The 51,687-nt window shown below is 49.1% G+C and overlaps 5 protein-coding genes across 6 annotated transcripts in view; 2 read left to right on the top strand and 3 right to left on the bottom strand.

Moving 5' to 3' along the window:
- Positions 1 to 10,547: 10,547 nt before the first annotated feature.
- LOC128271770 (lysophospholipid acyltransferase 7) lies at positions 10,548 to 12,422 on the top strand. Its single transcript, XM_053009405.1, has 3 exons — positions 10,548 to 10,805; positions 10,886 to 11,333; positions 11,399 to 12,422. The coding sequence occupies exons 1-3, from the start codon at positions 10,597 to 10,599 to the stop codon at positions 12,149 to 12,151; spliced, it is 1,410 nt and encodes a 469-aa protein (XP_052865365.1). The 5' UTR covers positions 10,548 to 10,596; the 3' UTR covers positions 12,152 to 12,422.
- On the bottom strand, positions 12,278 to 13,514 carry LOC128271771 (histidine protein methyltransferase 1 homolog). Its single transcript, XM_053009406.1, has 4 exons — positions 13,419 to 13,514; positions 12,926 to 13,368; positions 12,622 to 12,869; positions 12,278 to 12,556 (listed from the first exon to the last, which is right to left on the bottom strand). Exons 1-4 carry the CDS (start codon positions 13,471 to 13,473, stop codon positions 12,421 to 12,423), a joined length of 882 nt encoding a protein of 293 aa, XP_052865366.1. The 5' UTR covers positions 13,474 to 13,514; the 3' UTR covers positions 12,278 to 12,420.
- A 418-nt stretch (positions 13,515 to 13,932) lies between these two features.
- Positions 13,933 to 20,380, top strand: LOC128275672 (mucin-5AC). The gene is made up of 8 exons (XM_053014254.1): positions 13,933 to 14,086; positions 14,762 to 15,313; positions 15,900 to 16,061; positions 16,523 to 16,681; positions 16,750 to 16,872; positions 16,947 to 17,102; positions 17,175 to 17,403; positions 17,471 to 20,380. The coding sequence occupies exons 2-8, from the start codon at positions 15,167 to 15,169 to the stop codon at positions 17,992 to 17,994; spliced, it is 1,500 nt and encodes a 499-aa protein (XP_052870214.1). The 5' UTR covers positions 13,933 to 14,086; positions 14,762 to 15,166; the 3' UTR covers positions 17,995 to 20,380.
- An 870-nt stretch (positions 20,381 to 21,250) lies between these two features.
- LOC128270897 (arrestin domain-containing protein 3-like) lies at positions 21,251 to 32,326 on the bottom strand. Its single transcript, XM_053008322.1, has 8 exons — positions 32,215 to 32,326; positions 30,364 to 30,434; positions 27,761 to 27,952; positions 25,392 to 25,487; positions 25,102 to 25,172; positions 24,077 to 24,377; positions 22,650 to 22,764; positions 21,251 to 21,567 (listed from the first exon to the last, which is right to left on the bottom strand). Exons 1-8 carry the CDS (start codon positions 32,324 to 32,326, stop codon positions 21,251 to 21,253), a joined length of 1,275 nt encoding a protein of 424 aa, XP_052864282.1.
- Positions 32,327 to 48,562: 16,236 nt separating this feature from the next.
- Positions 48,563 to 51,687, bottom strand: part of LOC128271348 (sorting nexin-2) — a 4,547-nt gene continuing 1,422 nt past the window's right edge. For both annotated transcript variants that reach the window (XM_053008831.1, XM_053008832.1), the window contains exons 3-5: positions 51,309 to 51,687; positions 51,083 to 51,235; positions 48,563 to 51,018 (exon numbers count right to left, since the gene is read on the bottom strand). The exon at positions 51,309 to 51,687 is cut by the window's right edge and continues 516 nt beyond it. In XM_053008831.1, coding sequence (XP_052864791.1) covers positions 50,968 to 51,018; positions 51,083 to 51,235; positions 51,309 to 51,687 — 583 coding nt within the window. In that variant the 3' untranslated portion in view covers positions 48,563 to 50,967. The remainder of the gene's footprint in view (positions 51,019 to 51,082; positions 51,236 to 51,308) is intronic.

Below are 51,687 nucleotides of genomic sequence, written 5' to 3'. Positions count from 1 at the left end.
CGCGAGAGAGTTTCCTGCACCGCTTCACGTGCGATACGCCAAGCGCGTGTGTGGGGGACATTAGGTGATAATTTTACAGTGTCCGTGCTCTGCCGAGCGAGAGAGAGGTGTTAGACAAATAGTTAAACAGCAGACGGGTGAAGGTACAAAAAAACGTAATTGCTTCGTCCTTTTCATAGGCTGATTTAAGATTTGAAGCGTGGGAATGCTGATACACCTTATAACGCCTCCTCTTGGGCGCTCCCTTCGTGACCTTCAACTTGTTGCGGTTCGTGGAAAAATAACAGAAAACCGTCCGCCCACGTGAGCTGTGCGCAAAAGTTTCTGGGGAAAGGCGCTACAGAAGGTTGCGGCGCTGCGAATATCTCGGAATATGTCTTGAGCAGAATATCTTCGTCGGCAGGCAGCCGCGAAAGAAGAGAATGGAAACGTTCCTATTGTTCGTGACCTTGCGAAGGTTGAATAATGTGCCGGCCGGCGCCCAGCTATGCTTTTGAGTGAGCTGCAGCATACCACATCTCACAATAACCAGGGCTCCTGCACCTGAAGACACACAGCAGCAAAACATTGTGGCGATAACAAAAGCGTATGTCTGCATAGTTTTCTTTCATCGGTGCGGAATGGGGCGTCCTTTGAAGAGGACACACTGATGATTCTGAAGGCGTCCCTATTATCATAGGAACATTGAACGGGCATACTTTGTGGCCCCATCAGACTTGTTACGATGGCGGCACTTGAGCAGTAGATTAGCTCTATCGTGGTGTGGTGCGCGCGATGGCCACCGCGGAGAGCCATCGCCACACACGACGCGACATGTGCCATTGAAATGTAAATCAACCAAATCCGTGCCTAGAAACGAAAGACCCCACATCGCCGCCACCGTCGCCGTCGAGCGTCTGGTCGGGTGGGGTCCAATCGAGAAAATGGACCGACGGGAACTTGTTTCTTAAAAGCGTGCAATAAATCATACTCTCTATTCAACGGCGTCTCGGGCTGCCATCCATCAACTGGAGACACGCAGCGGACGATCTGCGTGCATCTGTGTTGGAGAGTAGGGCTTCGGGCAGGGCAATCGGAGCCCTGGGCTCTGGGGTGCGTAACAAATTGGGCCACCTGGATGGCCGTCGTCTTCAGAGCACAGCGCGCTGACTCAAACGGGTGGACAATCCATCCGATTGTGGACCGCGGCCGCTACTGAAACGCAAAAATGAATGCTACTTTACTTCAGATGCCACCAGGATAGCCTTTCGAGCGATGTAGCACGTGGAATTTGTGGAAAATATGCACTATGGGGACGTTTCAATATACTAGCCGTCAAAAATGACGGTTAAAAAAACGCGTTTTAATCGCTTTCAATGCATTTGCATCGATTACATCGTGATCGCCGCTACTAATAAGGTGTTTGTCAATAACACCGTTGATCACTCCTCTGCGTGTGGTAAATTTGTTGCAAAATGAGCCCAGAAAAAAGGAAATAAAGTCACACTTTCTTCGATGCCATTTGTTGCGCATCATTTCTTCGGTAGGATGAAGGAACTCATTAATGAACGGTAATGTTGACACGTTCATTAAACCCCAGCTTCATTCGACCGATCGGACGTCATGGCCCCGAAACAATTTCGCTGCTCGACAATGGCCTATAGTGAGCGAAGCATCCAGAAATAGTGAGAGGCGAGTTGTTGGTTCCGGGCTCATCGTGCGGCGGGCCGATTACGATCCGTTTCGGGATGTTGGTCGCCGTCACCGTATCCGCGCTCGCCGTGCCACTTGTTGCGCATTTGCGGTTGCGCTAGAAGACACGGTAGATGTAGTGGAACATCGAGAAACAAATTGATCCATCCACCGAGTAACTCCCATCATCATCGCGCGCGGTTGCAGCCAGATGCGGTTCCAATGACGCCAGGCGGCAAGGGCAGAATACGACACAACAGTTGCTGCTGCTGTTGTTGTTGTCATCCTTGACGACAGAGCCTTGCCAGGGAACGGGTCTTCTCGTTAGCGTTCTCTTAATTCACAACCAACTTTACTTGGCACAAAACTACGCCTTTCGTTGCGGTTTTCCCCCTCGGTTACAGCAGCTGGCCTCTGGAACAAGTGCACGGTGTAACAAGACATTATGCACTTTTTCCCTGCCGTCGCTGCCTTCCTGCGCCCGACAAAGTGACACTCCGCTCCATTTCCGAGGCGTCTGTGTTTGACGACGAACCGCACCCGTCCGGCCAAGTGTGACGCGAGAGAGATGGCTTTCCGAAAGGGGCTTTATATTTCCAGCGAGAGAAAGTCCATAAAACCGAAAGAAAATCCGCGTGGGGCGGGCGCGGCGCTTGAGTGGTTTATCGTGGATTGAAACATTACGGGCTTCGTGAAAATCGATTTCCGTTTCACACCACGGCGGTGCCAGGCGCGTTTTGCTTTCTACCGCGATCCGGTGAAGGAACACCGACGTCACACTCCGGATGAACGATTAAGTAATTTGAGCCCCGTCGGTGACGATGACCGACGATGGAATATTGATATTGGGTTTTCGTCGGCTTCGGGACACTCTGGGAGTGTCTTCCGTGTGAGCCCTTTTCGTGTTGCATCCATTTTCTGATTTCCTCGTCATGAGGCCGTAAGACACAGCGTGTGCCAAAATTTAATTTCAGAGCACTTTACAAGAACCAAACATCAATTAACTGTGAAAGCCTCTCGGTGGCATAATGTTCCGGCCCACCTGTAGGACCCTATTTTTCGTCCTTTGCCATCGTGCGTAAAGGCTGAAAGTGGACCGGTGCATTCGCTACTTACCGAGTTGGTGTGCTTCAGACGATGCACCGTTGATGGGTGCTTGTTGCTGGTGCCGGTGCCGGCCGTACCCGTGGCATGATTGCCGCAACCGGAGGCCACCGTCCCGGTAGTTACAATCCCGCCACCGGCGCCACCACCACCACCGCCACCGCCGCCGCCAGCGACAATGTTGCTATTGACACTCGCCAGCGCTATGATGCGTTGGGCGGACTCCAGTGATGATGACGGTGATGCTGCTGCTGCCGGGGCGGGTGGTAGGTTCACGGGAGGCACCAAGGCACAAGGGCCACCCGCAACAGCAACAACCGTTTCCGTTGCGCTGACCAAGCCCGTGATGCTGCCGCCGCAGCTACTCCGTCTGGCTTGCACCGGCACGTGATGCCCTCCGACGGCCGACAGATGATGCTGGTGGTGATGCTGGGGCGAAAGGTGTGACTGACCGACGATGCACTGTTTCAGGGATGCACCGAGGCCGACGCTGCTGCTGCTGCTGCTGCTGCTAATTGGCAATTTTCGATCGCTCATTTATTAGCTATATTATTTTTAGAAAACTCCTTTATGTGTGCTTTTCAGCTTTCCTACTACTACTACTCCGGTGGCACTTCCGTGGCCACGATCTCACATCACTTTCCAATCACTCTTCCACCGGCCGGAGATTGTTTAGCACGCACTAACAGCTTTCACACACACACACACACACAGAAACAAGCACACAGACGCACGCACACATGCCGAGCTGGGCGCAGGGTTGGGCGCAACGTGCGCAAATGGTCAACGGTGTAGCAGCAATAACACAGAGGTGCCACAACGAGGACGCTCGGCGTTGGTAGGCCCCATCAGCGCAACAGTTGTCGCCGTAAAGCACGCGCCATCGTCACCGAGGCCATCGTGCTGCATCGCGTTTGTAGCACTTGCACCAGCAGATCGTGGAACTTTCTTCCTGTCGTGGAACGTCTTCTTCGGGGCACGGTTTTTGCGGGAACTGGAAACACTTGCACCGTTCACTCTCCGAAGATCTTGCTCCTCTCTCTCTCTATCTCTGAACCGGGGGCTGCAAAATGAGAGAAATGGAGAATCTTGGTTACAAATTCGTTCAAGTGCGTTCTGCGGTCGGCCAGCCACAGTGCGTAAAGTTTTCCCTCCTTTTCATGTATTGATCGCGTGTGTCACGAGCCGGAAGAGTGGCTTTTTTGGGCGCGAAATTCGACACACGCCGTCAGCTGGTCAGGTGGTACGGTAATGTTGGAAGAGGGGAAGCACCTGAACACCTGAAATTAAATAGTAAAACGTTCTTCCGTCCACAAACGGCGGCTGCCGAAACCAGAAAAGGGCTCCCTCTTTCTGCGTAGCCTTCTTTTCTTCTTTCGTCTTTAGAGAATGCAGTTTATTTGCGTTCTCTTTCTGCCGCGCACGCACACATCGAAATCGATCGTAGTACACGTTGCACCACCAATTGTAAATGATATGCACACATCAAGGGTGTAGAAGAGAACAGGTTTTTCTTCCCGGGCCGCAAGCTCACGTTGTTCGGCGGACACCCGACGCCAGGTTGGGTTGTGGGGGGGTTCGTGCAAAGGTCGTGCCTGGGACGACGGCCCATCGATTCTTGTCGTACTCCGCTGTAGCGCTTTCGTTGCCACTGCCAACACCGCCGGTTAGGTAACCGCACGACGCACTCCGGCGACGGTGCACTTGCAGCCCCCGAAGGTTAGCATCGAATCGAATTCCGAATACCCGTGCTCGGGCACAGCAGCGCTCGCTCGCTGGCTGTCTCCAGCGTTCTGAGCACGGTGTGTTACAGTCTAACGGATTCTTGGCCTCGACGAAGGTGGTGTACTTCGCGCCCGCCTTCACTACAACCGCGCGCCACCGGAGAGAAGTAATTTCCAACAGTCACGCTCCGTTCGAACTGCTGGCCACGCAGGCGGCCCTACTACTGCGACGGTGACCGAGAGCCGTTCCTGAGCCGGTCTGGAAGTGAAAACAGAAAAACGAGAAGAGGCATAAGAAGACGGATCAGTGGCAGGTAATCACACGATATGAAATAATTGCTGAGGCATGCGCTGCCCATTTCTACACTAATCAAGTTTTCCAACAACTTTCAATGGCAAAACCGGCAGATCACACAGACCTACTAGGCACAACACCCGGTTCTACTACGAATCGAGAATGAGATCAAACTCAAGCACCGCATTTGGGGGTTTCATTTTCCCCCCTTAACCCCCGTCGGGAAATTTACCTTCCAAGCGAACCACATTTGCCCCGAAGGAGCCAAATTCCTGACTCGTTTCGCTCTCCGTTCAAACGGCCCGCTGCTTTCTGTGTGTGCCACGGAAACACGTGTACGGGGGTGTGGCGCGCAATGGGACACAACAATCGAACAAGAACAATCCAGCTCAATTGAAGCAAATGAAGCTAAATTGTACTGTGACGCTGCACCCTCGGTGAAGGGCAAAATGGCGTACATATGCACTCCCCTTCGTCGCATAATATGCTGCGTACACTGGGTCACACACAGAGGCTACTTTGATGAAGCGCACACAGCGCATCATGTGCAGACTCTCTCGCTTGGCTCGCTGGCTGTGGTAGGCTGTGAGAACAGCTTCTCCGCGTACATGTTACGGGCAGGAATCTTTCTATGCCCTTTTCACCGGAATGCTGTACCTTTTTCCCGCCGCTTGATTGTGGACCGGGGGCCAAGACGTTGATCGATCGTTTACTTCTTGCGAACATTCTCCTGCTGTTTTTTCTTCAATCATAGTGGGTACGTAACGCTGAAGAGGGACACATTTTTCATTAGCTTTCCTACAGGCTCACGTGCCCCGGGAGCATGCGGTCGCCAGGCTAGGTCGCCAGCTCCAACTCCCAGCGGTCTCGCGGCCGACACTGGAATCCCCAAGCGAAGGAAACCTTTCAGTTTGTATCAACCAAGGCGCGCAAAGTTAGCTGGTTCTTTGCGAGGACCAACCCGGCCGGAGTGGGGTGTGGCCGGCCGGGAACCGAATGAATCACGTTTCGCCGGTGAAGTGTTTACTGATCCCACCACCGTTCTTACACCGCATCGGTGGCGCCTCTTCCTACTTTCTTCCACTGCAATAAAGCTACCAATTCGAACGCATGGCGCGTGTCGTTAGTTCCGTGCACCTCCGCCTTATGCGTGGGGGCTGCTCGGGGAGATGAGGATTGATGGGCCCCCCGGTGTTTAGTAGGTGGTGGCCACCTACTGGCGTGGCGGTCAGGCCAGCATCATATCATCACGCAGAACAAAAAGGAAACTCCAAGCGCCCAACTGCGGCGTGTGTTACCAAAACGAAACGCAAGTTATGAATCGTGAAGTGGGTCCCCACAAGAGACAGCCATTCGCTTGAATCGCTCTTTTTCTTTCGCTCCTTCTTTTTACGTCGCCCTCTTTCGCTTCGCAAACCCACGCACGCAGGAGAAAGTACCGAAAGGCGTTTTATAACGCGGCACACCGCGCACCGGGGCCTCGACTTCGCTTTCTTCGCCTTGAGTATTCAGCGCTCTCCTCGAACGGCACACACCGTGGTCGTCGTCATCATCATCATTATGTGATCGTGATGAAAATCATAACTTTTTTGGGCGTGAAATTGCGCCACAATCACGATCAACGTTTCGGTGTTCGCATATGTTGGCCGCGCTCCGGCTCTATTACACCCCTTTTCATTACACTTTTATTATCTTCTTTCATTGTAGCAACAACATATGTTCTGCGGTGCAATAAACGGCCCCACAGAATCTAAATTTGTTCCAATCAAACCGGCTTTTGCCTGTGGTGCAAGGTTACGGGATGTTTCTAGTTTATCCCGTCGTGACACGGTACACGTGACCACCCGTGAACCTTAAACCATTGTGGAGCCCTCCATCAAACATAATCAGGAAGTTGGCCATTTGAACGTTGTGGTCACAGCTCTTAATGTGTTGCTTGGTGGTGTCGCACGGTGGGCAACGTATCGACCGAAGTGTTCAACCTTCAAGTCAGACATTTGCCCGATACCGTTTTAAGTATCGGCCAGAATGCTGCCGGAGGAAAATTCGGCGAACCCCCCCCTGAAAACAAGCTGTTGCATCGTAACCTACACAGAAAACCCTCACTGGTGGCCGGCCGGCCAGCAGGCATATGTTGGGCGCTGATGATGATGATGATAATGATGCCGACTACCACCCGTCGTACTAAACCAGGGGTTCGGGTTTAGGAATTCTCTTCGATTCCGTTTCGCTCCCTCCTAGTGGCAATTTGCGGCCACCTTTTGCCGTGGTGCTGATTGATCGTAAGCTTCTCGTCTCTGGGCCGCAAACATATTCCCTCTAATGGCCGATCGCTGCTGTAGGCCAACAACAATGTATCGTGTTGTATCACCCCGTGTTGGAAGCATATCTAGCGCCAGGGGCAGATGGTGCTGCTGGTGATGATGATGATGATGCCGATGTGGTGGGCTGCGATGACTGGCCGAAAAGTGACCAAAACGGGACTTCGGCTCCGTAATTGTTTCGCGAGAAACGGGATAAACATCAAACAAAAAACAAACGATCGAAGCAAGCCCCTGGCAGGGGGGGGACAGAAGATTGATCGTGGTTTCCTGCTGCACATACACACGTATGTGATCACGCAGCATAGACAGACACACTCGCATTGTGCAGTGTGCAAACTAAGTAAGCCTTTCTTTTTCGTTCAGCGTCTCTTAGCCAACGCGCATTCGCGTTTTCACGCAGGTTACCCACACACGCACACGCACGCCGGGCAATCGCAGCCATCAGCCAGATGGATGCGCTTTCGTTATCTACCGAATTCGCTTCTTCCTCTTCTGGCTGGTTGTTATCCCTTCTTTATGGGTTGCAAACGAGCGTTTTGTTTTCTGCATGTGGGGTCCGTGTGACACACCCCTTCCTCGACCAGGCAACATTAATTTTGTTGACCAACCATAAGTCTCTCGCACCGCAGTCTCTCCTTCAAGCCGTTGCCGGTGGCCGTTCGCATGGCGCCCGTGTGAATGGATCGCGCGGTCCGAAAGCTGCCATCCGCGATTCTTGTCCCGGGGTTGTGTGTTTGTGTGTGGTACGCACGGAACCTCTACCAACCGTGGTCTCGGCTGCAACGTGCGCGCCCGGCGCTGCTGATATGCTCGGCCCACCGCGAGGAGGACGCACCGCGTGAGAGATGAATATGCTTGTTTCCCGTTGTTTTGCGGCGCGGTTCGCTTGGTTTGTAGAAATTTTCTCCGTCCATTCCTCGTTCTCTCTTTTCTTCCTTTTCGCTAATGCTTCGTTCTGTTTTCTTTTACATTTCATTTTCGTGCCTGCTGCTGCTGCGGGTTGCTGCTGCTGCCGGCTGCCGTCATCATCAACATTTTTCCAGTCAATCATTTCACCATCTCTCTCCCTCTCACCCGCTCTAGCTATCTCGCTCTTCTTCTTCTCACCTCAGCGGCGAGGTGGGAGATTCCGCAAAACATCTACCGCTTTCTTTTGACGCCAATCCGTGGAAGGGACGCCGCCATCGGGTGGGCCGGACAGACCTCTTTCATGGCCTTTCCCCGTGACCAGCCGCTTCATCCATTTTGGTCCGATTCTGCCCACGTTGCGATGTTGCTGACGCTGTAAGCAAAACGAGTGGCTAGTCACTGAGATTTTCGGCGACCTGCGACCTTACAGTTTCGTGGGATTTTCGGGGCCATCTACTGTCCACTTCCAGCGCCACGGTGTGCATCATCATAGCGTGCTTTGGATCAAACTATTGTCAACTCTGTCACACTCCTTCAACGTAGGATGCTGTGGATGACATAAAAAAGCCAACATACGGAGCATAGCACTGTCCTCTCCGCTCCACACCAGTCGCGGGGCCGGTTTTGAGATTTCATTCATCCACGGTAATCCTTGCGCCACGACGACGGACAGTGGCATTTCATAATCTCTCCATTTGCCGTACCCCACTCTCAACGGGGGGCGATAACGACGCTGGATGGTTGCTATGAAACACAAATTCCAATCCGATGATTGGGCTCTGCGACACACTCTGGAAACACTTAAAAAAACACCTTCAACGTCCGGAACCGGAACCAGTGCGTAGCCCAGGCAGACAAAACAAAGCCACATACAAACACCCAGATGTACGCACTCGCGCCGAGCGCGTGAAGGGTGCACAAAGAAAATACAAACCTCGATTGTGTGTCTCCGGAGTGGCCTCAACAACAACGGCAGCGGCGGCGGCAGCAGTCTGAGGGGGTTTCGCGTTGAACGATGTACGAGGAAAAAAAGCACACAGAAAACACAATGTGCGCACGTTGCACTTTTTACCCCGCTACGGCACACTTCGATTCGATGCACTGCCACACGAAAAACAGTGGTACAGTTGGAAGTTTACAAACTCTTCGCCAGAAACACTCCGTTCGAGCCTTTTTACACGGAAAACATCGGTTTGCCAACAATATTATGATGATGATCATCGGTTATTCATGATGATGCAGATGGCTGCTGTCGGAGGTGGCGGTGTGTTGGTGACGGCCGTCCTCAGTGGACGCGTGGTGCATTCCGCGAACGCTGGAAAACCGTCCCCGTTTGGCGTGGCGCCCAACCCTTGACACACAGGAGACAGCCCCGCGGGAAGAGAAAACCAAAATTTCGAATCAGGGCTCGGCGCGTGATTGGGAATTTTGGTTTTCTGCCCACCACCCTCTCCAGCCGACCGACCGACCAACACGCACGCAGCACGCACACCCGCGACGCGCGAACGCACACCAACACACATACACACACACCCAGTACTGCTGCGTTGGGCTTTTTGCATCCTCTTTTTCTACTTTGGTTTCGCCCACGATTCACACAGCTCCGCGGAGAGCCTTTTCCATGGATGGTCGATGAAAAAAGCTTCTCGCACAGACACGGCACACACATACACTGCCTTGGGGGACACGCACTTCGCGAGGAACGCGGTGCTGACGCGGATCTCGGACGCGCTTCTGTGTTTCGATGTACCCGTTCGTCTCGCTTGCAGAAAAAGGTGCCAAAGGTTCCCAAAGGCCAGGAAAAGATCACATTCACAGCAACTCCACCAACGCCATTCTTCGGTGGGCCGAACGAAGACGAGACGTACCGTGTATGTGTGCTGCTGTTTTGGCTGCTCCGTCACTGGATTCTCACGCGAAACAAACACCGAGCTTCTGCGAAAGCCCCGTAAAGCAGCAAGTAAAATGATTTTGGCAAAATTGTGAGCCCACCAATTGTGCCTCGTAACAAATGGAATAGGCCGCCTTGAAAACAGAGTTTCACTTTGCTTCTTTGCTTGCGGCCCAGTTGAAAACAACGCACTGAAAACGCGAAACGCGAAACGCGAAACGCGATCCGCCGACTGAGAAGAGAGAGAAGTGAATGAACATCGAGACGCGAGTGAATTCAACGGAGCAAACACACGTCAAACAAAGTGTCGAAGCTGTCAGTCAACGAATTCAGTGTCCTTAAAAGTTTAATTTGGAGGTTTTAATTTGTAAGCTTTGTGTTGTTAGACTGTTAAAATAGAACAGCGTTCTCGTCGTTACCAGAGTAGTTCGAGGAAACCTAGCGTAATGAAACTGTAATTAGATGTTTAAGTAAAAATGGATTGATTCATATAAACTTTTGATACACACTGTAACTGACATTTGTAACTCCGCACCAAACGTCAAACGGATGTTTATTTTTTTTTGCTGAGCCCCTACTTCGCGAGAATCAGCATATTTCGTTGGCGGGTCAGTACCCTGTAACGCGAACCAAGAGAGCGGAACTCGGGCAGTGAAACTTCTTGTGGAGTGAAGGACAATGAAGGACGACGTAATCTATTTGGTGCTGCTGGGCTCGTGTATCGGGTTCGGTCAGTACTACCGCAAGATCCGGGATCCGGGGCAAAAGAAGCTGATCGGGACGGCGGTAGGGCTGCTAGTTGTGCTATCGGTCAGCGGATTCCACATGCTGCACATGTTTTTCTGTTATCTCACCAGCGCCCTGCTGATAATCTATGCTAGTCGCAAGTAAGTCGGCGCGATAAGAAAACGTCCGATTGATTGTAACGGTGTGGGATTATTTTAAAACCATTCCCCCAATTTTCCAGAGTGTGTCATCTGGCCTGCTTCGGGTTCATGTTCGGCTACCTGTTCTTCTTTCGTTCGCTCGCGATGCTAGGCTATGAATCGCCACCGGGCCACACGAACATGATCCAAATGATTCTCACCCTCAAGCTGGTCGGCTTGGCGTTCGAGGTAAATTCGGCCTACAGCAAGTCGAAAGCGGTATCGGCCACCGGCGGCGGTGATGGCGGAGCGTCGAGCGAAACCGATCGTGTTCTGCTGAAGCTCGATATGGCCGACATTTTCCACTATAGCTTCAACTACGTCGGTGTGCTGACCGGGCCCTACATTACGTACAAAACGTACCACGATGCGATCCACCTGCCGTTCAGTGGACGCGCGGATTGTGTTGGGGCGACGGTGGAAAAACTTAAGATGGTACCCCTGTACGCCGTACTGTTTCTGCTCGTTTCGTACGTTTGGCCACTGGAGGTAATGAAAGAGGAATCCCTTCAATGGTAATCCCTTCCCGGCTAATCCGTCGTTCGTTTTTGCAGTACGCGACAAGTGACGAGTTCTTCGAGCTGCGTTCGTTCCTCTATCGTCTCTGGTACGTGTGGCCGACATTCTTCATTTTCCGTATGCGCATCTACACCGGTATCCTGCTGAGCGAGTGTGTATGCACGATGGCCGGCGTCGGGGCGTACCCGGTGGCATTCGCCAGCAAACCGGGCCTCGGACCGACGAAGGAAGTCACCGAGGGACAAGAGGGACCGTACGACTTCGAAGCGGTGCGCAATATCGACGTAATCAACACCGAGCGCTGCTGGACGTTCCGCGAGGCAATGAAGTACTGGAACATGTGCGTCCAGTATTGGATGGCCATGTACGTTTATAAGCGCTTCCCGAGCAAAAAGTATCGAACCCTAGCGACTCTCGGCGTGTCCGCCATCTGGCACGGCGTGTATCCGGGATACTATTTCTGCATCTGCGGCGCCCCGTTCTATTTGCCGATCGAGGATCTGTACACGAAGCTGTTTTTGAAGGATGCGATCGGCCAGCGCCGGTTGGTGCTCAATGTGATCTGCTGGATTTCAAAGTTCTTTGCGTTTTCGTACATGGGCATTGCGTTCCTGCTGCTAACGGTGGACAAGATTTGGCATTACTACAGTTCGGTTTACCACTTTGGCTACGTACTGTGGATTCTCATGTACGGCGTTGGGGTGCTGATTGCCAAGCAGCGAAAGGCTGCCGCAAAGCGCGAGGAACGATCGCGGGAGCAAAGCGCAAAGAGTACAAAGGGCGATTAAGTCAGCCCGCCGGATGATTTCGTTCGAAGCGAATGATTTGAAACGATGCACACACTAGGTTCTGTTTGTGTTCATATTTACGTTGATGCTCTTAGAAAACTAGTTATTTACACGTTGATCGGGTTGACTGGTATAAACCATGATTTTTAATGTTAAAGCGACTTCAATTTGCACACTAACGGGGTCATGTGGGACTGCAAAGTGTGTGGAAGACACATTCTTACAAATGCAAGGCTCGAATGTTCCGCATCGGTCAAGCTCAGCTACGTTTAATGAGTGTTATAATACATACTCAGCACTGAAGAACAAAATATATAAAATGTTATGTAATTCAATGTGGAAAGAAACGAAAAAGGGGAACAGTGTTCAGCCGAACCGAAGTAGTACGTTTTGGCCGCCAGATATCTAGAATGAGGGAAGGTTTTCAACGTCAGTCGTAAGCGGATTGATCAGTATTCAGCCAGCCGTACACTATTCCACCGGGGGACAGTTTGCAATCGAAAAGATCGAGCAGCTTGCCATAGTTTTGTGCGTTGTAAATCGTCTCCGAAGTGAGAATGAGATCGAACGTGCTCTCGTACCGTTCCGTAAAGCTAGCCCAATCGCCGGAGAAAAATCTAACCACCGTGGTGTCCGATTTACAACTATCGTCGCGGTCATCCGACCGATCGTTCAGCTCATAGTTTACCATTGTCGTTTTCGTGAGGACATCTTTGTTCTGAAATCGAGACCCATTAGTGCCGTGCGTAAAACAGTTCACCGTAAACGTCTTACATAGTCCTGAAAGTGCACTTCGCTCGCGCCCAACAGTTTCGCTTCGATACCGAGAATTCCAGCGCCACAGCCGAGATCGAGCACCGTTTTCGCCACGAATTGTGCCTTCAGTTCGGCGGAATCGGCCAAAAACGTTCCCAGATCGAATGTGCATTCCCAAACCTTCAATCCGCCTTCGTACCGGTTGGGAACCAGATCGGAATGATCCGTCTCGGCGGTCACAATTTCTTCGCCAAACGTTTCTTCCATCAGCGCGAGATGATTCAGGTACTCGATCGTACATTCCTCCGATAGCTTAAAACTATTTACCGCTTCTGGATTTATTGCCTGAAAACTCGTTACCATGTGGAGTTCTTCGCAGGCATATGCCACACCATTTTGATCCGTTTCCTGTTCCGGTTCGTGTGTATCGAAGATCGACGTCTTCGCATCAGATTCTTCATCTAAAACGAGCCATTCAGTATTCCAATATTCCAATTATTCGTCGTCTTACCTTTTGGTTGTGTTGGGCTTTGTTCCTCCTCCACTTGGAAAGCAAATTTAAACATGGATTAACAGAAATTTCTTTGATACGAGCTGAAAAAGCGAGGCAAAAGGCAACAGAAAGACCGGTTTGACAGAAGACCCGACGTATTTGTGTGTGTGTGTGTGTGCGAAATGCGAAACGTCACTTCATCGGTTCATTTTCATCGATTCACCCAATTAAAGAGAGTTCATTCCAGAGTTCACCCATCAACGTCTTTTGAGCAGTTTTCAAAAATCAATCATCAATCCGAGTTAGTCCAGTTAGACCAGCGCAAGAGAGCTGTCAACATTTAGACCAGTTCATTGGTGCGTCAGGTACAGAGTGAACTTTGGTATCGAATGGAACTTTGGTGCATTTGCAGCGTTTGATTGTACGTCCGAGATTGAGAAAGAGAAAAATCCTTTCCAATTCGCAAACCACATTATCTGGGCGACAGAAATTTGCAGTGTGTGCAGAAATAAAGTGTGCAATCGCGCGACGCAGTGTACCAAATCTTGTCCATCGATTCCGTGATCCATCTGTACCCACCTTAGCGCACGCTTCTAGTCGCTTCGCAGCACACTGCAAAATTGCGTTGCCCGAGAGTCCGTGTGCAGCAAAATCAATCCCGACAGCACGCTACGATTTGCGTTATAGTTAGTTAAGTAGTTCATTGTCGCAATTGGCGAAAAAAGGTTCCTATCGGTTGACCATCGAGTATCCCATCGTAGTGCGTATGGTGTGTGATCGTGCGTTTCGTAACCACATTCGATTTCCGGGTTTAGAAAGCAAAAGCCCCAAACATATACGTATGCGTATTGTTCGGCGTGTGTTCTTGCGTTAGTTGCGTTCAAACATAGCCCACAGTGGCGTTCAAGGAACTGTGCTGCTGCTGCGTACCAACCACATCGAGAGGAAAATCAGCAGCAACACCAACAACAAAGACCCCAGCAATCGATGACGTAGTGCAAACGCGTAGCAACCGCAGGCAGGCAGAGCAGAAGCGACGTCAAAGTGAAAGAAGAAAGAGTCGCCAGACGCAACGGGGCGCGCGGGGTCCGTTGCGCTGGTTTCACTTTCCCTTTTTTGAACTTTTATTTTTTATTGACATACTTGGCGACGCTGGCGGGCCGCGCGTGCCGTGTTGTGTTGGGGTGGGGTAGAAAAATTCAAAAAATGTCGTGCTGCTGGTGGTGGTGCGTGTCACGGTCGTCTGTACGGTGTTCCGTCGGGTTGACCGTCGGAACGATGCAAGGAAAATGAAGGACGGAACTCCTTTTTGCTACTGTTGGTATTGTTTTATTCTAGTGTCATCGTTTAATCTGTTACAGAATCCGTGGCGCTCGGCTCAGGAGTGCGGCGCAGTGTCGCGGCGGCGTAACCCTTTGCGCAAGTTCCAAATGAAGTGTCAAATGTGCGAAGCGTAAACATTATTTCTTGCGTGCGTGTGTGTGTCCGTGTGTGTGACGCTGCCACTTGTGACATGTCAAACCATTAGTGTACCACCTCCGACAAAATCCCAGTAGGCCTTGATGTTAAGAAACCCAAAAATAAAAACCCAAAAGTAAACAAAAGTTCGCTTGAAAAGTGTCATTCATCGTGCTGATAAAGATAAACAAAGCTACCACCCACACCAAGGTTCCTGCTCCCCCGGAAGGGACTAACCGACACTGCTCCTCCTCGGGCACTCGACAAAACCATCCCTAGTCCCTTTCGGGGACCCGCAGCCGGACACAATGGACGGCGGCAAGAAACCGATCCCAACGGCCGGTGGCCAGGCTGCCAACAATGGCGCGGCAGCGATGACGACGGCCACCGGCGGCGGACAGCAGAACGAGAAACGGGTCGGCTGTGCACACTACAAGCGGCGGGCAAAGTTTGTGGTAAGCAGTGGCCACCGGGAGGGTGGTGGTTGGAGTCGCTCTGAAGTGATCACGCTTTGCGTTGTTAACCTTGCAGAAAGAAAGGCCCGAGGAGAGCGAAAGTGGTAGCACCAACCGAGCAACAGCCGCGGTCGGTGGTGGGAGTTCATCTCTCCAGCCAACAAGTTCATTCACTTTCTTTCACTTCCTCCCGAAGACCCGGACAAACCACTGGCTGGCTGGCGTTACGGACCGCTGCGCGCTCGCGTTTGCTGCTGCATTCGCGCTGTTTCTCCCTCTCCCGCTCGCTCTCTCTGCTTCCCTGTGGCTACTTTGATTGTTTTCCCCATTAAACCCGGATAATAAGATGATAATTTATGATTCGAATGGTGCAGAAATCGCTTTCACATCTTCCCCAGCTGACGCCTGGCCCTTCCCCGTTCGCGAGGTTGCTTTGATTGCTAAACGGTGAACTTTTGCTGTCGTGTTGCGATTAGTGTGCGCCCAAAAGTCTGAGCTTAGCAGCCTTGATTCCTTTGTCAACCGCTAGTTGATCGCCCAAAACAAATATTGTTTTAATTTTATGGTTTTATTACTTTTTTCCCAGACACCATGCTGTAACAAGTTCTACATGTGCCGGTACTGCCACGACGAGAACGAGACGCATTTCTTCAACCGAAAAACGGTCACCGAGCTGATCTGCACCGAGTGCAACACGCGGCAGCGAGTGCAGGCCGAGTGTGAAAAGTGTGGCGTGCGGTTCGGACGGGTAAGCGACGGCCAACAAGAACCAGAGAGATTCGCTGCCAAAGAGCCTGGCAAGCGAGCCAGCTTCCGGTGCTAGATCTTATACAAAGAAAGGTTGTTTGCAAGATCCCAATAGCCGGCGGTATACATTGCAATTCTATAACCGCTGCTTCGGCGTGGAGGGCCTTTGAATTGCATTCCGGATTCCGGAAATTAGGTCAAAAATATGGGTCAGGGCTGTACTAAACGTTTTTCCCGGAACTGGTCGGTTTCGAAAATCGATCGCATAACGATTGTTTACTTATGGTTGGTTTGAATTCGAGAATCACGATGCACGGGGCATGGCCAGAAAGAAGGTGGAAGTGGGAACCGTTTATAGTCCCAAATGTTGACATTAAGGGTTGTTGAAATGAGTGGTTCCACGCTTGTTTACACGTTTAATGCTGTAATGCCTGCTACTATTGTTTCTGGTTTCTCTCGCAGTACACCTGTCTCGTGTGTAATCTATTCGACGACGAGGATCGTAATCAGTATCACTGTGATGGATGCGGAATTTGTCGCGTCGGTGGCCGTGGTCGCTTCTTTCACTGCGAAGTATGCAACATGTGCCTGCCACTGCAGCTGAAGTACGATGGCCATCGGGTAAGTTTGGATGGCATTGAGGTGGCTTTAAAAGCGAGTCCTTATCCGTTTGGCGTTTGCTTTTGTAGTGCGTGGAGAATGTGTCCCGTTCCAACTGTCCCGTCTGCCTGGACGATATACACACTTCGCGCATTCCTTGCCACATTCCGGACTGTGGCCATCTGCTACATCGAACGTGTTTCGAGGAGCTGGTGAGTGAGAGTTCTTTTGTCACTGAAGAAAGACAGAACCCCAAGGCTGATTCTTTCTCTCCCTCTGTTTGCAGCTCTCATCCGGTCACTATGCTTGCCCCACCTGCCAGACGTCGATGATGGACATGAACCAGCTGTGGGAGTTTCTGGACGCGGAGGTAGCTGCAACGCCCATGCCAAAGGAGTACGAAAACTATTACGTTGACATTCTGTGTAAGGATTGCCATAAGGTACGTTGCGCCGTTGTACGCGTTGCACCTAGTGGCGCCCAAGTAACGGTCGCGGCTGCTCTGCTTTCTTAGGAATCGACGGTAAAGTTCCACGTGGTAGGTCTCAAATGTACGCATTGCGGTGCCTACAATACCTGCCGGACGAAGACGAAACCAATCGATGGAACTAGCAATGGAAGCAGTGGCAGTGGCGCCCCAGTGCCACTACCACCGCCACGCATGACCACGACAACGATGGCGACGGTATCGTCGTCACCGCACACGCTGCCAACAGCGGCCAGTAGCATTCTCAATGAAAACGGTATGATCAAGAAAATCTAAGCGATCAGCTAGTAACAAACGTCGTAATCGTACCTCTCTTCCGGCAGGCACGACGTTACGATTGAATCATCTGTTGAATGGCGAAAGTTCTACGACCTCAGCCAACGAGTTAGGAGGACCTAGCACATCAACGGCACCGTCGGCTTCTTCTTCCGCGTCCTCGTCCTCATCATCATCATCATCGTCCTCCACTGGTTCTGCGTCATCGTCCTCTACGATGGTGAGCACTGGCGTGTCGCTCACCGGACAACGGAACGGACTGCTCACGGTTCATAATGGCTCGCTACTGAACGCCACGCCCGGCCGGAGCAACACGAGCAGTAGCAACAGCTCCAGCAGCTCTTCCAGCAGTACCAGTGGCCGAAGGCCAGCGACCGATGATGGCGATGGCGGCGATGGTGTTAGCCGTGCAACTGCGGTTGATAGTAATGGTCCCGTTACCAATGGAACCAACAGTATCGTTGCCAGCACCAACGCTGATGACGGTGAAAGCTCGGTCTCGCCACCGATCTGCGACGATCGTTCCTCCTCGTTCAATAGCAATAGTCACGACGGTGCCGCGCAAACCTGAGACTAAACTCCCAATCCAACCAAGCTGAACCGTTTCGTGCGTTCGTGTTCCACAGCGCCCATTAGGCTAGAATTGTTTTGCTGCCACCAATACACTCATGTAACCCCTCCAAACTTCTCTCTATCTCTTCTCTCTCCTCCAGTCTCTCTCTATCTTGTAGTCCTTTTGTGGCTCCAGGTACCTCTGCCGATAGGGTATCAAGCATAAAACTCAGCGCGAGGAACAATAGGTTGAGAAGAGAATAGAAAGTAACGGAGGGGGTTTCACCGGTGTTCATTCCAATCATCGATGTGTGCGCACGTTGAACGAAGAAAAGTCGCTTTGTGTTCACTTTATATTAAGTTGGCGAAAAAGAAATCCATTTCCGAACTTGGTCAAAATTGTCTTATGCAACCCATCCCCAGCCACCATCCGTTTAAGAAATGGGTCGATTCCATTCCATTTGGTCAAAACTCCGCAGATGAAGGGTCGGTCGATCATGTTTGGTGTTAATTGGCTACAGTGTCAGCACCATTAACACTCTGAAACTCACAACTGAATGAAACAAACAAAAAATAGTAAAAGAATGTTTTTTTTTTGTGTGAAGAACTTTGACAACGAGCATAAACTTGAAATTGTTTGATCATAACAGCCATCTACCGAGAAAAAAATGGATTTCTTTTCCCCCAACCTAATATTCGGTCTAATATTATTACGAAACATTATCTGTTGATTTCTGTTACTGTTAGTGTAGTGCGTGTGTACATTTTACTTTCTCATGTCCTGCGTCTATGTCTTTGCGTTGTTAGTTTGTTCTTTTGCAAAGTTTCCTGTTCCATAAAATCTGGCACAACTCAATATCTCAACTGTCGCCTCCTTTCTGTCTCTCTGTATCCTGTATCTTCGCGGTATGAACTAACGGGAACCGTGTTAGGACGGGTGGATCGATTTTAAAACGATCGTAAACGCCATGTTTCGTTTTGGGTGCCTATGTAAGGTTAGGCCGTAGACGAATGGTGGTAGTATATCAGGTGGTCACTCCGCAAACCACGAGCTCGCAGACTAAATTATTTTCAATTGCGCATCACGTACCGCTAGCCCTGCAGAGATATTGGCGCCCATTCTGGTTTGTATTTATTGATGTTTAAACTGGCTGTAGCCGCGTTCGTTCCTGGTGCACTACAGACAGTAGTGTACCTCGGTTCAGAAACTCTGTCGGTTTTGTTCTGTGCATAACTTTTTCACATCTTGCCCTACTTTACCGAGGCCCCTAGGCAAGCTTTACCATCGCTTCGAACCCAACTGTAAACGACCCATTGCCTAAGTTACACCTTCTTTACCGTTAGTGTATATTTTTGTGATAAATTCTTCGCGGTCCGCAACGCGTGATATTTGGTCAAAGGTGGAGGAGGAAGTTGCGGGACGGAAGAGAGATGGTTGCGGATTGATTGGGCACAAAGTTCAAGCAGGGAATATGACAAAGAAAGAAGCAGTGGTGTATCTCTCGATGGAATTTGCCGGCCGCCCGCTGAACGGAATCGTCGCGAAGACAACCCCAAACCGTTAGCTACGTTAGTCTCGTAATAATGGTCAGTAGACCTGTTCAAGAAATTTGAATGTATCTTATAAAAAAAGAAAACAAAATAAAAGCATACAATTGGAGAGCAGAAAAGACAAACGTTGGCTCAATTATGTGTTGCCGGATGGGTTGGAGGATCGATAGGTTACGATAATTTGTTAACCGAGGGTGCTCCTTATGTAGGATGATCGTTGTCAGGTTTTTCTATCGAATTTTGAAGATCGGCGATGGAAGACCTGGTTTTGTGGATTCCTAGTTAGTTCAATAGCGTGAAAAATCGGTCGAGAGAGAGAGGAAGAGTTGACTTTAAACATCGCCCACCACTGGTAGGGTGCGTTAAACAGGGATTCTAAAGCGATCAATGCGATCAAACTACGTAACTACTGGTCGGACCCGTTCCGATGGGACACTGTCAGCGATATAAACCGTGTAACGAAAAAAAGGAAAACAAACCATTATGCTAGTAGTATTAAATTTGAAACTAGATTCGATTCGAACATAGTTGCTGGAAGATTACTAAACCCGTTGGCTGTGGTTGGTTCACGGAACGGAAGCGTCACTGAGCCGACCTTGCCAAAGCGTATTAAGTTATAGCTTAAAAACTAATAAACCACACTAAACCACTAAACACGCAGGGAGCGCAAACGAGTCTGTCGGATGGCTGTCGGTGGGGAAATACAGTTATTGTAGCACTGCGTGACCTATTAGAAGACTTTCGAACGAGTGCTCTCCCATCGCAGTAATAATAGTAAATGAATGACAAGAACAGCATCATCGAAAGCGCATCCTTCTGATGGAACCCACGCACGTGATGGGGCCGAGACACGTTCAATGGTTCAATTTCATACGTACAGAATAAAAAAAAGTTCACTACCGTATGACTCAATAGAGAAAATGGCCGTATTTTATTTCGGTTTCGGATCGATTCGAATAACTAACATACGTAAGTAGTGCGTCCAAGGAATGCGAGGGCTGGTGTGGTTGTCATCAAATATGTCCAAAAAAACATGTCTATTGTTTTATTCTTTTCGGGGCTCTTCCTTCGAAGAAAGAGTAATATTTTATTTCCTATAAACTTTATTACGAACCATCTTAAACAATGTATCTCTTGGGGTTGCTTTGTACTACCCACTGGCCGTTAACTAGATTATAGTTTACCGATTCGATCGACGATCGTGACATGAAAGGAAACAAAAATATGAGGGTAAAGTTTGTGCTATTGTTTCTTTCACTTTACTGTCGCTTGCTTGCGAGAGTGGGTTGCGATCTAGAACTCCATGAAACCTTAGCCGAATCATACGGCAGACCGCGGACTGTCTTGGTAAGACACTGGCCACTACGAGCAACCCGTTTCGAGGGTACGCACAGGACCCGAGTTAACAGAACCAGGGGTCAATATCATAAATAACACACACCAAACAACGCCAGAGAGATAGACAAAGTGAGAGAGAGAGAGAGGCGCGTAAAAAGTCCTAAAAACAGTTGCCTAGGTCGAGCTCCTTCACAATCTTCTGCACGTGTATTAAACATTACAATTTAAAGCTCTGCCACGGACACATACACACACACGCACAAACACTGTCAACATTCAACGCGAAGTGTCGGGAACGGTGCTTTGGAAAAGGTCCTCTTATCGTAGGGACAAATAACTCGACCGATCTGACTCAACGACTTCGCGCGGGTGACGTGGTTCCGGATCTACTTCCGGAAGCGTTGAAGTGGCTCTCCGCTGCTTCCGTTTGCACCACCGGAGCTGCTACTCGCCCCGGCGCCACTGTCGGCGGCCATTTGACTGCCACCGAGCGCGGCCGATGCCGACTGCCGCCGGTTGTTACGTTCCACCGCTTTGGCCGATATTTGCTGCGAGCTGCGGACCACGTTCAGGTAGACGGGTCGGAACAGGGGAGCCACGTCCCGGTGCTCGTTGTCGCTCACGTTACACCCGTCGTACACCTCACCGAGCAAAAACTCTGGACCGATGTAGATGCCGCCTTCAACGTGGTCAATGGCCACATCTGCGAATGAAAACATGTTCTTTAAGAAACGGACAATCGATCGGGCGGGTCATTCCGATGAAGACATGTTTCTTTGCCCCAACCAATGCACAGGGTCTCGATCCGCGTGATATCCACGTGATGGAGAGCGGTAACGTTTCCTTTGGATTTTGGACAAAAAAGGACGTAACGGTCGTAAAGCTAACAAAAACCTCTTCTCTCAGTCCCCGTCCGAAGGGTCAAGATTTCAGCATAGGACGAGGACGAGCAGGATGTGAACCCTTTTTCCTTTATGGCGTAGGGTTTTGGGTCGTTTAAAGTAATCGCACACGGGACGCCATCATCTTCCCGAAACGGAACAGATTGAATGAACGGTACAGGATCTGCTGTTGGTAAACGGTTTATGGGCATTAAAATAGAATCTTTTCAGGCAAGTGTGATCACATCACTCAATGATAAGGAAACGAAGCACAGCAGTATCTTCCACAAGAATATCGGGGATACTGCTAAGAACCGACGATGTTTCGTTTTGCTTTCAAATTTGTGGGGAATATTATCTCAGCTGTTTCTAAACTTTGGATCTTAGTTTTTTATTGTTCACCTAACACCGTTTCGTTGGTCGAAAGGAACCGAAAGGTAAATTTGACTGTTTTAAGAAGCGATTAAAATAGAAATGAAAACATATTTTTTCCCGGTTACCCTACAAACATGCATTTCTCGGTACGTTTTCCTTGCGGCTGTGCGCAAATTGCTTCGTCTTGTGAAACTTTTCCAATCTCGAAAGTGAATTATTTTAAGATTTCCACGTTCGCTGCAACTGGCTGCCAGCGCCAGACTTCCGGCTACTTCCGGCAACGCTTACACCGTCATCGCTTGTTACATGGCCGATTTGTGTTGCATTCAGCCACGAGGCTTCACTTCGCCTTCGCAGCATCTTACGAACCAAGCTGAGCCACAAGAACCCCGGAGCGCGGTGAAACGGACGATAAAAGGAAACGATAAAACGGATAAGGGCAGGAATAAAGGACGCTATCGACCTGCTTGTCACCGGGGTGCAGATTGCACAGGTCTGGTCTTATGCAACTCGAGCCACTACTACTCACCGTATCCGATGTGGGGCTGCAAATTGCTGTTCGGTATTCGGAACGGTACCGTGCCGATCGTGATGGGGAAGTTAATCTGCAAATCATCGCCCGATTTATCGAACTCCAGGCAGGCCTGGTGTAGGCGGTGAGGAAAAGGATAGCAAACCGGAGGCGAGTAAATTAGACAAACCGTTGCAACAGCGGGGCTGGGCGGAACCGGATGTGACGCCCAGCAGAGCTTGCGGTGGATTTGTTTTCAACATTATCGAAAGTGGTTCGCTGGTGTTATTGCAGCCATCCGCGGGGGCCCACAAAGAGAGCGGGAGAGAGAAAGAGGGAGGGAGTCGGTTGGGGTAAACTTGGGTATAGATTATGTAGTAAGCACGGAGCGTATTGGCCCTGGACCTAATCCCATGTGCAATTAATTGATCCTTTGCCGATGAGCAGCGGCACCGGGACCGGGGACCCTTTGGTGTTTGGTCCTAGATCCTTTTCGTCAGCTATTATTTGCCGACCGCATCTGTCGGTCATTTCCGCACGAGGAACGAGGAACGGGTTTAATTGGTTTTTCGAGCGGTTTTCGGGGTTTGGGGAAGTATGCTTTTTTCGCGCAATGGCGCAGTTTCAATGCCACGGATTTGCACCGGTTCCTCGCGCACTGCGGACCTAATGCGTGTGTTGTTTTACTAATTTCAAACAACGTATTTAGCGACTCGATCCACGCAGAGTTCACGATAAAAGGATAAATAGTGTACAGAATAACCGACTCACAATTTTAAATGATCATTTCTATCAAACAAACAATAACAGCTATAAATAAGGTTCAGTCCGTTCCTCTAAGATTAAAAAATAATAATAGGAAAAGAATAATTGAATGGACACTTTCTTTGCAAAGGAAACAATTAAACAGCGAAAACCAAATACGAGGTATCCATAATAGAAACCAAGTATCAACATAATCTCTGTTTTGAAAGACAAGAAAAGAGATCGTAGAGTAGGACTAACTGTGCACAATAACAAATGTCTGCCGATGTAAAGTTTGAATAAATTGCAGTTTTGAAGAAATCAAAAACCGTTATAAAAAATTCGGAGTGCACAGACGATGCTAGATATGATTTGGAAGAAGCGGCCCCGTAACAACTGCCAGCCAAACAACCGCTGCTTGGCCGTGGTCCTTAAAAGCATAATTTGTGACGCATTCAGCTGCACTAACCGCAATGGCACCGGGGATGGCACTCCTCCTATTACGCACACCACGGTCACTCCCGGACAGAGTGGGCCATCATCGAGCCTGTAAGCTTTTAACCCGGAACCTCCCCGACGCTCTACACTGTAGGCTTCTGCACTGCATAAGGGTCATTAGACTCGGGTACGGTGGCCCATGCACCTGTGCGAATGACGGCGTTAGCTGCGGTTTGAGGAGAATCACTTGGCACTGCACTTACCACGAGTGTGTAGTAGATCTGTGCCAATCGGCAAACGCCCATCATGGTGGTCGGCACGGTCGGGATGCGAAGACTCGCGCACGTATCCTGCCGCTCGTTCGGGACCACCGTTTCACCCTTGTACTCCACCACCAGGTGCTGCACCTCCTTCGTAACGCCCAGAACGCCCCGCTCGACGAAGAACTCGCAGTCCTGCAGCAGGCGTACCTTCAGCTTGACCGCTTCCTCGCCCTGATTGTCGATTATTGATTTCAGCTTCAGCGTCTCGCCGCAGCAGAAGGCGGTTCGGTCGAGGGAACAGCTGTGGAAACAGGTGCACAACATTATCCACGGGCAGCCCTGGTAGGTTAGGTTGGTTGGTTCCGGATATCTCCGACACAACGCCGACGAGATGCAAATCCCACTGTGGCAAACCATTGGCACCATCCGAAGAACCCCAGACTACTCGCGTGGTCCCACACCATAAGAGCCTAGTGCAGATATGTAATGGAAATGCTTTTCCCGAGCGGTCGTTCAATTTTCACTCAAATCACACTCGGAAACAGGTGGCTCTAATGTCACATCAATTTACTGGATTGCGACTCGAACAGTGTATGAAAGCGACAGGGCTAGAGATCAATTGGCTTAATTGAGCTTTGTGTGACTCCGCAGCACCTACCGTTGCTACCGCCACGTTTGTAGTCGTATAAGTTCTGTGCTGTAATCGAGCACGTTTCGAACATGCTTCCATTTGCGGCCCATTCAGGAAGCGTTTTGTTCCCAAAAACGCAATTTAAAATGTCTCCCATGGTACCTGGCGCATTTGCGCGATGGCAAAATGAATTGGTTGTGATGTCAAAATTGGGCAAACTCAATTTGCAGCCGCTGAATGGAATCATTTATCTCGACACTCACGGAAGTGGTAGCGAACGGGCCACGGTGCAACCGGAAACTCATAATTTAACCCCAAGGCCTGGAAAGGTCAGACCTCTCGAGTCCAGAAGAAAAGCAGAACACCGAAAAACCAAATAGCTGGACGAACTTACCTCAGCGTGACGGGACCCTTGGCGCAGCAAAGGCAGCACCGCACCTTCTTGTCCTGCCCCGACACCGGTTTCTGCAAGTAAAGCGATCAAGTTGAGGCAATCAGGAGTCGGCAACCCCTTAGAAATACTGTTTCTCCGCCACCGACACTAATCAAATGAACCGGTGTGGGTCCTTCCGTTCGGTCAGTGCTGGTGCTGCTCCTGAGTGGGCTTAATTTTGCGGGCCAATAATAATCTACTCACTCAGTGGCAAAGTCACTGGAGACCGCCCACCGGACCGCCGCACTTACCAGATATTGCTCGTCCATGCAGTCTATGTGTGGTCCGATGATGGTGAAGTACTTGATTCCTTGTGGTGGCGAAGCGTACGGTATGTCAATCGTAACCTAAACCGGACCGAGGCCACCCACACCAGAGTTCGGGTGGTGTGTTTGTTAAAGGAAACAGAAAGAGAAGGAGCGTGAGCAAGTGGGTAAACGATGCTAGAGGTCAAGCTGACCAGGACGAGTAGGTGGGTCGTTAAAAGGTTTAGATGTATTTAAAAAATTTCATGTTGCGCATTATTTTTGCTAATGTGTTCCATTTTCGTCACCTATCAGTCCTATCAATTCATGTCCTACATCTATGCACTGAATTCTTATTGTTTTTGTCATATCGCATCACATTATGAAAATAGTGTGGCTTTTTATAGGAGACTTTCGAAAATAGTTACAGCCCAGTTGGCAAATAGTGTTCGAACTTTTCCAAAAGGCTCGAAACTTGTAATACTTAATTAAACTAAACTTCAAAATCATGTTTGTCAACATTCATTAATATGCTTGCTGAACTATTTATTCACCCGCCCTTTATGCTGCATTCGGGGGGTTTGCCTGAAATGTGTCAGCATAGAATGTTACCAGATGAGTAAGGTACGGTCTGTAGGGCATACTTTGTGTTATCGCAGCTGGTCAACAGTTGCGGAAAAAAGTTCGACTTGTCACCGAGTTGTTGAGAACACCGGACATTTCAGATCCGGCGGCGGAACGCTTGGGAAAGAGCTCCACTAGCCAACCGGATGGCGTGATATTTACAAAGTCACAGTTACTCAACAAAATGTTCCGACATTACCCTGGAAGTTCGAAGTAACCGGGCGCTTCCGAGGCTCGATGAATATTGCATCAGTTCCGCGAAACGCTCTTTTTCGGACGAAAATTAACGGATCGACGGATCTGGTTGTGACAAATTATCCCCGACCAAAAGGACTTCCCAGGTTGAGGGCAGAAGTGTTACGTTGTGTCGGACCGAATCGATCGCGTCAGGATGACGTGTGAAATTATTGTCCACTGTAAAGTGATGTCGTCACGTCGTTACTGCACTCGGTAACCCTTCGTCTCGTTACAGGTAACCCTTCGAACACGGCGATCGATAGAAAGTAACTTTCTGTTGGTAATGAATTATCCATTGCGGCACACTTGACTATGGCACACTTCAGTGCCAACATGTCGACATCATTATGGCCACTCAGTCCTAGAACCGGTGCTCAAAATGGCTTCCTTGCTTTTTCTTGTGGCCCAAAAATCGCTTCATCGACCGCTTGGCACCAGCTGGCGACTTTGCGGCGCGAGCATAAATCTTGCTGTGCTGCGATGAAGGTGGCCGCGCGAACGAATTGTAAATCAATCACAAAAATGGCACACACCAAAATGGTCTGGTGATTGGATTTTTTTGCTCGCTGCGCGAACAATCGAAAACCATGCTGGCTCATGCAAAGTTTTCTCGAAGGAACGGTTGCGAGAAAACGTGCGAAACCTCAGCAACCAAGGGCCTAAGGTACTCCATCTTCCACAAATCCGACTCGAGCAAAGGAGGGAAGAGAATGAATGTTTTATACTCTCGCGGATGCTGCGAATCGTGAAAATGTGTCACGTTATCGCAGGAGGCGTATGCTTGATGCTTTCGGACACAGCGCAAACTTTGCACTGGCACATGTCAAAATGGAGCGAGCTAAACCGCAGGACTCGATAGTCGTAGCCGGTGAGCCATGCCCTTTTTCCCTAAGCGACGAGAAGTGTCCTCGATCGATTGCGAGGTTGGCCAGTGGGATGAGCTGATGGGATGTTTCAATTGTCGGCAGGGCCAACGTAAATCGGCCCGGCCCCGCCCTTCAACTCCCAGCGCAATCCTCCTCTAAGGACACGACCATGGTAAAGCGTTTTTATTAGCATTGTTATTCGACGGCATGTAGCAGCACAGGCTCTGTGTGGCGCGTGGGACCAAGTGTTTGGGTGGCTGGCGATGCGCAGGTGGCGCCATGCACCGGATGTGAGTGAGTTTTCATGTTAATTTACCCTATATTACGTCCCGGTTGCCAAGGTAATGGGAAAGGGCGTACGTCGGCGCCGGAGTGTCGCTTGTGCACCTTGTCTGTGGCTGTCAGTCTGATGGCTGGGCTGCGCGACTGGCTGGTGGAAATGGTGGGAATCAATTTTCAATCCTTTTTCATGACTTTCTCCAATCTACTAAACCCTCTTCATTCCCGGCATCATCGGCGGCCAGTGCCACAGAACGGGTGTCCTCTACGCACATCGTCAATCTGTCGTTGCTCAGGGTTGCGGATTATGGTGATAACAAAGGACGACCCTTCTGAAAATTCCCACCTATGGCCCGGTGATGCTCTTACCTTGACGAAATAACGGATGTAACAGGCACGTGACTCGAAGCTACAGGGTAGGTTGGTTTCGGGAATGTTGAACCGGAACGGGAACTGATGCTGGCCACGTACCAGTACCGGGACGCTCATGTCCAGACCGTCGCCGGCCCGCTCGCCCCAGATCACGGCCCGCTCATCGATGTAGACTTGGTCGTCCTTAACCTACATTTTGTTTGTTTTTTAACATTTTTTGTGAAAAAGATGGACCAAACGCGGTGCGTCAGATGTTGGGATGGCTGTGGGGGATCGACTGGTGGCCGGGTGCTGAGAACGGAAGACCCAAGCCCAATTTCCGGCACTCGGCTTGTCTGGCATAACAGTTTTTCACGAGATGATAAACGATAATCGAAACGACGCTTTGACGGTTTAAGAGGCAAACAGAACGGACAGAATTAACCGGGGCGCGTACTTTCTCTGTTCAGATTTTACACTTTGTTCAACATGCTAACATTTTACTGTTTAAAAAAGAAAAGGAGTGTGCCGAAAGTTACAAAATATAGCAAAAATGAAAAGTTTTCCTGTAAACAAAATTGATCGCAGTTCCAGCAGCTGGTCATCCGCCCCATTTATCTGCATCTATTTTCCAACAACATTTTGCCTTTGACTAACGTTCCACTTTTTGGTTGCCCCAAAAAAAAGGATTTCCAATTTATAATAAGTATGCAAATCTCACAAAAAATGCAAATCGTTTGGTCGTGATGCGGGACGGATCATGATGCTCATGACAACCGTGCTCGGTCAGAAAAAAGACGAACAAAAGAACCGGAAGCACCATAAGCCCAGAGCAAACCGGCCCGATCCAACGACTATCGCTTGGGCACGTTAGCATAATGCGCATTTCACAAGGCCCTCGGACCTCGGAGCCAAGGGCCACCAGCGCTGTGGGAACCGGACGGAGCTTGGATTAGCTGATGAGTGAGCAGCTTTCGGAATGAATGTCTACATTCAAACAACGCTGGCCACTTACTCAATCGCTTCGCTATGATCCTTCGAGCGGTGAAGCAAGTGTAGTGTTTGAACAGTGTTGGCACCAACATCGGCATTCGCATAAAACTGATCTATCAACGGGCAGCCGCTCAATGGCGCTGACTCACGGCCGACGAATAACGGGCTTTTAGATGTTTCAACATTGTACAATTTCAAGGTTTTAAAGGAAACCAAAAATTACTGCGCGTTGCGGGTTTTCGACATCACATTTTTCACATCATTTCTTCGCAAATGAGCGGCGAAGTGATGGTATGGAGTTTCACTGATGAAAGGAATATCCTCAAAGGGACCCCAATAAAATATTGTGTCTCAAAGTGGTTTGAAATAGCACTTTAGGTAAACAGAATATATCTTTTTTTATTTCGCTTAATTATGGTCAAAAAAACGACAGCGTATACTTCGATTAGTGTGAAGTGTTTGGAAAAGTTTCTCGTTGGAGTATGAAACAGTATAATGGTTAAAGATAAATTGAGAATGCCCCGCGGGAGGCGGAATTACGTGACTGTGCAGCATGTGGCCGTAATGGCCGCTTTTTACTTACACGCAACGATTCTCATTCAAGAGCAAGAAATTATCTCCACCCTGCATACAAATGGGCCCGTAATGTAATGGTTTTCGATGCTTTCGCGCGACAATTTGCTCCCTCAATTTCACCGCTTTAGCCTCAAAACTATACAACTACGGCTTGTGGGTAATTTGAAGTTTGGGCACTTTCCAAAACTACTCTTCCGGAACTGTCATTAATTTGGCCGTTCGCCCAGAACCACCCAGAAGGCGCGAGCAACTTTCGGGTCGGGCACAGGTCACATTAAACTTTACCCAAAAACGTAAGCGCCTTACGCGGTAAGGGACACTTACAAACGGTTTCCGGTCGGCACTGCTGTCGTATCTAACAAGATTTTCCGGTCCGGGCCATTTTTATTTATGATTGCGGTATTGGGGTAGCAAGTTTCCAATAATTCCTTTTTGGATGTACAAGACAAAACTGGAACCAGAGCTCCAAATGTTTCCCAATGTTCGATCACATTGAATGTCATTGCCAATCCCTGCCAATAGTTAACGAACGGACAAAGAGTGTGCGCCGAAAGTAAATCAAATCTTCCCGAAACGAAACACGCCCGAAGCCAGACATCGGTGAAGAATCGGTCTTGTAAAGCCCAACCCAAAACACAAGCAGCAGACACAGATTACTTGTGCGTCGCGTTCGACGTGTTCATCCCGAGCTTCGGTGGTAAGAGTATGTTTTAACGTTGAACTCAAAAACAACACACCCCCAGCGTATCTGATTTATGGTTCGACGAGAAAAACGCTCTCGCAATTCGCAATTGTTTCGTTCGTTTTCCTGGCGGAGGGTGGTTGGTGGGGCAGGGAAACATAAACGCCACAGTGCGCCGAAGTTGTTTACCGTTTAGCATTGGCAAAAACTTGGCCACAAACTCGCTCGCTTGCGATGTCGCGGAAGGACTTTTGGGATGGGTCTGTCGAAAGTGGGACATAAAAAAGGTAGACAAAGGTACGTTCGACACACAGCGGGGACACGTGACAGGGGCAGGGATTGGGTGCCAGTTGGTGAGGGACGTAATTACCGTTCTTTTGTCTCCGGATACAAACACCTTCCACTCGACGTGAGCTTTGCCCCGCAGCTGCAACCGGATGGCTGTGAAGAGAGATAGCGAAGGGTGTTGTTATGTTAGGGGAGCATTAGGGTGCAGCATAACCGGGAAGACCGCGGCTTACGTTCTCCTCCGCGCCCGATCGGTAGAAGGAACGATCGTTCGTACACATTCTGCCCAACAAACATGCGCGATGTAATGGGAAGTAATGGGAAAATTTTCTACAAACACGAACGTATGTTTGCTTTTTACAGCACAGGGTTGTGCTCTCTGTGCCGTCAGTATCTGGGCCGTCAGTGCTTGCTTTACCTGGACCATAAGATGTTCAATGTGTATAGTAGCCGACATTGTGTCGGTTAGTGACACTGAGGGAAACCATAAGTGAAAATATTTTGTTTCTTCCAAAGATAACGTGATTGTTTTTGTTAGAAACTCACTTTCTCAACTGACCGATAAATAACGAAGAAGGAAAAGCAATGAATTATTTATTTTAGTTAAACAACCAACATAAACCTGCTACACAAATAAAGAAGTAAATGAAAAGAATAAACCCCTCTAGCGAACCTTACTATCACGTGTGCTCTGGTCGCTCATCATTATTCTCAGTCAAGCCGAAACAGCAACAGCATGCCTGCTCAGAAGGCCTGTTTGATACTTCGGTGTACGAACATGGCTGAGCGCATGTTAGGGGCCCCCATTGTCACTCCCAGCCGTTCCGAGACGTGGGAATTCCAACCGACCCTTTGGCATAGATATTACCGTCTTGGGTGGCCGTCGTATGTGTGTCCCTTCTGTCACTTGCCGACTCCCGAGAAGGTGTTCCGAGCGGCTAAACTTACGATTAGTACAAGACCAGCCTCGCAAGGGCCGCCTTGTTTGCGTGCGAAGACAAGGTCGGGTTAACCACGAGCCACGGGACAACCGACTGCCATCGCCCTGGAGGGATGGCATTTGTGTCGTTGTGGAAGAGGGTTTCCTACACTCCCCCGAAAAAAGGCCTCATGCATCATGCTGCCCAACCGGCAGCCTTGTTTAAATTTGTCCATGATAAAATTACCACCAAAGTTGACGTGGGATGGTGTTCTATCGGGGAAATCGGGTGAAAGATTCAGAACGGCAGAAGACAAGGCTCTCAGACTTTGGTCTAGTTTTGTCGTGCGAACATATGTCAGATGTCCGGGGTGGGCCGAGATTGCACACGACCCGCGACCGGGTTGGGTGGAAGGTGAATTGGGTTCGGGAAAGGTTTACCGAACGGATTTCGGTTCGGGATGCGAATTCTCGCTTCTTCATCTTGATCCTTGTCAGCATTATCACGTAGGGTGGATTTCAGTCGTGGAGAAACCGGTAGGCCACATTCGAGCGGTCTTGGTGTTTACATTTGTTCCTTAGGCTGCAAAATGCTGATTCCGTAATTCTTAACGACAAACGGCTTTCTAGATTCGAATGTCTGCTGTATTAAGGTGACGAATGTAATTTTCTCACGAAGTCCAGAAGGCGACCCTTGCGAACCTTTCATGATCGATTGTTCAGGGAAAGTAACACAATTTGTGCAAAAGTTAAGACGTGTCATATACGTGACATTTCCCAGTGCGCCGTTCCGCTCAAGTGTCTCGCCCGTTACGGGGTGAGCTCCCGTCAGGAGTTTGTTCAACCGCTTCCCACGGGGTTTCCAGCAAGTCATCGTCACGTCAACTGAACCCAGGGAGTAACCTAGTGGCGCTCGGTATTATTAAGGCCACCGGTGGGGGCTGTGGGTTTGGGCGGTCGCTCCCCTGAGGGAAGCCACCCCTAGACATGTCCGTGCACTTAGGGGATACTTACACTTTAGCTTGAAATTTTCCGTCGTGTGCATTATTACCCGCCCGGAGAGCACTTCGCCCGCGTAGTAGTACTCCTTGTCGAGTCGAATGTCGAGCTCTTTGATGTAGTCCATCGTTGGGTCTTAGATTAAGGGCGGGCAGCGAGCGAACCGGTGGCCGATGACGGTGCGAGATGTGATAGTTTTTTCGTGACGGGTTTGCTGCTTTAAAAAATTACTACGGATCGTGATGGACTGCGCTGTTTTTCACTTCACTTCCCGTCCAGTGTGACCTCCGTGGCATCGATCGCTGACTGTTGGGTTCAGAGAGGAAAACCGAAAATGAGTTCCTGTTTCGAATGCACCAGCTGAAATGGAGGGAAATGAGGCAATTGATGGCAAATTTGAATGCATCACGAAATTAATAATTAGTGTTGAGGTTCCACTGTATTTTTCCCGGGTTGCCAAACCAACTGGCGGCTTCATGAATATTTAAGGTTGGCAAAGCGGCCCGATGAATATGCTCGCGCGCCATTAATGGATGTCGTTGGCGTAAAATATCCATTTCAACGTCATCACGGTGATGATCATTCTAAAAAAAAAAACACACCAAAAAAGCAAACACATCACAAGATGACGCTAATGTGGACCCGATTAATTACTCCATAAAATGTGTATGATAGAGCGCGATGGAGGCGCCTGGTTTCTCATAAAGCCCGAAAAAAGGGCACACTAACGTTTGTCGTCTACAAAAAAGAAATCCTTTCAACGTTCGAGAACTCAACTATGTGAAATTGAATTTCTATTGGCCGTAAAAAACGGGTTTCATTTACCCTAATTACGGCAGCCGCTACCTAGGTCGAAGGTTTAAAGTAATAAAATCAGTGATTTGTGAAGCGAGAAGCACAAACAGTGGAACAGTAAGGCATACGAGAAGCTTTTCTTCCCCTGAGCCAGCGTGAGCGGATGATAGAAATGATTGAAGCAAAAGTTAGTCAAAACACACACAATACACCGTGAAAAACAGCGCTCGTCTGTGGAGGGGTACGATGGTCGTTGTCGATATGGCGCGAAAGTAATAGGAAAGAAAAGAGTGAAAAACAGAGAAAAGCCCCCAAGCTGTGAGATAAAAAAACAATTATCCTTTATGCGGTAGCGTCGGGCACGGAGGGTGGCCGAAGATTTGCTGAACATTTCTCATAAAGTAAGGTACAAAGGGATTCAAAGTTTCCGTCTGAGGGAACAATTTTCTTTCGCCATTGGAAAGTGTACTTGAAAGCCGGGAATGGACCCGCAAAGAGTGCGGCCCAGACCCGAGGACTGACTCCTTACACGAACGGCGGTTCGGGGTACGTAAGCTGGGAAGCATAATCATAACAAACGCCAGGGCATGGGGGAAAATTCCTCGAAACGGTGCGAAACGGTGGAGCACGGGTGCCGCAGCATTAAAAACAATTTGAAACACGAAGAAGAGATAAAGAAAATGACCCAAACGACCAACGGTCTCGTTGTTAAGTGAGTGCGGAGAAAAAGGTAACGAAACAACAACACCTTAGATGTCCGGTTGGAAATTTATCGTGCCATTTACGGGTTGTTGGGTTGTTTCTGTTTTCGCAATTTTGTTACCTACACGGAACAGAGCTGCTGACAAACTGTACAAAAAGAAACCAGGGACACAGCAGAAGAATAATGACATCACAATCGATCCCGGCTCAACGCGCTCGACAGTGTACAGCGCGACAACAACAAGGTACACCGACCGTTCATTACGCCGGGTTGTTGTGTGGGAAACTTTCCCGGTGTCAGCACAGAAAGCAAGAGAGAGAGAGAGAGAGAGTGAGCAAAGGGAGATCAAAGTGAAGCGCTACTCGGCAACTTTGGGACACGATTTCCGGTATCGCAATATTTGATGTAAGCAAACGAGTCAGCGAGAGAGCGAACGAGAGTGTTTGGGGAAAATTTAATTTCACTTCAGCCACGAAGCCCACAAGGAGCACGCGGGGACGCGGTGGTTGATAAATGTGCTCTCCTCGCTTGTTTCGGGTGGTGTTTTGTTGCTTCAAAACGATTTCCTTTGGCGCGGGAATTGATTAATCCACCAGTCGCTTTCGCGCTGCGCCGTGTGAACTGAGCGTGTGACCGAAGATGAAACGAAAGTTAGCAGGATGATGTCACTTTTTGACGCAAAGCACGTACGACGGAAACGGAACAGCCGGTACAGTGGTTAAAAGTCGCTCTAACTCAATTAGGCAACGGCAGAATTGGAAAAGTCGGATAACAAAGTGTTGAGTGTTTCGTAATGGTCCTTCACTTCCTTTATGTTTTAAAGCTCTAACTGAAGTAGGGCCACAAAGTCAAACAGCGCCCGAGAAGAGCAAAAGCTTGGCATACAGGAAAAAAAAAATCGCCCCAAAATCACTGCTCCAAATTCATGGCCCCAAAATGTAGCACGCGCGGCAATCATTCGCGGAATGTTATAAAATCGCGCGTCTCGGCCATACAAATTAAATCTTCCAAGAATCCGAACGGGCTTTCCTGGGGCCGGCAACGCCAGTTTCGTGGTTTCTTTTTCTCCGGCTCCGCAGAAGAAGATCGTTAAATTTAGCTTATTTAGCTCCGCTCTGAATCTATGCCTCTAAAGTGTGCCTGAAATTGTAATCCGAATCGGATCCGAAACCACGACATCTTCTGCTTCGGCAAACAGTCGACACCGGTATCGGCAAATAGTGGGGAAAATAAAACGGAGCACATCTTCCAAGCAAAAAGTTGTCCCAGGCGCCCTTGTAACCCCATTTTTCCCGCGCAATAGTTTTCGCGACGACAATCACATTCCCGCCCCATGGATTCGTTCAGTATCGTAAATGTTTGTGGCGTTTCTGTTTACCGCACTAGCCGCGTGAGGCTTTACATTCTCGCCATTTACTTTTCCGCTTGTCTTCCGTTTTCCTCGAACCCGACAAGGTGGTTGGCTTGATCCGGGGCGCCCATATGTCCCGCATATGGGCGGAGAAACCCTAGCAGTGACTGCATGACGGTACTTTTCCGGGGGGATAAACGAATTTTGGTTTATGAGCCAATCCGGGCCCCGGTGCCACACGGAGATTGCGTTTGGGGCTTTCCTTTGGACCACCATGGGATGGATGCTGATTAAATTGGATTTTGTTTGTCCGCAGTGTCCGCTGTGATGCCCCTCTCTTTTCTCCGGCAAAATATTGCTAGAAATTAGGCGGCGGTCAAAAGGATCATAGGACAAAGTTTCACTTCCTGTACCGAGTAGGGCAGAGTCTAAATGGTAAAGGTTGCGACACTGGCCAGCCGTCTGCATCGAGCATCCTAAACGGTACAGGGCAAAACCATCATCAATCTGCCGGCCATTTCATCGCTCAGGCGACAGGCAGACTAGATAATAAATAAAGTCGAGTTAAATTTAATTCCCGGAAACCAAATAGTAGCCTCGGTCGGGGGACGTGAGCAGATGGTCAGCTCAAATTCTCTTGGCCGGCAAAAGCGTCCGCAAAATACCCAAAAAGGCAGGTTCCGTGTGCATTGCATTGCATGGGCGACTTCCGGATGGCGCGTCGGTAAGTGCCACTGGTGATGGCGCGGGAACGTGACTGTTTAATGCACCGGCGAAAGCGCTCCTCGCTTACGCTTCTCGGTCGCCGAGGACACACTCGCAGCGGGCCGGCCGCAGGCTATCAAGTAAAACGGAAACGGTTGCCACATCGGTACGCCGGCTTCGGTGGTGAAAGGAATTTTGACATTCTTCAACCAAATGGTATGCAATGGCCATCGACTTCACCTGGCACGAAGCAAGAAGCACGCTGTTTGCCGTGGTGCAACCACGGTGCAGGAGATTAGCCTCCGGACGAACGACGTTGCACGCCGCGGTGCACTTCCGACGTGTTCCGGGAGGGAAGAAGTGTACCAGCCGTGGATGTCCTAGACACACTTAGACGATGGCGATAGTGTGTTACACCATGCGCAGTCACGAACAGGGGGAAGGTCTGGATAAATTGGCGAGCCAGGGAATGGGGAAATTGTGTGGCTCAAAATGGTAAATGAGTTAATGGACATTTATTTGTGATTCGTTACAGAAATAGTCCAAATTATAATAAAAGAATTTAATAGAATACTAAATGTTTCATTTCAACTACCATCGCTGCACACATTAAGTCTATGCTGCGTTTGCTTTCATCACCATTGCAAAAATATAATGTTTAAAATGTAAACATTTTAAAATTAATTACCGCTCATCCGTTTTCGACTGAAAAAGGTAGAAAGAAAAATGAACCACCTCGCGGACATGACGCTCCACAAACTCGGTCACAAACAGCATAAAACAACACCAAACTGCAACCGATATTTCTGCACCGTGACTGGTCCCCGGTGTCAATGTTTCGTGACATCAGCCGTGTCCTTGCACATCAAAAATGCATCTCGCACCTTCGCCGCGTTAATCGAGCGTCAGCTGGGAAGCGCTTATGAATATTGATCAACGGAAAGTTCCCGGGTCGTCTTGCCGCGGAACGCCGGAGCGACCATGTGAGCGGTTTTGCGGTTTCGCGTTCATCACGAGCAAAGTAGACTGGATTGCCGGGGCTTTGTCGGTCGCACACACACATTCTTTGCCCAGCACGGTTTGTGTTGAAGACAGCGCGAACTCAAGTGCCACGAGCAGCACTCGCAAACGCGAGGAACCGGGGTCTTCCTGTGGCTCATACACGCACACCCTGTACTTTGCGCCGCGGATTACCATCGTGAAGTGGTAAGCCAATCATCGTGGCCCCACCCACCGACCGACTGGTGCCAGTTCGAGGCGAGACGATAAGACCTCGGCAAAAGATGGATTTCTCTGACATTCGTGGTCGCAAACCACTGGGCTAACGTCATCATCGACGGGCTACATTTAAAGTGCTGCCCATGGTTCGGCACGGGAGTTGGCGTACGAATGTGACAGGCTCGCCGTGATTTGTGTATCCGTGGGCGAGGCTGCTGACGGAACATCGGGCTCAGTACAGTATGAACTTTTCACACCAACGGGAGACAAAATTTACCAACAAAGTTGCAATCGAACAATGAAAGTAATTACGTACGAATTGTTTGTGACCCACAAGCCTACGGAGGTGACGCGCGGTTCAATCGGATCTAAACAGGTTAGTGGTTTTGATGTATGATAGACAGGGGTCTAGTCAGAAAAGATCCTACAGATGTAAATCAAATGCAACTTTGCATACATTGTTTCGTGTAATTACATTAGCTAGTGGTTTTGTGCACAACACAACGGAATAGCCAACATAATTTACATTGCTTTTGGACAAAATTTAATTAATTCCGATGGGTTCCCCCGCAAAGCCGCTTGACGATGGGTTTTATGCAATGAAAGTTGTGCATTATTATCCATATTCCGATGGTCTGGTAATAATGTTCGAACTTTTCCCCAATAATTACTCATAACTCCATCGAGGGGCATTAATCCTGAGCTCGCAAGCTGCGCTGCGGCTGTGGCCATGTTTGGTGGTGCGGTGAACGGAATGAATAAAGTTGAACGATTATTAATAAATTGACATGCCCATTGGTGGCCGGCTTTATTTTCGGAGAATAAGAGCCAAAGCAAAAAAATCGGCGAGCTGTAGTGTATGACAAAAGTGTCATCCGATAAATTTGCGTGCCCTAATGGGTCGATATGTTGGCACGGGGGCCTTCGATTTGTTTCTGGGGCACTAGGTTTCTGTTTATTTCGAAGGGACGAATCCGTTGCCACAGAAGCAGTGCGTTGGGAGGACCGGCAACCCAAAAAGCAATACACAAAAATATGCACAACATCCCACGGTCGGGGAGAGCTTCTGGGCCTTGGACCCCACTTTGGGTCACGATCGTACGAATCCGGGCGAGATGCACAATCAAACTTGGGCCGAGATAAAGGAAGACGCTGACCGTCCTTACGGTGTCCCGGGCATGATGTGTTGCGTGCGTGACATCGAGCAGAGCATTAATTCACCGAAGCAGAACCGCATCGAAGCGTGAAAGGGAGAACGCTGGGGAAATAAAGTTTCATCGAGTCCCGGGCGGTCACAAGATGCTGTTGCTTCTTGCCACCGGCTCATGGGGCCGCACGGCGTGAAAAGACGCAAGGATCAATTCGCAGATAACGGCAGTGTCGATCGATAGGGGTCATAAAGAGCGGGTAAAGTGAAAGACACCATAACCGTATCAATTTCTAGCTCGAACCCATTTCGGCTGTTTATTTCCATCTCCTGCCGCCGCCGTCGTCGTCGTCGTCGTCGTCGTCGTCGTCGTCGTCGGTGGAACAAATTTTCTTTATTCTTCTTCTACCGACTGACCCCATCGGGCCAAGTTCTGCGAAGCGATTCGCATTTGCTTGTAGTTGCATAAGTTCAACAAGACGCCTTCGACGGGCGGTGGTTGAAATGGTGCGCATAATTTGCTCTGTCTCCCTTTCGTGAACGAACGATTCGTGCGAGCCCATTATTATGTTGTCGGCGATGCCGGGGATCCGTTTCCGGCGCGGCACTCATTGGACCACTTAGCCGCCGAACCATTCCTGGGAAAGGTTTATGTTTTGTTGGAAAAGAAAAGCAATACTGGCCTCAATCGAGACGGAAGCATGGAATGGTAACGTGCCAGAGTGTTTGAACGTGACGATTGGATGATAAATCATATTATGAATTGTACTGCACAGCATAATTCATTCCGGATTCGTGAAGGGTCAGAACCGTGACAATATTCTTGAGAAAATATAACATTTGAGGCTTACGGTCAATAGGTTCTTGTTTTCTTATCTTCTAACATTCTCATAAATTACTTTAGGGATATTAATTAATGCGCTAACGCTTTACTTTCTATGCTTACTTTTTATGATCATCTCTATTTGTATCACTATGCTATTCGCTCAATGAGCACGGTATGGGCGGTGCCAAATACAAAAGTTTCTGGCCAATATGAAAGCGAACATTAATCTTGACGATACAACTGAATGGTTCCCAGTGGATCAGCTCTTCACCGTAGAACTTTCTTTCCTCGAGTGTAACTCTCAATCACTATTGCTCTCTTCCGGTGGAACCAACCAACAAAAATGCCTTCTTCCGCAGAAAGGAACGATAAAAGAAACAAGTTGTATCCGCAGGCACCGCCACCGCACGAACTAATTGCTTCCTTTGTTCATCAACTTCATTCAACCCATCAACCCATCAATCGCCTCGAACGGCGCCACCGGGACGCACCTACCTGCGCGGCTGGCTGAAGAGCTGAAAGCGAAACTTTTTCACCTTGTGGGATGTCGGTTCACTTGTAGCTTTAAGACGACCGGCCTCATGTGTCAAATCATCAGAACCTTCTTCCTTCTTTTGCCAAACCAGCGACGTGGAAAAAGGGGCCAGCCGTCGGAAAGGAAATCCGAATGGGTCAGGCTGGTCTGGACGCCGCCCGAGGCCGTGTAGGGTTGAAGGAAATTGAATTTCTAATCAAGTGATTTATTGCTTTGTTTACTAATGTGAGCACGTTTTGCTAAGTAGCAGCAAAATTGGGCGATGTACTGGGGCCGGGCTGCTCTGCGCCCCATCTTGCGTTTACGTTCGCGTTCTGCCGATCTCAGCAGAGGGGCGGACCGCGGCGACAAACGCGGAAAGCAATTCGAGGAAAGTACACATCAAATTGCTGTCCGGTTCTCCTGTTGATCCACGCGCATTACAAGCCTGACGAAGGGAGTCCTTCCAAGGTTCATTTACTTTTCGCCAATCGAGCACATCGTTCTCGCGCACTGGACAGAAACTCATACAATTCACCGAGCACAGCGTGCTTACGGGTTTCTATTGATTCCTTCACCGGTGGCCGAATGCTGAGGCCAGTAAAAAGAAACCCGCGGGCCACTGGCACCGGTTGAGACTTCCCTCCCATTCCATTGCGGGGTAGAAGAGTTTTTCGTCGCAGCATAGTTTGGTGCGGCGGATTTTTTCCCCTTTCTCGTTTCGTTGGCTGCAGCAGATTTTGGCTCACTTTGTTTTCCCACTTTCCCGAAAGTGGCGGAAATACTGGGAATCACCGTTTCTGCACCATCGAACGCTAGCGGGCCGTTGAAGCGTGGCTCGGTAAAAGGCTCGACCGTGAAGCGTGAAGCAAAACGGTTAAGAGGTTTCAAAATTGCTTTATTCTTCCCTCCGTGCGTTGGTTCTTTTCTCCATTTATTCTTCCACCATCTTCGAAGATCACCAATTCGTACCCCAATCCGGTGCGAAGTGGATCGTTGTACGAGGCTGCCGGAAACGGAGTGATCGCTTCCCTTTCTTTCGGTGCGGTCTCGGTTGGCACGTTACATGGCTCCCTTCGAAGACGTGATACAATCACGCGAGGATGGGTCAAATTAATCCATCGGCAACGCAGGAAGCAGCAACGTACGCCGTACCGTGAATCGTTTCGATTTCGGTGCCCCGATGCCGGTAGAGCATTACGATACGCCGCTCGAGGTTCGCGTTTATATGGGCCCCGTGCTACGCATTGGAGCATATTTTATGCATTTTATGAGCTCATCGCAACGCCTCATCATTCCAGCTCGGCGGATGGACAGGCGGAACGGAAGACACCCGGCCCCGTTGGTGGCATCTCGTGGGCAGGGTTAAGAATCTTTGTATCCTTTCGACTGCATAATTAACGGCGCGCTGCAAACGCTGTTTGCAGTGTGCTTATGTAAATGATTATGAAAAAAGTGCGCCCGAGTATCATTCGGATCTTTTTATGGCGCACAGCGAGCCTTAGGAACGTTCACACACACACGGGTTGCGGTTTAATGAATATGCACCGATGTAGGGCACACACTTGCCACTTGCCCCGCAAAACTAGCTCTAAACCAAAGAAAGTTGCAACACAGAGTGGAAGAAAATAAATTATTCGCGCTAGTACTGGCTGCGAACGAGTTTAATAGAATTTCCACACCGAACACAATCAACATTATGGCACATTTCATGCAATTATATGCCCCTTGTGGATTGTGTACCGTGCCCTCCGTGTGCTTCGTGCCCAGCATGTATCGTGGTTTTTTTTGCTACAACCTTTAGCTCGCAAGCGCACCATCAACTAGTGCCCAACCTCCGTCGTGTGTGCTTGAACAACGTTTGGCTGGCTGGAAGTTAATCGGAAAATTCCATCCCACGCTGGTGCATTGCACAGTGAATGGACGTTTGAAGAAAATGGATAAATAAAATGAAGCCAACCGCCGCACCACATACTTGTTGCATACGGGTCGATGCACCGGTTTCGTGTCGTTCGCAGCCTATGCAATGGGTGCATGGCGGGATAAAAGGGGCCTCCGTCCGAGTGAAAAAAGTGCTTTTGATGAAACTTTCATCTGCGTAGTTTCCTGTCCCCAAGAAGGTCGTTCGGCAGCACTCGGCTTGGTCGGTGGCACGTGGCACTTTTTCAGAGCACCTGATAGAACTCTCAAAGCCAATGGGTTGTCCCATATCAACGCGCAACGGCTGAAAAACGGTTCATCATCGGGCCGGACTGGCATTGAAGCACAATAAATTCTCTCTCTCTCTCTGTCACACACACACTATACCATTTGAGCAATCTATCGTGAGGATTTCAAAAAATGGCACCACCATTTGAAAAGGATTTAGAAGTGAACGAGCAAAAAAAAGGGGCACCCAAAACGGTTCCAGCCACACAGGCCAGAGCGGGAATGATGCTTTGGTTCGCTTTGGAACGTGGCGATTGGAGCGAGCAAGCTGAACCTCCTCTCGTGCCTCCTCTACTTTGCAGAGGACTGCTCGTGCTCGCTGCGTTAACGTACCCCAAAATTTGTCTTTTCGGTGCAAAAAAGGGACAGAAAAATGTTCCCGCTGTAAACTAGCTTTTCGACTGCACCCTTTCCCCTCCGGTTCGCCTTTCTGATTTCCGTACCCGGAAAACCGACCATCGCACGCGCACATTTTTGACACACGACGTAACGGAGCGGATGTGGATAGCGTAATGGGGCCCAATCGTACTTCGCTGCAGGGTGCCTGCCAGAGTGTAGTTGTTGTGGTGAGAAAATGAGATTTTATTTTCATACCAAATTCCAATCATCAGACCCTCCTCGGGAAGGAGAAAGGGAAGCGGGAAAACGTTTAGGATGTCGTGCGCAAATCTGGGCGTCAAAAGCTGTGCCTCAAGTTTAAGAATTGAATTTCCCGTACCGCAGTAGCTATATTTCGATTTCTCCACCACGGCAACCGGTTTGGCGTCGTCATTTCTCAATTATGCAAATTGTGCGCGCCAAAGCGCCAATGTACGCACACGGGAGCCCTGTGGCCTGTCAATGAACTGCTCCTTCCTCTGGTAGAAGAGAGCTAAGAAACTGGAGCAGGTCTTCGCCCTTCGGGGCCTCGAGAGATAATTGGTGACCAGAGTTTAGGAACGTCGGCGGAAGTTTGGTGGTTGACAAATTTTTAATTAACGACCCCATTCCGATCGGTGTGTTGGCACCTGAGCATAAGCAGCACGGAAAGGAATCCTTCTTTGACACACACTCTTGAGATTGCTCAGAAACTTTCAGCAACATAAAAGAAGGTCCTTACCGGTGGTCTGAGCTATGGTGGTCGTAAAATCCAAAAAATCCCAACATAAACCCATCTGCGGACACGGTGCGACGACTAGACGGATGGCTGCGGTGGTTGCGGCATCTGCTAAATGCTGCACTTCCGAAACACACACACACACAAACACACTCTCGTAACCACAATCCACTTCACAATCCGGCTTCCGGTAAGGCTGATGTGGGCAAACAGTGGGCTTTCACAATTACGACCCAATTAACAATTCACCGTCGTGCGCTGCACGGTGCGAGAAGCCGGCAGGGACCCTTTAATTTTTTTCAATATGAACGACACGTGTTCGTGTTAATTCTCACCGACAGTCACGCTTCGCTGCGCCACAGAAAACACAGTCTGCGGATAACTGCTTCGCCACCACGCGGTACTGACGAGACTGGATAATAATTGGGTGCCTCGTTCGACCGACAAAGGACCGAACCGAACCGCTGCAGGGGCGAATGTTAACTAACTACTCGCGGTCGCTAGACTTCTGGCCACGCCATGGCGCCGAGTTTCGGTCCATCAACTTCGGCTTCGTTCGGTGTCGCATCGGAAGCTGCGGTGCGAACAACAACATTAGCGAACTTTTTGTGGCGTGCTTTCGATACTGAATGTTATAGAACATATTTTAATCCCGTTTTTATTTCTAACGGTCTTAACTAGCAATGCGAGTGATCAATAAAATAACTTCGTCCTTGTTGCGAGACACCAGGCGTCTCCATCGGCTAACGGCTGGGGCCTACAATTCGATGAGCACTGTATTTTGCTTCGTACCCAACACCAATACTAGTACGACGGCTTCCAGTTGACGCACACACACGCACTTGCCGCTTGGCGGTGTTACCACTACACCCAGCACACTAAGTTTGGCGGCAACTTTACTTTCGCTGCTCCGGCATGCTCCTTTTCTCTTCTCCTCTCTCTTCAATGACTCCTCTCTCTTTTCTTTGTAACTTGTCACGCCGTGTACCTTAACAACAGAGCTCAACAACGTGGTTGCGGCGAAAAGGCGCAATAAATACCACGAATGGCCTGCAGGAAAACAAAAGACCATACCACGCGACGCTGCGGTTAGTGTGCATCGACGGCAGGCGCCGCTTGTTGCTGTTGCGGTATTGCTACTGAGCCTCAGAGGCTAGAGCCTAATGGGGGCCCTTCCGTTAGTGGACACTTGGGCGCTGGGTTGGCGTGATGATTTCTCACGGTGTCGGATGGTTAATTATTGAGGTGTCGGTCTGGCGGGAACAGCGTCGGTGGGCCTACCTTTGCCTCACGCTCAATAATGGGCAACATTGTGTGAGCCGAAAACGAAAGAACGTTCTGCTTTTGCCTTCAAATAAAACAGGAGATTTGCGGAATACCATCGACCAACATGTGCTCCGCTCCGGAGGAGCTATTTTCATTGACACTTTCGGTGGTCACGGTACACATAAATAACATTCGTGGAGCATAGGCGGAGCTTTTGCTTGAGAATGGAGTTTGTTTGCTTGCAGCAACTTATTTTAACAAATACTGAATTAGTGTATAAATTGTAAATTTTTCAAATAAAAAAACAATATTTCGTAGCACATTAAGGACCAAAACTTGTTTTTCTCAACGGGGTCAACGTTCCATTTAAATCTCCTCGTTTTTGCGTTGCTTAGCTTAGTGCCTATACCGTTGGAAATTAGTGGCCGCTCGTAGGATGTTTTGTTCCGTTTGCCAATAAATCAATTTCGCTGCTCGTTACATTGTCGGAGCCATAATACAACCTGGGGCTCGGAAACGTAATGGGCCATCGCGTGGGTGAGTATGAGAACTTTTGGTATGAGAAACGGCGGAGCGAAGCAATGGAGACGCCTGGTGATTTGTAAATGGTGATCCGGTTTGTTCCGGAAAACCAACAACAACAGGACGAAGCATAAACGCTTTTGGTGTAATGGACCCGAAACAATCATGCACGATAAGCTCTGTAGTCGTGTAGGGAGAAGAAATGATTAAACGCCAAAGTTACGTCCTGCGTGAGACTATCCATAAGCGTTTCAACGGTTGTAATATCGATCCGAACGGAAGATAAACTGTCGTTTTCGTTATCTTTTTTCTGAGTATTTTGGACCCGTTCGACGATAGCTACCAATTTTGGAACGGGGCCAACGCGATACAATCGATTTTCAATTAAATAGCCACCATGTAGTGTCTAATTCGTATGCGCTTGGTCCCTGACCAATGCGAGCCGGGGTTTAGCATTTCCTGCAAATCTAAATTTAATAACGAATTCGCTCACTCTAACATTAGGGAGGAGTCCACATCCACCGAACCCGTTCACGCAAGCCTCGAGCAAAGTCCTTTGGGGCGAAGAGTTAAAATGGCCGCATGGTGCTCATCATTTGTTTACCCAATCAATTGGTCGCGCTTGAATTATTGAGCACTGTTTGTCACCTCCGTCGGCACGGCAGCAGCGGCACCGGCGAAGACCGCCCCTGAAGGTATCATAATGAAGCTGTAATTAAATAATAAATGATGTTCTGCTCCTTCGCGTGCTCCTCGGGGCCGGACGATGGTGGGCCAAACAGTGTGCCAGCTGACGCCACGGTTGAAAGTTATACTGTGCGCTTGGTACGGGTGCCAAATGGCCCTACCCGTAGCGCTCTTTAAGTTCCTCTACGTGAAGACCGTTCTGCTTGGGGTGATGCCATTTAAATTCCATCTGTTCACCCCGAAGTTGGAGCTGCGGCGCGAGTTGCTGGTATACAGTGCTGTCGTCAGCGTGTTGATGCCCACCGTCCGGATGCTGATGCATGTCGGCTGGTTCTGGAGCAGCAGCAACAACAGCAGCAACAGCAGCAGAATCTACCCCTTCAGCGTGATGATGGTGGCGACAATGGCCACGGAATGCGCCGAAATTGTGCTGCTAATCATCGTGCCCTGCTATCTTCTTGTGTGCCATGCGAAAGTGAGCAATTTATTCGAGCAGCTCGTCCTTTTGTACCGCAGCCCACTGCTCGATGGCTGCGTACGATGGCGAACCTGGTTCTATCGTTGCTATGGTTACAACGCGTGCTACGAAGTTCTGTTCCTGGCTGTGATGCTAATTTTTCTGGCCTCTCCAATGAGGGCCGTGTTGCTCGGGTTTCTGGCACTGATTCCCGCGATTCTCGTGACGACGTTCACCAAGGCAGCGATCATGCTGGTTATGTTTGGGACCGGACAGCTGCTGTTGCTCACGTTGCGTGTATTGAACGGGCGACTGGAAAACGGTTGTTGTGAGCCTTTCAGCGAGCGGTTGCGACACGATTGGAATGGGCTTATGGCGTGTTATGAGGGCGTTTGGCAGAGCACCGTTCAGTTCAACGATCTGTTTGGCGTTCCTATCCTGTGTTACCTTTTGCTAGTGTTTCTGCACACAACGACGATGTTGTACATTGCGTCGACCGAAGCGCTGATGGACTTTGAAAGGGAGCTTTCCGCCGCTGATATTATCGTAACGGTCGTGGAAATCGGTTGGGCCATGTTTGAGGTGCTGTATCTCATGACGGTTGTTGGCACCTGCAGCCAGCTCCAGGAGGAGGTAAGAAGGTGGATCCACAGTATAATTCAATCGTGTCATTCACTGCTGAATTATATCTTTATGTTTATGTTCCGTTTATTGTTCCCACATACGTTTCGTACTCTGAATGCAATCAAGCTAAACGCTTTAGGTAAATATCGTTCGCTATTCTTTCATTCCATCCATTATTCGGGTTGGCTCCACCAGTAAGTGATTGATAATTCGGTAAACAAAAACAACCTTCGTTTATATTGGACAAACACTCGTATTGGGAGGAATTTCGAGGGTCTAAGGGAAACTGATCCAGTTGAGTTTACGCCAAGTTCACACACGCACTCGCTCTATATCTCCCTCGTTGAAATGCTAAGTGACCAAGTGATCCACAATTTGCTGATCGCTGTGGCAGTGCAGGCAACGCTTTTCGGCTTGCTGGCGTTTAAGTACGATCGGCAGAAGCGCCAGCTGACGGTTTCCAAAATGCTGGTCGTCTACGGCATTTGCGTTACGGTCGGAGTGGCCATCACGTACCAGAGCACCTTATTTATCCTGACAAGGGCCCGGTTCCGGGCCGGATTCAAGCTGACGGTGGTGAACGTGGCCATAACCGCCGTTCAGGGCCAGGTGGTGATGCACACCTTCATATCATCGGCCATTCGTCGGTATCGGAAGCGCTTTGTGATAGCCAAACTCCTTGAGGACTTGGGGGTTCTGCAACGCGAACTGTTTAACTCCACCGAAATCGACATGCGATGGTTGAAGTTGCGTATATTGCGTAAAATCAGCCTAAGCCAGGCGATCCTCACCAGCGGCTTTGTACTCGGCATCGTTGAGCTGTTGCAAACGGACGAAAGCAATCTGCTTGATGAGGTGGGCCTTCTGAGCGTCTTCTACTACCCCAAGATAGGCGTCCTCTGCTCGGTGTCGCTGTACTATGGTGTGATGATGTTCCTGCAGAACTTACACTACGCCCTAAACGAACGGCTTAAGCTGATCGTGCGGGAACACTTCGAGGGTGACGGACAGAGTGATATGGAGCCTCGGCGAGGCTACGCTCGCACCCACCACTCGGTGTACATTCGCAGCAAACTGAACCACCTGGCCCAGGCCCAGTCGCAGATCGTGGCGTGTTGTGCCAGAACGCACGCCTTTTACGAGAACATGCTTCTGTCGTGCAACTTCCTCTGTATGACCTTCATTATCTATCAGGTGATGAAGACTCGGTGGCTCTGGTTGCTGCTGGCAAACGACTAACCCAACATCTCCTGGCAGATGTATCACTTCTTTGAAATTTTTTATGTGCATTTTCGAACGAACTCTTCACTGTCGGTGGTGGGCCTGATTCACGAGTCGCTTACGTGCGTGTTCTGCTTTTTTGAAGTGTATAGCATTGCTGAAGTGTGCGAAGCGATTCGGGAACAGGTTAGTTTGTGGAGCGAATGTATTTCCCTTTAAACCAATTTACTCTTTTCCGCCCTTTAATCATTCACAGTCACGCAAAACCCAAGCCTTACTGTTCCGTCTGAACATTCCCAAAATGGAGCCCAAACTAAAGCAGAGCGTACGTAGGAGCCCAAACGTTTAGTGCTCAGCGTTTAATATCAAAATTTGATCCAAAGGTTTTCTCTGTTTTCCAGATTGAAGTTTTTGCCCTTCAAACGTTACACCAACCGATCGAATTTACCGCATGCAAGATGTTCACATTGGACTACACCGTACTGTTTTCGGTAACGCAGTTCCGCACCTCGATAATGGCGCTCAATGCCACACGTGAATTCGTCTTCCTTTTTTTCTGTTCATTTCCTGTTCCACTAGATTATCGCCTCCGTGACCAGTTATCTCATCATCCTGATCCAGTTCGAGCTGGCCAGCTCGAACTGGTAGGCGATTGGTTGGCGGTAGGCGACCGAAATAAAGCGTGGCAGAGTATTTATCGGTAGCATTATGCGCTTGCCACCGACAGCATTCGGCTGGACCGCTGCATTCGACGGTCAGATAATGTAATGTGAAGGAATAATTAATGTTCTTAAAGGATGCAATGGAAAACGGTCTGATTTATGAGCGATTCGGAATTGAGATATTTCGCAGGAATACGTGCTAATCAAATCTCGATCACAACATCCAGCAACCGATCGGAGTTTTTCTTTCTAACAGGAATCACTTGAATCGACTAACAACAAAGCGTAAACAGTGCAGTTTGTAATAGAATATAGATATATATGTGTATATATATATATTATTTTTTTAAACATAGCTCTTAAAATTATAACAGTTCTCACGTGTTTTGTATCTTTTGCCTTTGCTCGCTAATGAACACCTTTCTCTTGCGATTGCGTCGTGCGTTGTCGAAGCGTCTCTTCCCGGGTGTTGCGCTGTTTATTCGAGAGCGAGTGAGCGTTCGAGAACATGGCGCGACACAGGCTCCAAAAATCAAATGCATTCAACAGATATTTCATGTTCATCGGTTTCACACGATGCTTCAGGAGAAAGCTGCTGGTGAGGCGTGTATCGTACATAAAGTCGTGGTATAGCGTCTATTAGCGTTGGGGTCACTGATTACAGCTATCTTCTTGAAGCACCCTTATCATTTTACGCGGACTGATCGAATATATAACCCCAGCAGTGATTGTTGTGATGACGCGGAGGCAGTAAAGGCGGTAAACGAACAGTAAAGGGGTGATATTTAGCAGGAAGATGATTCACCATCAGTATTCGAAAACCGAAAAGATAAATAACCTACGACAACAGTGTGTTGGAATGATCTAAGCTTAAAAGAGTTTGATAAGGAAACGGCACCAAATTTCTGCTGACGTTTTGCTGGGTTGGCAGGAATCGAAGTCGAGCCAGTCGCTGATCTACTGTAGAACTAAAGCTGGTTCTGATTGTGTAATGCTTTTCCTCTGTAGCCGCACACTGTAAACGCAGTTACCCGTAACGGTCACAGTGAATCGAGGTGATCGTGACGTAGCGTGAGAGAGGATGTTTAAGAACAATATGCCAACATATCTTCCATTTCAGGTATGCAGTAGTGATTCAATTGTTTCATATCCTTTGCCCTTCTAGTTATATTTTGAAAACAAAAACCGATGCCAGCACAATGCACTGATTAGCGCAAAATATTTTCTCTTTTCTCCTTGCTAAGTTCAACATCTAAGCACAGCATAGAGTGTGGAAATCTATGATAATCTTATACACAAAACTTGAGAACAAAAGTTCGAGCACACGGAAACGAACTGAGGACACCGTGTGGGTTGCCAGACTACTCTTATCCTTTCTGTCGGGCGCTCCCTCTGCAGTCCTACCTATTGATTCATTTCTTGTTTTAAAAATTCTTCGTATAACGTAATCTTCTCTCGCGAACTCGCGCACGTATTGCCTAACCTATGCACATCTTGTGAAGCGACGAAAGACCTTTGTGGGATGCTTCAGACCCTTCACTGGAAAAATTTTAACGAATTCTAACGCAAAATTCCTTCCGTTCGCATTTACTCTTCGAACAAAGAGTTCGACAAGAGCCGGGTAAGTTTTGATCATTTAATACTTCGTCGTCTCGTGACAAATTTCAAAGAGTAAGAATAATTGGAGATGAACTGGCGAGATGGACAAATTTGCAAACTGGATCGCCCATTTCCGAAACAGGGACCGGGTCATACTCGCAAACACAAAACTCAGTGAACAGAGACATAACTGCAAATGTTTCATTGTCAGCGCAGCTTCGCCGAGAAATGGATAGTGTTCGCCGGCGAATGATTGTTGGAATTCAAACTTAACGTAGAGTAGTAGAAACCATTGTGAGATCGACGCTCCAGCAAAATGGTTTCCAGTGAGGCGCTAACCGGAGGCATCAAATCGTAGCATTGTAAACTTTGGTTCTACTTTTAACTACCGCTTTCGGTTCAGGGAATACAAGTTTAAGGGTAATGTTTGTTTTTTTTTTGTCTTGACTACATCAATACGGAGTCTTTCTTATGTACATCGCAAGCGGAAAATTATGACCAGAAGTTTGTTCGACGCAAAATGAACGGGAGAAGAGTAAAGTGTAAATAACGTCAGGGTAGTTTGCAGACCATAGGGCAGGAGACGCAAGTTGCTGAATGCTTGGAACAGCTTCTAATACAGATCGTACGTGATCTATCGCGGCTAGATTTTGCGGAATTCCTTTTCGTGTTGTTGTTTACAAATGTTTACTATTGGATTATTTACATCTTAGATCACGTTTGGTCATTCGAATTCGATATAATGTCAACTTTGATACTTTCCTTTCTCATGCCTTCCGTTTACTTTCAGAGCGCAATGGTAATAAACTTCCTCCGTACCGCAGTTACGGATCTACGCAGTTAATAGTAAGGTTTGTCTTAATAGAGAAGCAAAGAGAGAAGAGAAAAACTTAACGAAAGAAACAAGAACCTTCCGTTCTTACGCCTGAGCAACCCCGAGTGGTTTACAACCCTCCGGTGGTCAGGAAAAACATCTTAGACCTAGAACACCATTTATCAACTGTCGGTCGGGCGCATTGCAGTCTACGACATTCTGGCGTTGGAATCGGCTAAATTGATCGACAAACACATACGCCGGTCTGCCGGCGGAACACGCTCACCGCCATGGCCATCGTGATCGTCGTCATAGTACGTAGGGATGGGCGGATTCGTCGCGTTCGCGTCCTCTCATGCAATATCACGGGCAACCGGGACGATCGCTTCCCAGTACTTCATTTGCTGTCGAAAGAGAACGATAGTTCAGATCAATCGCGACGGGATAGCCCCCTCGTTTCTTCAATACCTGCTGCTGGTGTGCCATTTGGTCCTCTAGATACTTGATGATGGTAGATTTGAAGTCACGGGCGCGCGCCAGCTCGAAGCGTTCCATTTCCTTTTTGATCTCGCTCGAGATGTTATCGAATTCCTTCTGGCACCGTTGCACCTTGGCTTCCCACTGCAAAAGGGAACGGCAGGGTCATATTGCGTGTGCCTGGTTGGCATGATACGAGTGCGCCCAGCCATCTTACCTCTTCCACCTCCTTCTGGGCAAACTCTAGTTTATCACGTCGCTCCTGCAGCTCGAGCTTTGCCTTGTTTTCGCGCTTCTTTGTCAGCTGTATTTGCGCGTGCTGCCAATTCTGGAACACCTTCACGCGCTCGTGAAACACGTCCTTGATTGCACCGAACAGTCCGATGTAGTCCTTGATTGTCTCCGACAGAATGTACAGATCCGAGTTCGCTTGCTCCGAGCGCAGCAGCTCCACTTTCTCTTCAACGTCGGCCAGCTGCGACAGGGCTTGCGAGAGGCCAGTGTGCTCCTCGCACGTGCTCAGCAGGGCAGCCGACTTTGCCACACCGCCCGACAGCGTGGCCAGCTCTTTTCGGTGTGTCACCAGTGCCTTGATC

Source organism: Anopheles cruzii, chromosome 3 (assembly GCF_943734635.1).
Source record: "Anopheles cruzii chromosome 3, idAnoCruzAS_RS32_06, whole genome shotgun sequence".
NCBI classification, from domain to species: domain Eukaryota; kingdom Metazoa; phylum Arthropoda; class Insecta; order Diptera; family Culicidae; genus Anopheles; species Anopheles cruzii.
This window is presented reverse-complemented; position numbering and strand designations above follow the sequence as displayed.

What these genes read in the sequence shown, in the direction of transcription:
- LOC128271770 (XM_053009405.1), top strand. Translation starts at nt 10,597, where the DNA reads ATGAAGGACGACGTAATCTATTTGGTGCTGCTGGGCTCGTGTATCGGG. An exon ending in ATAATCTATGCTAGTCGCAA is followed by an intron (nt 10,806 to 10,885) that starts GTAAGTCGGCGC and finishes CCAATTTTCCAG; the next exon opens with AGTGTGTCATCTGGCCTGCT. An exon ending in CGTACGTTTGGCCACTGGAG is followed by an intron (nt 11,334 to 11,398) that starts GTAATGAAAGAG and finishes TCGTTTTTGCAG; the next exon opens with TACGCGACAAGTGACGAGTT.
- LOC128270897 (XM_053008322.1), bottom strand. Translation starts at nt 32,326, where the DNA reads ATGGACTACATCAAAGAGCTCGACATTCGACTCGACAAGGAGTACTAC. An exon ending in ACATCCGTTATTTCGTCAAG is followed by an intron (nt 25,488 to 27,760) that starts GTAAGAGCATCA and finishes GGTCCGGTTTAG; the next exon opens with GTTACGATTGACATACCGTA. An exon ending in GCATGGACGAGCAATATCTG is followed by an intron (nt 25,173 to 25,391) that starts GTAAGTGCGGCG and finishes CTTTACTTGCAG; the next exon opens with AAACCGGTGTCGGGGCAGGA.
- LOC128275672 (XM_053014254.1), top strand. Translation starts at nt 15,167, where the DNA reads ATGGACGGCGGCAAGAAACCGATCCCAACGGCCGGTGGCCAGGCTGCC. An exon ending in GAACGTGTTTCGAGGAGCTG is followed by an intron (nt 16,873 to 16,946) that starts GTGAGTGAGAGT and finishes CTCTGTTTGCAG; the next exon opens with CTCTCATCCGGTCACTATGC. An exon ending in TGTGTAAGGATTGCCATAAG is followed by an intron (nt 17,103 to 17,174) that starts GTACGTTGCGCC and finishes CTGCTTTCTTAG; the next exon opens with GAATCGACGGTAAAGTTCCA.
- LOC128271771 (XM_053009406.1), bottom strand. Translation starts at nt 13,473, where the DNA reads ATGTTTAAATTTGCTTTCCAAGTGGAGGAGGAACAAAGCCCAACACAA. An exon ending in AAGTGCACTTTCAGGACTAT is followed by an intron (nt 12,870 to 12,925) that starts GTAAGACGTTTA and finishes TCTCGATTTCAG; the next exon opens with AACAAAGATGTCCTCACGAA. An exon ending in CTGTCCCCCGGTGGAATAGT is followed by an intron (nt 12,557 to 12,621) that starts GTACGGCTGGCT and finishes CCCTCATTCTAG; the next exon opens with ATATCTGGCGGCCAAAACGT.